General features: G+C 51.6%; 1 protein-coding gene and 4 pseudogenes across 1 annotated transcript; 2 read left to right on the forward strand and 3 right to left on the reverse strand.

Moving 5' to 3' along the window:
• Window positions 1–20,184: 20,184 nt before the first annotated feature.
• On the reverse strand, window positions 20,185–37,286 carry LOC115659827 (antigen-presenting glycoprotein CD1d-like; the record flags this gene model as incomplete). Its single annotated transcript, XM_030580517.1, has 5 exons — window positions 20,185–20,234; window positions 20,296–20,592; window positions 20,925–21,206; window positions 22,610–22,888; window positions 36,971–37,286. Coding segments are annotated over 5 exons (1,224 nt in total), but the record flags the coding sequence as incomplete, so codon positions are not given.
• On the reverse strand, window positions 30,484–30,656 carry LOC115660093 (annotated as a pseudogene).
• On the reverse strand, window positions 37,185–56,645 carry LOC115659459 (annotated as a pseudogene).
• Window positions 56,646–57,503: 858 nt separating this feature from the next.
• LOC115660094 lies at window positions 57,504–57,612 on the forward strand (annotated as a pseudogene).
• A 2,679-nt stretch (window positions 57,613–60,291) lies between these two features.
• LOC115660106 lies at window positions 60,292–60,400 on the forward strand (annotated as a pseudogene).
• Window positions 60,401–71,079: the final 10,679 nt, after the last annotated feature.

Consider the following 71,079-nt stretch of genomic DNA (forward strand, 5'->3'; position numbering starts at 1 on the left):
GTCCTGATAACAGTGTGCCTAGCATAGGGGGCCTGGGTTTCCCCAACCCTCGGCCCAGCTGACCACCCTTCTCCCCAAGGAGAAACCCTAGTGCTGCCATTGTAAAGAGAATTTTTCAAATTGCCATTTTGTTTGCTTATTTTGTGGTTTGTCCACCATGTTGTTACCCCTTCTTGTTGGGCCAGTCGGTGCCCTTTGGGTGAAAGTGGGAAAGGTGGTGTCGTGTGACCTAAGTAATCTGCCCAGTAACTGGAGAACATAAAAGGTCACACACTCTGCAGTGGAAAAGCAGCTGGCACTAATAGGATGCCCCTGGAAGGGTGGGACTGAGAAACCTGCATCATGTGACACCGTACCTGCCCCATGAGGCATTGCAAGCCCTTCCCAAAGCATCCTGTGGCCATTTTCACAGTGGGATTGGTACCACAATGCACTGCTCTCTGTGTCAGTGCAAGAGCTGGTAGTGTGGATGTGCTCTGCCAACACAAGGAGCGTAGTGTGGACATGCAACGGCAGTTTAATTAAAGCTGTCGCTGTATGTTGTCATAACTTTTGTTGACAAAACTCTGCAGACAAGGCTTAGGACTCATAAAAAGGTGCACATTGGAGATGTGCCATCTGGTCAAGATGACTCCAGAGCAGTAGAGGGCACAGAGGTGAACTGGGTGTGAAGCAACACACTGGGAGATAGCTGTGAGAGGACTGCCAGAACTGGTGCAGGTGATCCAAAATAAGGATGTGTGCACACAAACCTTGTACCGATAGATCTCATGCCAGAGTACAGTAATGTTACTTCCAAAGAGGAGTCATTAAAGAGAGAGGTAAGACAGCAGATAAATCAATGGAGCTCGGCTGTTCTCAGTGGTGGCAGATGACAGACCAAGGGGCAGTGGTCTCAAGTTGCAGTGGGGTAGGTCTAGATTGGATATTAGTGTAATCCTCCTGCCCGTCAGAGCTGGCAGCAACAAGGGCCGGGTTCCGTATCCAGGGGTGCCATTTCAATGACGCAGTGCAAAAACCAGCTCGAGCTCCCACCCAGTGACCTGGGACAATTACACGCCACCCGCCTGGGTGCCTCTAAGAGGCAACACTTCCCCTCTCGCCAGCACAGAGTCTGAGTGTGGCAAAAAACCTTTTAATGAAGGAGGGAAACAATGACGCTGGGGAAAAACCACACACAGGGTGCGTAACCGTAACTCATGAGCAAACAAGTTGTTGGTGTCACTACGCCCTAGGTAACTCGGGAGGGTGGAAGACCATGAGTGTCGATGAAGCCGCCCCGCTCTAGGCCCAAATGAACCAAAGCTCCTCCATGTTAAACTTTGTATAACAAAATGCGCTAACAGCTGCAAAAATGTAGTGTCAGCAGTTAGTTCTCTGTTGTTAGCAGCCTGTTCTCTATTGTAACAGACTGAAGCTAGGCTGAAACGAGCTTCAAGGCTGCTTTTAGATCCAGCATACATATCTGTAGCAGAAAGGGGGGGAGGAAGGGGGAAGACAAAAGACTGAGTGAGAAAAACGCTGCAGCTGGACAGAGGAAGGAGGGGGAATGGGGGATGAGCTAATCAGTAAGAAGCAAAAGTTCTCAGTAACCAACTGGGATATAAAAGGAAGAAACTGCTTGTTTTAGGTGTGCTTGATTTGAGGCGTTAGTCTCCTTGCACCGCTTTGAGATCTCAAATAAACTTTGTTTTCTTCTCCACCCTGGTGTGTTTATTAGTGCGGAGCACACCAGGCAATGGACCCCGCTGTTGCCCCCCTCGGGCACTCTGTGCTGGCAACAAAGTCCAGCAACACAGAAGTCTCATTAATGTGCCAGTCTTTTCCCTGCACTTCACTCCCAGCTGCTGCCCTTACTAGTGCATACCCAGAGGTCACCTCCCAACCTGGGCAGAAGGGGCAAGGGAATAAGGGGGCACTCTACACACTCTGCCCCAGGGGCACTCACTGCCCACACTGAACCCCATTGCCACACCTCCCTGCTAGCCTTGCCAATCCACCAGCCCTGCTGGTGCTACGGGCTACCCCAAGATGTCTTCAGGAGCCCCAGGCATCACAGCTCTTAATGATTTCAGCTGCTAGCGAGGAATCATACACACTGGGAAGTGCAGGAGAGATACTGTCCCAAACTCAATCTAGCACTTAAATCTAGACGTTAGTGGCCCTGCTCCACAACATATAACAAAACTTTCAGTTCACTCAGTTAGCTTTGCCGTTACACAGGGAATCCATGTCCTCTGCCTAGCGAGTGCTGCTGAGAGTGAGTCGCTCCACTGGAAAATGCCAAGCACAGTTCTGTTGTCCTTCATTCACACAACCAGTATGATGACCCTTTATTACCCCTGCCCCAATAATAAAGAGACTGGGGATCCCACACCAGCCAAAAGTGACTATTTAGGCCAGAAATCCTGTCATGCTGAGCACCCAGGCAGGGTGGGTGGGCCCATGCAAACGAGATCAGCCCCTGAAGGCCTTTTCCACAGCTCACCACCAGATGTTAGGGGAGAGCTCATTCAGACTCTGCTTACATTAGGAAACACTATTTCACTAGGAGGGTGGTGAAGCACTGGAATGGGTTACCTAGGGAGGTGGTGGAATCTCCATCCTTAGAGCTTTTTAAGGCCTGGCTTGACAAAGCCCTGGCTGGGATGATTTACTTGGTGTTGATTCTGCTTTGAGCAAGGGACTGACTAAATGACCTCCTGAGGTTTCTTCCAGCCCTGATATTCTATGATAACAGTTCCTAAGCAAGCCTTCTTTATTCTTAAGTTAAAAAGCATTACAAAGAAGACATTGAAAACAACAAAAGAACTTACATGTATGCTAATAACCCTACCAGAGTTAACCCCACTTCTAACATAGATTCTGGCTTCACTAGTCCTTCAACCACCCTGGGACATTACCCATGGTACTAGCTGGACCGATGGACAGCCACATCCCCTCAATTCTCCAAACAAGGGTGCCTTTTACATTGTTTCACTGTGAGAGTAGCCACTCCTGGTCTGTTCACGCACAGCCTCCAGCATGTAAATCACCCTGGCTATGCTGCATGGGTGCTCTTAGCCTGAAATTCTATTATAGAGAGACACCAGCCAATTCCCAGTCCCAGACTTGTCCTCAGAAATATGTGTTGTACCCTCCTGGACAATACAAGCTCATAGAAAGTCCATTGTTTTATTAATGGAAAATGCTAGGCCCGGGGTCAGCAGCCCTCCGCACAGAGCCCATCAGGAGCTGTGAGAAGCAGCAGCCAGCATGACCCTGCAGCCTGCACCTCTTCCAGCAGGTCCCATTGGCTGAGAAGGGTGAACTGCAGCTCTGGGATCTGCAGGGAACTGTGCCTGCAGACAGCAAACAAACTGTCTTGCAGCCCACCAGCAGGATTACGCTGATGGGCCCCATGCCGAAGGCTGCCAGCCCCTGTGCTAGGCACAAACCCTGTTATCCCAAACACTTTGATCCAAACACACTGTCTGAGGGGGCTCTCCCAGGGCAGTCAGGGCTCCCCATTGCCCCAGGTTGGCACTAGGGGCCTGTGCTGCAGGGTGTGGGGTGGGGCAGCAGGGGGCTCTCCCCGGGCAGTCAGTGCCAGCCCCATTGCCCCAGCGGGGCACTGTGTGGCACTGATGGACTAGAAATGGAGGGGGGTGGTTGCAGGGGGAGGGGCAGGAGGTGGGTCCCTGCTCTGTGCCCGCCTCTCCCCATCAGAGCATCCCCTGTTGCAGCTGGGGAAGGTCAGGGCATCAGTGGGATGGATGAGGGATGTGGCAGGGATGTCTGGGCCCTGCAGGCTTTCACTCACTATCATCACGATGCTGGCGTCTCGGTGGCCCGGCACGAGGCAAAGGGTGGGCCAGCCAGCAGGAGGTGCTGGCCCAAAGCCAGGCTGCAGGAGAGACACTCTGTGTGCAAACCCACAAGGGGTGCATGTGGCAGGGGGAGCATGGGGTAGGGTTCCCTCTCCTGGGAGCAAAGAGACCGGATGTCACCATCTGGGTCAAAGCAGTGGGAGGAGGGCATGGGGTGGGAGTGGTCAGCAGTAGGTTCTCCACGGAGCAGATTTGTTTGTTTAACAATCGTTTCACTTTGAATTTGGCCCAAACTAAGCCAAGGGTCAGGAGTGAACCAGCCCCAGGCAGTTGGAAGGGGTGGTGTGAGTGGACCCTCTCTCCATCCCTGTCTCATCCCCATTCCCTTCCCAGGTCAGCCCAAGGGGAAAGTTCTCCCCAGAAAATCAGACTCCAGCTCCAGCTCCACCTCCACCTGTTGGTTCGCTCCGTGCTGGAGTTTTACCCCTCGGGAATATAGATCAAGTGGTTCAAGAATGGGCAGGGCAGGCAGCTGGCATGATGTGCAGGAAACGGTTCTAGAACAGGGACTAGACATTGCAGATCCTGGCGATGCTGGAGATAAGCCCCTGGTGTGGGGATGTCTACATGTGACAGGTGGAGCATGTCAGCCTGGGGGGCCCCTCCCCATGCACTGGGGTAAGAGCCTCTGAGTGTGGGGAAATCTCTGAGCCTGCAGTGGCACCCCTCACTCGCTGGGGATGGGCCTGTGTCAGAGCCCCGTCCCTCACCGCTGGAGGCAGAGAGCAGGGCTGTGACAAGGGGAACAGGAGGCCAGGCTAAGCCTGAACCCCCAGGCTTATTTTCACAGAGGTGCAGCCTGACTCTACCAGGAGCAAGATGCTGACAGGGGTTGGGGGCTTCGTGCTGGGGCTGATCTTCCTGGCACCGCCCGGGACGCCTCATCTCCCTGAAGAATAAGGGAGGTGAATAGCTCAGAGCAGGGCTGGTGTAACCCAGAATGGATATTCAACAGGGAGCTACTGCATTTAGCCAGCAGCCCCCACCCGACAGCTACACACTCTGCCCCGTATCTGTCACTGGATGCGATGTTCATGGGACTAACACAAAGCAAACCTGGTACAAAATACAAACAAAGACAGAGTTAGTAAACAAGGCTCCCAACTAAATAACTGTTCACATAGAAGGGTAACTGTGACGGTCCCCTCTGGTGCTGTCCGGTCTGGTGATCTGCTGGGCCTCTCCAATCCTCGACTCTGGGAGCCAACCTGACCCTGCTCTGCTGTGAGAACCCCACTCCTGGGCTGTTCACGCACAGCCTCTGGCATGGAAGACGCTCCCAGCTACTTGCAGGCGAATGACACCAGCCAATATCTCTGGTCCCAGACACGACCCTGGGAACCTCCATCTTGCAGTGCCCAGTTATGCCCACCAGACGCTGCAAGCTTACATGAATTCATCAATTTAACAAAGAAATTGATATGTACCAGGCTTGTTCTCCCAAGGGGAGTCTCTGACACACGGCAAACCAAAAGCACTGCTGAAGTTGGATTTGGTCAAATGAAATAAAAGCAAAACACATTCTAAGCTGCTCTTAACACTTTCAACATCCTTAAAAACTTAGATGCTTCTCACCGCAGCCTGGCTGGTTACTTTTCAGTCAGTCTCCCATTGATCACCATGCCAGTCGCTTGGTGGTGGTGGTGTCTGTAGATGTAGGTGGAAGAGAGGGGAAGAGCAGAGCAAACATCTTGACCTTTTATCATGTCTCCCTTTTGCACCTCTCTTGTGGGGGCCCCAGCTCTCTTGGGGGGAGGGATAGTTCAGTGGTTTAAGCATTAACCTGCTAAGCCCAGGGTTGTGACTTCAATCCTTGAGGGGCCCATTTAGGGATCTGGGGCAAAAATCTGTCTGGGGTTGGCCCTGCTTTGAGCAGGAGGTTGGATTAGATGATCTCCTGAGGTCCCTTCCAACCCTGGTATTCTATGATTCATGTCCTTTCTTTCCTTCTGGCTTTGCCCCACCCCTCTTCAGAGTCAGGTGAGCATCACCTCATTGCAGTCCCTGAGTGCCCAAAGGAAGGGGGGTGTCTCCCTTGAGGGTCTGACCGATTCTTTTGTTGCTGGCTAAGCCAGTGTCCATTGTTCCTGTGAAGCTGGGCTGGGTTTGTCCCATACATGCCCTGATGAGGTGTGAACTGCCCCTCTGCTCTTGGAGAGTTTTTGTCTCGGCTTGCTTTAAGCCATGAGGACACATTTTCAGCCTCATAACTATATACATGAAATTATAACCTATAACCTCATTATAAAATTAACAATCACTATAACATCCTTACAACACCAAGCTCAGCGCATCATGAGCCTTCCGCAGACACCTGACATGACAAACTTTGCACTGGACACCACACAATCATTTTATAAAGATGACCATGGGGATGTCGGGTGTTCCCCTGAGGTACAGAGCATCACAATAACACAAAGCACTCCGTTGTTAATTCAACAAATTGGCTTTAAACCAGGGACTCCAAACAAAAAAAAGGTACATATACAACTAAGTCAAGTAAGTCAGAACATCTCTGGATGCGAGGCTACCCTGGACAGGGGACACAAACACAAGGATCCAGGGGCACAGCAGGATCACCAACAATGTCAGGAACCAGAGACACACAAACATATGACAAAGAATTGAGGAGTGGACATGCTCAGGATCAGGAACAGGAATGCCAGGCCGGGGCGGCTCTAGGAATTTTGCCGCTCCAAGCACGGCAGGCAGGCTGCCTTCCACGGCTTGCCTGCGGATGGTCTGCTGGTCCCATGGCTTCGGTGGACCTCCCACAGGCAAGCCGCCGAGGGAAGCCTGCCTGCCGCCCTCGCAGCGCTGGCAGAGGGCCCCCCGGGGCTTGCCGCCCCAAGCACGCGCTTGGCGTGCTGGGGCCTGGAGCCGCCCCTGTGCCAGGAAGATCTACTCTTCTTTTGTTGACACGTAGCCTCGGCTAAGACTGCTGGACTGCCACCGGGATGGACAGCCCCTGCCACTGGCTGCATAGACCTTTTATGTCCTCCAATTACTGAGCAGATTACTTAGGTCACACGACACCACCTTTCCCACCTTCACCCAAAGGGCACCGACTGGCCCAACACGAAGGGGTACCAACATGGTGGACAAATCACAACATAAGCAAACAAAACGGCGATTTTTACAATGGCAGCGCCGGGTTTCTCCTTGGGGAGAAGGGTGGTCAGCTGGGCCGAGGGTTGGGGAAACCCAGGCCCCCAGTGCTAGGCACACTGTTATCAGGACTGTAAGCAACCCATGCACAGCCTGAGGAGGAGACAGGCCCAGGAAACACCTATCAAAGTGCAAATGGCCCCCGTGGTGTTCGTGCCGAGGACGTTAACACAGAAGGGCAGCAATGACAAAGGGAAAAACCTGCAGATTGGAACACAAGGCCGCCTACATCAGCGGGGGCACCTGTCCTGCTGGGAGCTGAGGAAGCGCCAGCACTGCAGGAGGGGACTAGAGGAGACTGGAAATGATGCCAAGGCCATGGCTGGCCACGAGCGCCCATGTGTGGGAACAGGGTGAATGTGACCTGGGCTGTATGCGCAGGAGGACAGGGTGTAGGAGCAGGGCAGTGGGTCACCTCTGCATACGGCTCTGGTGCGACTAGCACTGGCTCTCAGGTCCAAATCTGGGGTCTGCCCCACTGAAATGACATGGAGACACTGGAGGGGCTCAGAGAAGAGCTACAAAGATGAGTCAAAGCCCCCAAACCATCCTGTTTTTGAGAGCTGCATGCAGCTACATATAGTTAGCCTAGTGGGACACATTGACGGAGAGGGGCTTGATGCGTCTCCAAGTACCTCGAGGGGAAGGAGATTTGATACAAGAGCTTCCTAGTCTAGCAGACCAAAAGCCAGAGAGTCCTGGGTCCTGCAGAGTATCGCCGAGCCGTGCGACTGCCAGGCAGAGTCACTGGGGGCACCCTGGAACCAGGCAGAGAAAATCTCCTCATTCATCCTGCTAGCCCCAGGGCCAGAAGACGATTTCTCTCCCCTCCCCCTGCAGGACTCCTGAGTTAGATCCTGGGTATTGGATCCCTGGCAGGCAGGAGTTTCCTGTCTGTGGCTCTCAGCACCTTGCTCAGCTTGGAGAATGCAGAATTGGGGGCCAGTCCCTTCTCATCCCACTGCACTCTGCCATGCTCCAACCCCCGCTGCCCCTGCCTCGGGACCCAGCCCTGTCCCTCAGTCCCAGCAGAGCCCAGGGGCAACTCCTCTTGCATTAATCTTCTCCCTGCCCCAGCTCAGCCCCACATTCCCTCTCACTGACTCTGCTGCCTTTGGGGAACCTTTGGGAGCCTCTGAACCAAAGTGGAAGGAATGAGGCGTCTGGGACTCCAGGATCTCACAGGGGCTGATTACACTCAAATCAGTGACTGTGGGGACCCCAGTGGGCCCTGGTGGGAGGGTCCAGCCGTGCCATGCAGATGGCAATACATAAATAAGAGTTGTTTCCGTTCACTCAACAGATTTTATCACAGGAGCTCCACTCTCCTCCTACAGCTGGGGATAGATCCCAGGAGTCCTGGCTCCCAGCCCCCTCTGCTCTAACCACTAGCCCACAATCCCTTCCCAGAGCCAAGGAGAGAACCCAGGAGTCCTGGCTCCCAGCCCCCCCTGCTCTAACCACCAGACCCCACACCCCTCTTAGAGCCAGGGAGAGAACCCCGGAGTCCTCACTTCCACGTCCCAGCCCCTTTCTCGTACCACTTCCCAGCCACAGCCAGGCCTATTATTATTGCTGTTGTAAGCAGAGTCTGAATGAGCTCTCTCCTGACAGCTCATTGGTGGCGAGCTGTGGAAAAGGCCTTATGGGGCTGATCTCGTTTGCTTGGGCCCCCCACCCTGCCTGGGTGCTCAGCATGGTGGATTGCTGGCTACATGGTCACTTTTGGCTGGGGTGGGCTCCCCAGTCTCATTGTTATTGGGACAGTGGCAATAAAGGTTGTTCTCCTGTTTGTGTGAATGAAGGACAGAAGAACTGTGCTTGAGGGACTCACCCCAACTCGCTAGGCAGGAGATATGAGTTCCAAAGGGCGATCAGTTGAACAGGTGGGTAGGTGTATGGGGTGGGGGTGGCCGTCTTGTGACCATTCTGGTTACACTTCTCTAATAACAAAGCTACTTCATATTCAGCTGAGGGTCTTATTACAAGCTGCAGCCCCTGGTACCTAAGTATCAGACCTGCTTTGGGACAGGGTTTCTGATGCAAGACGCTGCCTAGTCCACCCTTGCTTACTGTACACCACGTGCAGCTGTAATCACTGAACGGTGAATTGGCAGATGGCAGGTAGCGAGCTGTGGTTGGTGAGTGAGTGGGTGGCTGGTGCGGAGCCCTAGCTGGGGATGAGGCCTGGGGGCCAAAGCAGAACCTCACAGAGAAGGGTGTCAAGTGAAAGCCTGAGCAGCAGAGCGAGTAAGCTGCCTCCATACCCCGCCTCCCCCCCAGTGTGGGAGGCGAACTCTGCAGATGCACCTCTGAACTCTGGGTCTGCACTGACCAGGGATAGCAACTGTGAGGGGGGTGCAGAGAAGAGACGGGCATGTTTTGGGTTGCCCAGGGTTGGCAGTGGGTCTTTGGCTCATGGTTTATGTTTTTGATAAACCCTGTTTGGGTGTTTCCTCAAATTAATGCCTCATTATTTTCCTTCTTTTAGTAAAAGGTTTTTTGCTACACTCAGACTCTGCTTGCGAGAGGGGAAGTGTTGCCTCTTGGAGGTGCCCGGGGGGTGGTGTGTAATTTGCCCAGGTAGGGTTGCCAGCTCTCCCAGACTGGACACCATTCTGCGGCGCTGGCATCTCCATTTGTATCAAAGGCATCCGGTCAGTCCGGTCCAGGAGAGTTGGCAACCCTAGCAGGGCTGGCTCCAGGTTTTTTGCCGCCCCAGGAAAAAAAAAAGTGGCTGCCCCCCATCCCAGCCCTGGGCTCCCCTCCGCACTCCCCTGCTGCCCCAGCCCTGGGCTCTCCCCCCCACCCACACCTGTCGCCCCAGTGCTGGGCTTCCCCCTTTCCCCCCCACCAGTGCCCTGCACCCACCCCCGTGTCGCCCCAGCCCTGGGATCCCCCCTTCCTCCCCACCAGTGCCCCCCCACACCTCCTGCTGCCCCCTGATCTCTCCCCTCCCCACCTGCACCCTACTTCCACCGCAGCCCTGGGTCACTGGTAACTCGCTCCCAGGGCGGGTCATTCAGCAGGAATTTTGGGTGTGCACAGAACACAGACAGGATTGGTTCCCATATGGTTACAGAGCTGCAGCAAAGTGGAACAATTTTCAGCTGGTGTGGTTGGAGGATCTCTGGATGCAGATTATCAGACTGTCCTACATGAATGAGGAAAAGTTGAGGTGCCTTTATTATTCTTTTGATCCACTCTTTCTTTCTATGGAGAATTTGCCAGTGCAATATCACTGTCTTCCTTTTAAACAAACAAACAGACAAAGGCACTGGCTGTTGAAAATAGCAATCCCAGTCCTAATAACCACTGGGAAGCATTTCTTGCTCAATGTTATCCTACTTTTTCTCAGCCAGTTACAGTGGATCAGTATATTTGATTTGGGAGGAATGAAGTACCAGCTGCCCAAACTGAGCCTGAGGACTGCTGAATTGTGAGGTGTTCAAATCTGGAAGGCAGGTACTGGGTGGGAGGTGGGGGGGGCTGTGGGCTCCACGGGGGAGCACAGCAGCAGCGCGGAGCCAGACACGCTGGTCTGAGTGGCACGGTAAGGGGGCTGGGGGGTTGGAGAAGGGGTAGGGAGTTCCTGGGGGGCAATCAAGGGACAGGGAGCAGGGGGGCTGGATGGGGTGGAGGTTCAGGGGGGCAGTCAGGGGCAGGGAGAAGGGGGGGTTAGATGGGTCAGGGGTTCAGGCGGCAGTCAAGGGACAGGCAGCGGTTGGACAGGCATGGGAGTCCCAGGGGCTTGTCAGGGGACAGGTAGGGGGTGGGATCCTAGGGGGGAAGTTGAGAGGGTCTCAGGAGTGGCAGTTGGGGACAAGGAGAAGGGAGCGTTAGATAGGAGATGGGGTCCCAAGGGGCAGTTGGGGCAGGGGTCCCGGGGGGGGCAATCAGGGGACAAGGAGCAGCAGCACTTAGATAACGGGTGGGGTTCGGGGGGGCAGTTAGGGGCAGGGGTCCCGGGGGGGCAATCAGGGGACAAGGAGCAGCAGCACTTAGATAACGGGTGGGGTTCGGGGGGGCAGTTAGGGGCAGGGGTCCCGGGGGGGCAATCAGGGGACAAGGAGCAGCAGCACTTAGATAACGGGTGGGGTCCTGGGGGGCAGTTAGGGGCAGGGGTCCCAGGAGGGGGCGATCAGGGGACAAGGAGCAGCGGCACTTAGATAGGGGGTGGGGTCCTGGGGGGCAGTTAGGTGCAGGGGTCCCGGGAGGGGGCAATCAGGGTGTTGGTGACACTAGGCATAAATCTAGGTAACTCGGAAGGGTGGTAAACCACAAGTGTCAATGAAGCCCTCCTGCTCAGGCCTCAATGAACCATTGTTCCTCCATGTTAAACACTTTGTGTAACCTAGTGTAACCTAATATGTTAAGAGCTGTAAAATGTAGTGTTAGCAGTTAGTTTTCGGTTGTAACAGCCAGTTCTCTGCTGTAATACATTGAAGCTTGGCTAAAACACGCTCAAGGTCGTTTTAAAATACTGTACACTTGTCTCAGCAGCAAAGGGGGAAAAAAAAAGTCAAAAAATTAAATAAAAAAAATACTGCAGCTGAATGGAAAAGGAGGGGGAAGTAAAAAATCAGCTAGTCAGCAAAAAAGTTTTGTAGTAAACAACTGACATATAAAAGGAAAAAACTGCTTGTTTTAGGGGTGCAGGATCTGAAATTGTTATTTCTCCCTGGCACCTTATTTGAGCTCAAATAAATTTGGTTGTTTGCTTCTCCACCCTGGTGTGTTTATTAGCGCTTAAGCACTCTGGGCAACGAACCGCTGTTGCTTGCCTCTGGCACTGTTGTGTCTGCAACGGTTTTGGCGTCCCTGGGTGGGCTGAGGCGAAAATTAGCCTTGCCTGGATCCCTCCTGGAGGTCAACGGATCGCGGTGACGACCGACGCCCAGTGCACACCGGTGACTTCACCGGGGGCTTCGGCGGAGACGCGGTGTGAGCGACCTCAGAGTGCACAACGGTGCAATGCGCTCGAATAGTGGAGAAGCAGTTGTGGGCGACAGTGTGGAACCAGTCCCGGGCGACGGTAAGGAACCAGTCTATTGGATAAGGTCGGAAAAGTCCGGTTGTCCGGACTCTCTCTGCTAGGGCCTGGGGACGCCCAGCATCTACTTGCGACATGGGGCAGGGGCAGAGCAAGGTGGGGAAGGCAAGGTGCTCCCCCCTAGAATGCATTCTGGAGAATTGGAAGGTGTTTGGATCGGATCCGTTATCCAAAAATAGGTTACAAAGGTTTTGTACAGTGGACTGGCCTCAGTACAAATTAAAGGGTCAGGAAAGGTGGCCACCTGAAGGATCAGTAAATTACAGTACAATTACTCCTGTTTTGTCAGTGAACAGGTAGGTTCTGAAACTGTTTGTATAAAAAGCTCTGGTTAAAAAACAAACAAACACCATAGCTCCTGTTCTTCCCCCTGTCTGGCAGAGTGCAAGGATCCAAAAGCAAGTTAGGGATAGTTCAGGGACAAAGGAGAGACCTGTCTAGAAAGGGGAGACCCTATGTCCTAGTGCACTCTCTCCCTGTTGTAGCTGCTAAAAAAAAAGGGGGGGGCAGTATGAGTGACTATTACCAGAAGACGCCCAAAGTACCCTGTGAAGCAAAAGCTCGTGACCAGGACTACTCTAATGCAAGCCCGGTAACTAGTGGATCTCTAGGAGGTCCGACCCATGGTGGGCTGACTTGGCCTGGCATCTTCCGGTGAGGAAGCTGCCTGGGTCTAGGAGTGTGTGTACCCATCTTCCCTTCCCCTTTCCTTTCCATGTGGGCTACTGACAGTCTGATCATCTCACTGGATGCAATCAGAGTAAGCGGCACCGTCTCCCAGAGACTAGCCGACGCTCTTTGCTGAATGGAGGTGTAGGAGGGTCGTGGCCATCCTCGTTAGCCTCTCCTGTGTGAGTACCCTGTAGGGAAAAATCCTTAGTTTATGAGCCGCTAGCGCGGACAGGGCACCCTCCCTGTGTGTGTAAGTGGAAAATGGGTGGGGGGCAGTCTAAACATTCCATCTCACCCCCTAAGGGTACCCCAGCATATTACATGTACATACATTATGGTTCATCAACCTGCAGGTATTTAAAGAATTGAAATATTTACATGCTTGAAAATCCATCTAAACAATGCCCACTAGAAGGTATTTCAATCTAAATAAGATCATACATCAAAGAGGAGCATTTAATCACCAAAAAGCCCTGACACAGCATGAGCAAATTTGTCTATTGAAGAAAGGAACGGGTTAATTTAAAAATCATCTTGGCCCAGGGATAGAAGAAGGCGGGGGGGGGGGGGTTGCTCTGCGTTCAGGGTCAGGAATCGGCGCGGACTGTGCTTGGCGCAGGGAGGGGCTGCTTTCAGCCCCAGCTGGCTGTAAAAAAAATATAGACAGAGGCAAACCAAAGGCAATACAAGTTACAGAACTGAAATTACATTTGCAAAGCTTAACTGTCCAGTAAGATCTAACAGTGTGCCTTTGTGACCCCGGAGCCTGTGTGGCTTGGTGGCTTGGTGACACCGAAAAAGCCACAGGCAGCCGACCTGGACTGGAATCTCTGAAAAAGACACCGCAGGAGATTCCAGGGTGTAAGAGAACAGCCTTCCCAAGAGCGGAAGCATGTTGGAAATTCTGGACAAGCTGTATACAGGATAATCTCCTGTTCACCTCTCCCCCTCCTCTGAATATTATACACAGAAGTGGCCAGTCTGGACGTATGTGAGTGGGTATAAAAGGGGCTTGGGGCATTAATGTTTTCCTGAGTGATGTGGGAGTGGTCCCAACACTCTCCATTGTTGTTTTATTATTTTATTAATGAAGCTTTAAAATTCAGTTATATGGTGTGTTTTCTTTATCTTCCCCCAACGATCCTGTAGTGTCAGCCTGATCACCTGACACGAGGAATAGATTGGTAACAGAAATTTGTCACAGTTTTGTGAGCAATTAAGAAGGGGGGAGTCCTGCAAAATTTACACCATCTATTTGTTTAACCCTTGTTGTTTTATGTTTGCTTTGCTTGGTAATGTTGGTGTTATATGTTAAGAACTGCATAAGTAAAAGTAAGCCCTAATAAAATAAAAAAAACTATCTGGTTCTGGTTCTGTTCTGTTTAACCGGTTACTGTTGTTTTTCTGCTCTGTTCATTTGGATGTTAGGAGTGTGGGCGGAACTGAACCTCTCGTTCGTAATTCTTCCGAGTGGAAGCCATGTGTGCGAGAAAGCTCTGAGGTTAAATTGAGATCCTTCTGTCCCGTCCCCTGTAGCGGTCAGTGTATAAAAGTGGGAAAGTCTGGTTTAGATTGTAATTCCCTCTGCTCTCTGTGTAATTCTCTTTTCTGTTTAACTGTCAGCAGACAGATGAATGGGTCTCTAGGTAAAATCCTCTAAAGGTGTTTGAATTGTATGTTAAGTAAATGGCCTTTGCCCAATGGGCCATGTGTTTTTATCCAGGTGACAAGCCTCATAAAGGACGACTTGAGTAGTCTTGTAAGTAAAAATGTTTAAGGGAAAAGACCAGGAAGGGTGGGGGCTAGTTGAAAAGCCCATCCTCCTAGCTAAACTGGTAGTGGAACAAATTGGTGCCCATGGAAGGGACGGTTCAGCAAGAAAAGCAGGATCGGGCCCAGGCGGGCAGGCAACAGACAGAGAGATTAAAAAACAGGTTGGAAAACTTTAAGGGTGTAGTGAAAGAAAGAAGTCAGTAAGTGTAAGCATGGGGATTTCAAATACCCAGGACTTACTTGGAATGGTAATTTAAGTTAATAAAAGTGGCTGTTGGGAAACAAGCAAGTAATTTAAGGGAAAGTGAGAAGTTAACTCTGTAGTTGCTGAAGGGAACAGCAGTTGAACTTTGTAAAAATGCTAAAAAAAAGTTTTTGGTGTCTATAAAATGTTTGTAAATAAATTCAGACAAAAAAATTATTGAATTGCAGTCATTTGGTTTGGCTATAAACAATTTAGTTAAATTAGCTACAAAATGTTTACAGTGTTATGTAATTAAAAACCTGGGCTGCCTATAAAACAAATACAAAAAAATATGGGGTAATTCCTTTGTTTTGCCTGAAGTCAACAAGGGTATTTGTATATTTTAAGCAATAATTGTCTGCCCAGAAGGGGTGGGTAAACCTCTGTTTTTTTTGTCTTTCAAATAATAAAAAAAACTGATGCCAGCTGAACAGCATTCAACGTACCATGCATTTACTGGCACAATAAAAATTATGTTTTGTGTTCTATGTTCTGTCTTGTGGTGTTTGTCTTGTGGCCAGAATTTTTGTGTTTAATATTTTTATAAAATAGTCTAGTTTAAAATTAAACAAAAAGGTTAAATTAAAATGCAAATACTTGTTTTGTTCAACTTGAAATACAAAATGTTTAAATAAATAAAAAAAAATGTAATATACTAAAGTCTAATGCATTTCCTTAAGTAAGAAAAAAAAAACTTCATTGGTCAAACTGTTAATTGTTGTTAAAATTTGCATACCAACAGTCTTTAAAAGCAAGAACATAAAAAGTTAACCCACTCCCCATATTGTATATGGGATCTTTCTGGCTACCTCAGATTTCTAGCCAGAGGGCTGGGGATGGTGGAAAGCTATTGAACTAAAAGTTAAATTGAATAAACTCCTCAAAGTGGGTGTGCTTGTCCTGGCTTGTTGCTCCAAAGCTCTGTAATAAGGTTATTTTAGTAAAAAAGTGTGTATGGCATATATTAAATAATAAAACTAATGTACTGTATAATGACAATGTTTATGTCTTCATTGTTAAAAAAAAGGTGTATAAGTAAAAAATAAAAGTTTCCTTTGCAGGTTAAAAAAAAACAACAAAGCACAAAATAAGTTAACAAAAAAAAAAGAATTAGCTAGCAAGCTCAGGCTATAAATAAGACACTAACTCCATTCAAGGACACTGCTCACAGTTAAGACTTGGCTAACAACTAGAAAAAGAAGGGTTTGAATTTGCCCACACAGCTATGAAATCTAAAAAACACTGCCAGGCACTAATGAAATGTGTTAAGTTTCTTTTCTCACAGGTAAAGAAGCGCTACCCAAAGACCCTAGCAGCCCTGCCACTCCTTGGAACCAGGAGACGGGATTAATGTAAAGGTCCACCGACGAAAGACTGCCTTGGCTCCACCCTGGAAAGGCCCTTAAGTCCTGCTGACTACCAACACTGCTGTGAAGTGCCAAAGACTGACTGCTTGGACCCAAGATTCTCACTGCAAAAAGACCCCTCCACATTGGGAGAATTCTCCTACTGATGATTAGCCTATTTCACCTTCTAGCTCCACTGTGCCTTTTAAACAGCAGGGAAAAAGTACAAAGTGACGTGCTAGTAACCTCTCCCTTATCCACTGACAGATCTACTGTGCCTTTGAATTTTTCTAGAAAAATCAAAACCATTACAGGGTGATGTGCTGGTAACCTCTGCCCTGTAGAATGCTGCACCACGACTGTTTTGGGGAAAAAAAAGGAACACTCGCTCCACTGAAATTGCCAAAGTCCAGGAATTCCTGACTAAAAAAAACATTAAAAACTGACCCTGGTGAAGAAACAAAAAATTATACACTGGTGGGAGGACATTTGTGGGACCCATGTTTGGAAATGTGGTATTAAATACATTTTGGGGTTTATTCTACAGGCTGCACCTGTGTTTTGAATAAATCCCTCAGCATATATAGCTCTTCCTAATTAAATTTTAAAGAACAAGTACCCAAAAATTTTGTTCTGCTACTAAAAATTTTACCCATATTGAAACCATTCTAGTGACTAATAATGTATGCTATTAATAAAAATGCCTTTTAAAAGTACCTAAAAATAATTAAATAACAGGTGTATTATAGTACTACACCAAAAAAAAATGGTATTAAATATAACTAAGGCTGGAAAGGCATTGCAGTAAAATCTAGTATGTTTAAAAATTCAGGATTTCCTGAATGACCAGCTGATGGCCATTCAGAGTAATCTTGAGTACCAGACTTGGCCCACTGCCCTTACAGACGCATCAGGAATACCATCTGATCTGTAATCATGAAGACATATGTGGACACTTCCTGGGTGGAAGTGTGGCTTCCCAGGGCGGGGTGTGCGCCCTTATAGGAAATAAATACTGTACTTATGTCCCAGAAAGCGCACAGGATATTAACAAGCACATCCTGTCAGCCAAACAGGCTTTTGAACAGTGGAAGGCCCAGGAAAGGAAACCTACTATTTCTAATGCCCCCTGGGGCTGGTTGCTCAACCTGAAAGAACTAAGGGAAGGTATTGTTCACCTCCTGCTCACTGGTGTGGTGTTGTGTATCGTTACTCTTCTCTTGCTTGCTTGCTGTAAAGCACTCCAGCTCCCTAGAGCTTAATCACATGTTATCCTTTAAATGGGAGAACACTCAGCCAAAAGTTTGTTAAGTATTCTCAAAGGATGGAGTTGTTGGTGACACTAGGCATAAATCTAGGTAACTCGGAAGGGTGGTAAACCACAAGTGTCAATGAAGCCCTCCTGCTCAGGCCTCAATGAACCATTGTTCCTCCATGTTAAACACTTTGTGTAACCTAGTGTAACCTAATATGTTAAGAGCTGTAAAATGTAGTGTTAGCAGTTAGTTTTCGGTTGTAACAGCCAGTTCTCTGCTGTAATACATTGAAGCTTGGCTAAAACACGCTCAAGGTCGTTTTAAAATACTGTACACTTGTCTCAGCAGCAAAGGGGGAAAAAAAAGTCAAAAAATTAAATAAAAAAAAATACTGCAGCTGAATGGAAAAGGAGGGGGAAGTAAAAAATCAGCTAGTCAGCAAAAAAGTTTTGTAGTAAACAACTGACATATAAAAAAAAGAAACTGCTTGTTTTAGGTGTGCAGGATCTGAAATTGTTATTTCTCCCTGGCACCTTATTTGAGCTCAAATAAATTTGGTTGTTTGCTTCTCCACCCTGGTGTGTTTATTGGCGCTTAAGCACTCTGGGCAACAAACCGCTGTTGCTTGCCTCTGGCACTGTTGTGTCTGCAACAAGGGGACAAGGAGCAGCAGCACTTAGATAGGGGGTGGGGTCCTGGGGGGCAGGTAGGGGCAGGGGGGCAATCAGGGGACAAGGAGCAGCAGCGCTTAGATAGGGGGTGGGATCCTGGGGGGCAGTTGAGGCAGGGGTCCTGGGAGGGGGAAGTTGGGGACAAGGAGCAGCGGCACTTAGATAGGGTGTGGGGTCCTGGGGGGCAGTTAGGGGCAGGGGGGCAATCAGGGGACAAGGAGCAGCAGTGCTTAGATAGGGGGTGGGGTTCTGGGGGGCAGTTAGGGGCAGGGGTCCCGGGAGGGGGAAGTTGGGGACAAAGAGCAGCGGCACTTAGATAGGGGGTGGGGTCCTGGGGGGCAGTTAGGGGCAGGGGTCCCGGGGTGGGCGATCAGGGGACAAGGAGCAGTGGTGCTTAGATAGGGGGTGGGGTCCTGGGGGGCAGTTAGGGGCAGGGGTCTCGGGAGGGGCGATCAGGGGACAAGTAGCAGCGGCACTTAGCTAGGGGGTGGGGTCCTGGGAGGGGGTAATAAGGGGACAGGGAGGGAGTGGATGGGGGCAGGGTGGGGCCACCCCCCCCCAGAGTGTCCTGTTTTTTGAATGTTAAAATATGGCCCCTCTACCCTGCACAGTGCAGCTCTCCACTCACAGCACGCTGCAGCACGTGCTCCCCCCATTCCTTGCCAGTTGGTAGAGGCCAAGGGAATGCTGGGAAATGTAGTTCTTTCCTTGCTCCAGGGTTGGCTCTATAGGCAGGGAGCTAACCAAGGAACTACAGCTCCCAGGGCCCCCTGTTGGTTCTCAGCTGCCATGATGGCTCCCTGCCGCCCCTGCAAATGGGCTGCCCCAAGCAGGTGCTGGCTTTGCTGGTGCCTAGGGTCGCCCCTGTCCCCTAGTCCCAGGTCACTGGGTGGGGGCTGGCGCCGGTTCTGCGTTGAAAGGGAACCCCTAGATACTGAACCGGCCCTTGTGGCTGCCAGCTCAGACCGGCAGAGGGTTGCACTGGATTACCGCAGGGCCAAGGAGCCCGGTCGTGCCCAGGACCCCTGAGTGCTCAGTGCTGTCCAGACACAGAACAAACGGACAGAACCTACCCCCGGAGCCTGAGGTCCCTCACACCCAGCTCTGGTAGCCAATCCGCTTGCTTCCCGGGCATCCCCGCTCAGCCTGAACGCCCTGCTGGGGCATTCTGAATGGCACAGGGCAGCTCTGGCTCCCTGCGGATCCGGGATCCCAAGTGTCCCAAACATCCCAGGGGAAGGAGAATCCCGTCCCCAACCCAGAGCCCCGATTCAGATGGGGCCTCAGCTCTGGAGCCAGGTGCGGATGCAGTCCCAAGGTCCATGGGCCCAAGTGAGGGGCCGATCCTCACATCTGAGCCAGTGCTGTATCCTCAGGCTCTGGGCTCTCCTGTTCTGACATCCGGGTGGCCCCTGGAAGGAGAAAGCAGAGGGGATGGGTTATGGGGTGTAGCGGCCTCCCCACCCCCACCCCGGTAGGGAGATACTCACCTGCGTATTCTCCACCACAGCACCACAGCCACGGCGGCCATGGCCAGAGCCCCCAGGGTGATGCCCACGGCCAGGCCAGGGCCCCAGGACCTGCTGTGCCCTGTAACACACAAGGGTGATGCGCTGGGAATGGGGACAGGAATGTGGGCCCTGTTCCCAAGGCCTTCCCCGTAGCTCCCTCTGCTCCCCCGACCCTGACCCATTGCCTCCCACCCAGCCCTCTTCCCCCGCCTCCTCTGCAGTCCCCCTGCTGCCCCAACCCAACCCACTGCCCTCAGCCCTCCACCCAGCCCTGTTCCCTCTGTCTTCCTCACTGTCCCACCCCCACTGCTCTCAGATGCCCCTACCTGGACCCTGTTCCCTCATTGTCCTCCATCATCCCACCCTCGCTGCTCCCCCCACATTCCCACCCTCTCAGCCTTCCCGCATGCCAGTGCTACTTCCCTCTGTCCAACCACCTCTAGCTCCTGCCTCTTTCCCCAAACCCCCCAGCCCTGCCCCATTGTCTCCCCTCTGCCACACTCCATACAGCTCTCCCCCCGCCCATCCCATTACTTCTCCCCTCAGCCCCCAGCCTGCTTCTCCTGTGCCAGTCTTGCCCCATTCCCCTCCACCCTGCTCCCTGATCCACCGCCATACCCCCTACACCTGCTCTGCCTCCCTCTCCCCACTCTCACTGCCCGGACCCTGCCCTGCTTGAGAAAAGCGCCCAGAGACTATGACCACCCTCCCCCCCCGGGGACATACACCTACCCCAGGGGAGCAGCAGGCTCTGGCCCCCTAGACTGCTGTGCTGCACCCGGCAGGCGTAGCTGTGCCCGTCACCTGGCCCCACAGCCAGGGAGCTGCGCAGCTGGTAGGTCAGGTCCGCGTTGGGCAGGATCCCGCTGGAGTTCAACCTCCAGCCCGCTGCCACCTCCTCCCCGTCCTGCAGCCAGGCCACACGGACAGGACGGGGGTAGAAACTGGTGACCCGGCAAACCAGCAGTACCACTGCTGGGGTCCCGGATGGGGAAGGTGCTCGGGCAAACACCACAGCGACCGGCTTCTCTGAGACAGGAGGAGAGAGACGGGGCGGGGGAGAGGGGACGATTCAGCCTGAGCCTCAGGGACTCACTAGCCAAGTCCAGCTCCACTTCCCGGGGTCAGGCGTTGGCAGCACTGCCCTGCTCAGACCTCAATTCTGCCCCCTTCAGTTACCATTCCTGAAGGAATCCCCCTTCACTTCCTGTCTTAAACTGCGGTGCAGGGTGGCGATGAAATCGCTACTGCGCTGTAGCCCAGGTGGAGCTGCATTTGTACACAACACAAGGGTCCCTGTTTAAAAAACCATCCCAGAAGTGGCTGCATCTCAGTGAGCGGGGAGTGGCATCCAGCCTCACCTTGTCTCTCCAGAGACTCTTTCCCGTACTGGACAAAGCTCTTGAGTTCATTGATACACATTGTTCTCAGGAGAAACTGAGCCACGGCAGCCGCGCTCTTATCCTGGTTTAAAAGGTCTCGGATGCTGAGGGCCAGCTTATCCCCGCGCTGAGCAACCCAGGTGCCCTCATCCACGCTGAAGCTGATGAAATCCTCCCCGTTCACCGCGGCATCACAGAACTGCCGTGAGGTGCCATTGGGGTGGAGCTCGCAGCCGATGGAGGCCTGAAGGACAAAGGGGTCTGGAATAGGAATGGCAGGACAATGAGGACAGGCCATTGGGAGGTCACTAGGGGGACAGGGGTAGGGGCAAAAATAGAGAGACGGGGGAATAAAGACATTATGTCAGGTGGAATGAGGATGTTAGGCCACAACATGGCGGCAGGCTTGTGGGGTGGCCCTGGGCAGGCTTGTGGGGAGTTAAGGGCACATTGCAGTTTCTGTTTAGAGCTGATGTTTTCAAACTGCTCTGAGGTCCACACATATGGTCAAATTGGCTCAAAAATCACTGCACTATATCAGGGCCTGAGGCAGACTTTGTGGTGCAAATTTGGGGTCCCTTGGTCATGGGTTTTGTGAGATACAGACCCCCACCCAAATCACCTGTCTTTTAAATGTTAATTTTTTTTAAAGTGATTTGTGATGCTCTAGGGAAAATTATGGCCCCAATCCTCAATAAACGTACATCCCTGAGCTCCTCTGAGCTCAGCTCTGCACCGGTAGCAAGGACGAATCTGGCTTCCCAGCGCTACAAAAGTCCCTGGGCCTCAGTTCTGTCTGTGGTGCGTATGCCCGGCAGTGACACGCACCTGAGCCCACAGACAGTTCACACCTCTGCCAGTGATTGTTTCCCTAGCAGTGCCTCAGGGCATGACACACCGATCTCACACTCACTCAGCCAGAGAGGCAGAAACCTCTGAGCCCCAGGAGCATCCGTCTGAGCCCTGTCGCTGTGAGGTTCCTGTGGGCATGAGCTGTGATTGCAGGGCTGGCTGTCACTCTGTCGTGAAACGCACCGGCCCAGGCAGATTGCCCCGAAACTTGCTCTGCCCCAGCAATGTGCAGGGGACACTTTGTGGTGCAAATCTGGGGGCAGGTGAGTAAGGGGTTCCTGAGAGAAAGTCTCGCCCAAGGACCTGCTTTTAATGCTCCAGCACCTGACACCCAGCGCAGACACTGGGCTGAGAAGAGGTGTGCTGGGTCTGTCCCGTCCCACTGAGCAGAGATGGCTGTGAGGGTGGGGAGCGGGATTCGCTTAGCTCTGCATTTCCTGCCTTTCCAATTCTTGTGTTGAAGGTGTCAGTTTTCAATGTTCAGGCTGGCCAGGTTCCAGTGGCATGAACAGGGGCCTTTGGTAGGGCACATGGCTGTGAAAAACCATGCGCTTATGCTCAGGGGATGGGACATGGAGCTTATCTCCTCTGGGGGTGCAGGCTGCAACCTGGCCACAGAGCTGGGGGACTGGCTCAGCAGGGTGGAGAATGGGTAACGGGGCCATTCCCTTCTAGGGCACACAGACTCCATTCAGCCTAAGGGCCAGGAACTGGCTGTCTTGCCCCCGATCCACCCTGTCAGGACACAGTTACTGCAGTGAGTGTGTCAGTTCTCAGCTCCGTGTTGGGTGTGGGGACCGCTCCATACTCACAGTGCTCGTCTTCATCCTTAACCACTTTGTTCATAAGAAGGATGAATTTGGACACATAGTTATGGAGCACTGTCTCCAAGCCCTGCCACTGCTTTGGAGTGAGGCCCTGGTGGGCCCAGGGCTGCAGGAAGCGGATCTTGCAGGTGCTGCAATCCATGGAGTGGGTCCCCAGGTCCCCGAGCAAGGCCATCCCCTCCATGTTTGTAGAATTGGCATTGTGGTAGATGGTGGTTTTGAGCAGCCGGAGGGTGAGAGTCCCTGGGGGGACAGAAGGGGAGGCTGGAAGGGAGAGGAAACAAGGGGAGGACAAACCAGGTGAGGAGAGAGATTAAGAAGTCTCACGCTTGTTAATGCTCCCCAGCTCCAGGGTTTTCCTGCTGAACCGTAACCTGCTGCCCACTCCTCTTGCACGCCAGCAAGGGTCACTAGTGCTAGATAAGTTCACAGAGGATAGATCCATCAATGGCTATTGGCCAGGATGGGCAGGGATGGTGCCCCTAACCTCTGTCTGGCAGAAGCTGGGAATTGGGCGACAGGGGATGGCTCACTGGATGATTCCTGTCTGTTCATTCCCTCTGGGGCACCTGGCACTGGCCACTGTCGGCCAACAGGACACGGGGCAAGATGGAGCTTTGGTCTGACCCAGTCCGGCTGTTTTTATGTTCTTATGTGGTGCTGCCCCACCCTGGCCCTGGCATTATATCATGCACAACCCCCCCCCCAGTAGCGAAAAGGCAGAGAGGGGTCTCCACTTACCGGCCAGGGACCCCCATGCCCAGGGGAGGAGCAGCAGCAGGAGCAGCATCCTGGCAGGGGGAGCGGGATCCAGGCTCTGGCAGGTCTCAGTGCAGTGAGACGAGGGGCCCAGCCCACGGGCTGTCGGTTCCTCCCCAGGCCACAAGCCTCGCAACCAACTTCTCTCTTTGTCTGTCTCTGCTCAGCTCTGTGCCTGCAGCTGCCAGCCCCAGCCAATCTGGGCAGAGGGAGTTGGGGAGCAGCAGCAGTGCGGGAGGGGGATCCCCAGTGGCAAGGTCAGAACTAGGGTCAGATCTGCGCCTAGGCAAACTGGACCAGTCTGCAGGGCTCGCATTTGTGGCCAGTGTCCTGCTCCTCACTCTGCCCGGGAGCTCCACCCCCAGCAGCACCCATTGCCCTGGCACTGCAGCCAAGCCTGGCTGAGCATGGAGGGGTGTTTCGGGGGGATGGAGAGGGAGTCCGCCCCCACTCCCGCTGCAGTAACAGGCCTGCCCTGTGGGGCTGGGCCTGGCTGCCCCCAAGTGATGGGGGAGATCGGGGTGAAGAGACAGAGAGGAAGGGACGGCAGAACCCTCCCCATCTGCCCTCCCCCCCGTGGGCTCTCCCTCTACCTGCCTCCCCCTCTCTCCCCAACATACCTCCCTGCCGACCCCTCCCTCTCCCAAGAGACCCTCCCACCCCTCCATAAGTACCTCCCCTTGCAATAGCCCCTCCCCTCGCTGCTCCTCCATTCCAAGGCCCCCACCTGCCGCTCCCTCTCCCAATAACCCCTTCCCCTCCCCTCACTCATTAGCCCCTCCCTCCCTGACCTCTCTCCCATTAGCCCCTCCCACTCTCTGCCCCGCCCTCACCTCATTAGCCCCTCCCACTCTGTGACCACCACCCCCATACTGTGTCGCTATGTGTTAGCACCATTTGTTGCTGGGTGGTGTCAACTGAGGCAGCAGGAGGGAGTGAGGAAAAAGGGTCGGAAATGGGTGGGGAGGCAGCATGAGGTGCCAACAGCTGGCTTGTAATTGTAGGGTTGCTGGGGGTCCCTGTGCCCACCAGCGTGTGCCGTCCCTGGGCTATTCCCAGTGACAGGCACCGACACCCGTCACTGGTTAACACCAGGGCTGTGCAGATTGCGGTTTCTCTCATTTCCTCGTGTGGTTTCAGGTTGGCACTGACAGTTAACTGCCAGCCACGCAGGGAAACACCATTAACCCCTGTCCCAGAGAGAAGCAAATGGGGAGGTGACATGACCTGCCTGAGGTCACACAGTGAGAGTGCAGCAGAGCCGGACAGAACCCAGGTGTCCTGACTCCTGTGTGGCGCTGCAACTGCTGTCCTGGCCTCGCTCTGCTCTGGAGACTCCGGCACCCGGTCATCTCATGCCCCTGCTGTACAAATGCCACCCTTCTGCCAGGGGAGTCGGCAGCAACCAGGGCCGGGTTCAGCATCCAGGGGTTCCTCAGAACAATCCAGCACAGAACCCCCTTGAGTCCCAGCCGCAAACTGGGAAAACTAACCCCCACCCCCAGTGCCTCTCAGAGCCAACGCTTCCCCTCCCGGAGTCGTGTACAGCAAAGAAAAGGGGAAAGGAGCCCGGCATTGTTGTGGGGAAACACCATCACCGCTAGTCATACGTGTGTGACCGTGAGCACCACTGCGCCATTTGCTCTGCCCCCATTGGCCATACGACCTTCGCCTCCTCTGCTGCCACCTGTTTCTATTGCCACATCCTGAGCCCCCCCTGCTCAGCCCAGCTCTCCGAGACGAGACGTCAGCAGTGAGCGGCTGGGTCTCACTGCTAGGGCAGGCTGAGCAGTCCCTTCCAACTGTCTCACGACAGGTGTTGGCTTAGCACTGAGAGTGGGGATCAGTGATTTAAGCTGACAAGTCTCATCCGTGCTGTCTTTCAGTGCTAGAGAGCAGAAGGGGCAAATGGTGTGTGGAACTCTTACACAGAAACCTCCCGCCCCAGGGAGACACCCCTCTCCCGCCCTTTGCCCCTCCCCGGGGATCTGGCACGCCCGCTGCCCGCAGAGCGAGGGCCGTGCCGGGGCAGACATGCCAACGCTTGCCAGTTCATCGCCAGAGGTGCGATTTCTAAGTAAAATTCAGCCTGACTTGTGGGCTGGGGCTAGAACTCTCAAATGTCACCGAGTTACGGTTTCAGCTGAGTTCTCTGCCCGGGACGTTGCTGTGGGGGCTGAGGAGAGGGTCCCGCTGTCAGCCCCGGGCAGGCTGCTCTCCTGCCAGCCTGGGAAGTGGGAGAGAGGGGACCCCCGGGCAGGCCCCAGGCCTGGGGAGGGTGAAGAGCCCTAAGGAGCAGAGCTGAGGCTGGGAGGGGTAAATTGGGGCCTGCAGGGGGGCTTTGTTACCCGCACACAATTCTCTGTTCGTCGCACACTCAGGGGCACCCACCTTTCCCCTGGTCCATGGCTCAAGGCGTAACGCTCTTCATTTAGGCACCCTCCCCCTCCCCATGCCGGGGGCTCAGGGTAACCTCGCACTGCGGGTTTGTGGGGTCTTTTACGAGGGAAAGAGCCTTACACAGCAATATCCCACTTAACCTCTCCTTATTAACAGTTATTACCCAAAACAATGCAGAGACTAAACCCAAAATGCTGCGACTCCCACTCCCAGAAAGGCAGATAATTTGTCCCTGCTGGACGGTCAGGATGAGATCAGCTGGGGAGCTCTGGCAGCTCTGATCTGGGGCTGCTTCCTGGAGTTGGTGCCCAAGAACTTCCTTTTGGCCCCCACTTTAGAGAGTAAAACTTGAGTCTTGCTGAGCTGGACTGTGACCAGTCCTTGTACTAAAACGTTCCTAACCAATCCTAACCTAGTGTAACACATTCTCTAACCAATCCTACCCCCCCACCTCACAAAATGAACCATCGCAGACAGAAACCATCAAAGAACCAGGTTTCAGAGTGTAGCTGTGTTAATCTGTATCCGCAAAAAGAACAGGAGCACTTGTGGCACCTTGGAGGCTAACACATTTATCTGAGCATAAGCTTCCATGGGCTACAGGCCACTTCATGGGATGCATGCAGTGGAAAGTACAGTAGGAAGATATATATATACACAGAGAACATGAAACCATGTCCCTGTTACCGAAATATCGGGTCTGCCTAGCTGAGAGCCAATTAACAGCCTGACGCGGATAAGGAAAAATGCTTTATTCTGCAGAAAAAGGAGAGCCTGTACCTTGGTACAAAAGACTCTGTCTTACACAAATTTCACAAACCTTTTATACACATTCAGACAAAGACCCTTGCGTGTTATTACTTGATTGGTAAGTGTAAAATCTCATGCTCCCATTATCTGGGTAGTACTGACTGTTTGGAGCAGGATTTTCCTGCTTTGGGAGGCAGAGGAAAAGAGATAGTGTAAAAATTCAGGCTACTGTGTCCATGAGCAGTACTCACCCCCCCGACCCCCACTGGCCGCTTGTAATCTATTAACAGGGGTCAGCCAGCTTTCACATCCCCCTGCTTATTTCTCCCCCTCCCCCTACAGTTCCTCAATCTTGTCAATTGCTGGAAATGGGCCATTTTCATTACTACTACACACAGTATTTTTCTCTACTGCTGATAATAGCTCTCCTTAACTGATCACTCTCCTTATAGTGTGTACGGTAACACCCATTGTTTAATGTTCTCTGTGTATACATACATCTTCCTACTGTATTTTCCACTGCATGCATCCCATGAAGTGGGCTGTAGCCCACGAAAGCTTATGCTCAAATAAATTTGTTAGTCTCCAAGGTTCCACAAGTACTCCTGTTCTTTTGTTCTTTTTAATCAAAGAACCAGACAGCAATCACAGAGAAAACAATAGGGAAGTGGGGAACATAAAGAAAATCATAAAGAAATGGGGATTTTACAACCACAACTGTTGATAAGTGACTGCCCACCAGACAGGCTGCATCAAACTAAATTTTCTTTAACCAGCTTAAGCTCTGTTCCTTTATCTGGTGAGGATGGGCACTATTAGGATAGGAGCCCCCTTAACAGCCCGATATTACCTTGTTTTCATGTACTTTACAGGGAATGTGAGGATGTGACTTTTTGCTCCTTAGCTCATGGCTGCTGCTCTCCTAATCTTGCTGCAGAGAAAGGCCTCGGGCTTCACAATGTGGCTAGAGGAAAAGCCCTAATCCTTACAGCCAAAGTGAGGAGGTGAGGACTGATGGGGCGGCAGAGGCTGGATTGAGGGTGTGAGTAGATGGTGTGAGTGCTGGGAGGGTGAACTGAGGGTGGTGGTGTGGAGGGGCTGAACTGATGGGGTGGTGATGATGGGGGCTGAGGGACTGAACTGAGGGGAGGTAAAATGAGAGCGGTTGGGGGGACAGGATGAATGGCTGGGCAGGAGAGGGGCAGATGTGGGGCGGAGAGCTCCTGCAGCAGGGGCCAAACTCCCCTTACCCCGTACATGTGGGAGAGTGGACAATGTTAATCTTCATGTGTGAACGCCCGTGCAAAGAGCCAGGGAAGTTCAGAAATCTGAAAGACCTAAAATCCCAGTATAATCTTTTTTCATAAAAGCTCCCGATTTTGGGGGGATCCGATGCACGCTTTTTGATCTCATGAAGTTGGCAATACTGATCAGCTGCGCCACTTGTGGGCTCCAGCCCACCAGGCGGCACTCGCCAGGGTGGGATTGAGTTCAGAAGCCCGGCAGGGAGCGAGGCGGGAGGCATCAGCACCTGGCAGTGGGGCTAGCAGAGAACAAGGTGGAGTCAAAGTTCAGCTCCAGCCCCTCCCGTTCTCGTCATTTCATTTCAGGGGAGATTCTGGTGCTTTTAGGAAGAGCTTTGTACGGATGGTCAGTGGGTGAATGAGAGGTTATGGCTCACTCGGAAAATAATCAGAGTGTGTGTGTGTGGGTGTGTGCGTGTGTGCGCGCGCCACCCGTCGTACGTAACAGAATTGCAGGCATCATGCACTCAGCATTTTGACCTGCAAGTTATTACATACTTTTTATGCATATAGGCAAAAAGAGAAGCAATTCAGAGAGTGCAATAAATTAGTCTCAGAGTTCAGAGGTGGGATTGCTGTTGCGTTTCGCATTTGAGTTTGGTCTCCATTAAGATGACCAGATGTCCCAGTTTTATAGAGACAGTCCTGATTTTGGTGGCTTTTTCTTATATAGGCACCTATTACCCCCCACCCCGTCCCATTTTTTTACACTTGCTGTCTGGTCACCCTAGTCTCCATATTTGTAATAGGGAAAGTGTGTTTGTTTCACAATTAGAGAGAAATTGGCTGATTTACAGACACCCCCAGCTGTGCGTGCAACTCCCTGACGTTCCAGGAGTGTGTGGGACTAGAGAGGAGACCTGGAGGGGAGGCCAGGAGGGCACCACTGTAGCTCCAAATCTGAATGGTCTGGGTCAGATTTCTGGGAAGTGAGGAGCTGAGAATAGCCCCACACTTCCTGGCCGTGGACAGAGAGATGGGCAGGAAGTGCCTCGGTCACTAGAGAACTTGATTCATGCCAGAAGGGGAAGCTAAAGCAAATTGTGGTGAATCAAAATTCTAGTGAAATCCTCTAGTGCGATTTCATCACGGCCCCACTGGGCGTCATTTCCTGGTACCACAGCGCTGTCCCGGAGCCATTCACCTTTCTTATTCCTCAGGTAGACGAGCAATCCTAGGGCCGTGAAGACCAACCTCAAGACAGAGCCCCCGACCCCAGTGACGGGAGAGTCAGCCTGTGCCTCTGTGAAAACAAGAGCATGGGTGGTTTGGGCTAAGCCCAGCCTCTCCTTCCCTTTGTCACATCTCTGCTTTCTGCCCCTAGGGATGGAGACAGGTCTCGGAGACATGCCCATATCTCCCGAGGGCTCCATGGAGCGAGGGGTGCCCCTGAGGCCTCAGGGAATGTGCCAGGTGCAGAGTCTCTTACACTAAGAAGAGGGGGCGCTGCAGGCTGATGTGCTTCACCTGGCAGGCATAGACATCTCAGTGCCGGGAGTTCATCTCCATCATCACCAGGTTCTGGAAGGGCCAGTCTCTGTCTGCACCTTCCCATTCTTGGACTGCTTGATTTCAGTCCCCGAAGAGTAAAACCCTGTCATGGACCAACCAGCATCTTGGGGTGGGGCTGGGATCCTGATTTCAGGGGGGAAACTTTCACCTTGGGCTGAACTGAGAGGGAGGGGGGAGAGCTGGAGTGGGATTAGGAGAACGGGTTCCAGCTCCAAAGTAACAGCCTTCCTTGGAAGGGGATGTCGAGCATGGGAGTCTCTGCTCTGCAGCACTTAGCTCTGGGGGCCTCTCTCTCTCTCCTGAGTTAATGCACATAACTGAAAACCCAGCACAGTGTAGGACCCTGAAGCATCAGAGATTGGCCATTGACCCAGTTGCTCAATATATGATCTTTGTTGGATGCTGGCCTGGTGTGTCTTGCTCACGTGCTCAGGGCCAAACTGACCGATAGCCATTTTGTGGGGTCAGGAAGGGATTTTACTGTAGGGATCTTGGGTCGCTTGCTCGAATCCTCTGGATGTATCTCCCAAATCAATTCCCTGCCATTGCAGGGGCCTCAGGATCTGGTGCACCCCAGTCCCTCCTACTCTCTGCCTGTGGCCGACAAGAGGATAGTCTATAGATGGTCTCATCCTGATGACTGGGCTCTTTGCAGGGGTCACTGGGAGGTGGGCAGTGGCGTGGGACATGCAGGCGATCAGATCAGATGATCAGGTGGTTTCTTGTGGCCTGAAACTCTACCCATCTGACTCAAATCTTTCTCCTCTTCTGCTCCTAGTCTGGGGAAACCACTGACAGACTGTTCCCTACACTAAAACAATGATATTTTCTCAAGGAGGGAGAGTCAGAAACGTTCTCTCAGGGGCACACAGATGAACAGCTGAGCCAAACCACACACTTTTGGAAAGTGCACGAAGAAGAGCAATGTGAACACCAACAGACAAACAAATAAGTAAAGAGACACTTAAGTGATCTACAACCGACAGTAACACAAAATTAAAAACAACAGCAGCCCTCCACTCAACACTCACAAATAACCAAGCTGACATAGAGACAAAACATGGGAACATCACAATCCAGATATTGACCCCACCATTGTTTTCTCTTTCTTTGAACCAGAAGATTGTCCCAGCTGGGAGAGGTACTACTCCTGGAAGCGCTGCAATGTCAGGCTGATGCGTGCAATGAGCAGAGCAAGCCCCTACTCCAACTCCCTTTCTCAAAAACCCTAGTGAACACACAGCTCTCCAGTGGAGAACAGATCAGACACCACACAGATTAGAACAGATATTAGCTTAGGAAATAATGTTTGTATTTCACGGTCCAAGAGACACAGACACAGTTTTCATCTTGGGGCCAAAAGAACAAACATGTCAAGACACTTGACCATAGCCTTTAATAGACCAAGAAATGGAGATAATTTTTGTACTTCACGGTCCAAGCCAAGAAGCAATGCTTCTTTACTGCAACACTACGCAACCCTCCTGCTCCCACCGCTTTCTACACCACCAGGAGCAGCTCGCAGACAGACACCAGGCAGCATTAACAAGACTTTGAGAACTATGGAACGAAGTGGCAGTCACTGTCCTGAAGTCACTCCCATACAATCCTTCAAAGCAAGAACGCTCCACACAGGATTCTGCTGGCAGACAGAGAATTCCCTCCGCCTGCCTTGTTTAATTCATGTGGGCGGCTTCCCTGGCTCCTGGCAGACACTGCTAATGGGCCTAAACCCGCCTACTGACATAACATCACCTGTCAGCGCCAGCGCTTACAGCAACAGGTCAAAGAGACTGTGCCAGCGCTGGGCCAGCGCCCTGATGCGCCTTTGTGCCCGGGCACAGCTACTGGACCGGTGCAGCAGGCATGCGGCAGGCACTTGCAGCTTCATTCAGCACAAGTCCAGCGCCCTGTCTAGCCCCTGCCCAGGTGCCTGCCCTGAGCTGATCCCCAGTTTTTGCACTCAGCTCAGGGAAAAAGGACTGGAGAGCTGTGCTGTGCAGGGAACCCATGCCTAGGGGAGTTTTCTGGTGGCAGAGTGGGTGCAGGGTGACGGGGGCCCCCAGTGCCTGAACTGTGGCCCCGCTGCCCCACACCACCCCTCCCCATCCCTCTCTGTGTCCCTGCCATTTCCTCCTCCAGGAAGTGCAGACCCTGCCTCCTCCTTCGCCCCACACCCTGCCCCATGAGCAGGTTTGGGGCTGGAGCCTGGCAGTGGGGGTGGCTGCTGTTCTGGCTGGTGCCATGGTGCGAGTGGCGGGGGCGCCAGGGCAGGCGGGGTTGGGGGCCCATCACTTGTAGCTGTCATAAGGGCCAGTGATGGGAAGGGGGCAGAGAGGAGCGTGCAGGGACACGTGTATTAATTAATTAATTCCCCACTTCAGCCATGGGATGTGGATCTACATCAGCCTTTGTAAACCTGAGCACATTTGCCAAACACTTCAGCAAACTCCCTGGTAAAGAGAAACAGTAAAGCCAGTTTACAACACAGAGATTATAAGTGAGAGGCAGAAAGTCCGAGTTAGTTATCAAAAGAAAAGAAAACGTAACCCGGCAGTCTAAACTCTCAGCCCTGTCAGACTGGCCAACACCTCGCTGGAGCACTTGTTTCTCGGCCCACGGGATACTGCAGTTCATGGGACATGGGTCCACCCTTGAGACCCAGGCCGGTCCCCTCTGCGGAGTCGGCAGTCTCCTGAGCACCCTTCTTGCTGGCAGCGTAGGTGGGGGGAGGAGAAGAGGGGGTCACTGTGTCTCTTTCATACCCTCAGTCCATGTGCTGGGGGAGCACGAGCCCAAGCAGGCCTGGGGGGCATTGCTGAGTCCCCAGGCAAGGCTGAGCAATTCCCTAGCGACCGCTCAGGGACACCCCCTCCCCCACTGGGGCGCACGCCTGCCCTCCTGCATTGCCCTCATCCCTGCACCCACACCGACCCTCACCCCTCGTCCCCACCCCACCCCTTCCCCCTCATCCCTGCACCCACACCAACCCTCTCCCCTCGTCCCCACCCCACCCCTTCCCCCTCATCCCTGCACCCACACCAACCCTCTCCCCTCATCCCCGCCACCACAGCACCCTTTCTCCCCTCATCCCTGCACCCACACCAACCCTCTCCGCTCATCCCCACCCCACCCCTTCCCCCTCATCCCGGCAAACACACCGACCTTCTCCCCTCGTCCCCGCCACCACAGCACCCTTTCTCCCCCATCCCTGCACCCACACCAACCCTCTCCCCTCATCCCTGCACTCACACCAACCCTCTCCCCTTGTCCCCACCCCACCCCTTCCCCCTCATCCCTGCACCCACACCGACCTTCTCCCCTCATCCCCGCCACCACAGCACCCTTTCTCCCCTCATCCCTGCACCCACACCAACCCTCTCCGCTCATCCCCACCCCACCCCTTCCCCCTCATCCCTGCAAACACACCGACCTTCTCCCCTCGTCCCCGCCACCACAGCACCCTTTCTCCCCCATCCCTGCACCCACACCAACCCTCTCCCCTCGTCCCCACCCCACCCCTTCCCCCTCATCCCTGCACCCACACCGACCCTCATCCCTCATCCCCACCCCACCCCTTCCTCCTCATCCCTGCACCCACACCGTCCCTCAACCCTCGTCCCCACCCCACTCCTTCCCCCTCATCCCTGCACCCACACCGACCCTCACCCCTCATCCCCACCCCTTCCCCCTCATCCCTGCACCCACACCGACCCTCACCCCTCATCCCCACCCCACCCCTTCCCCCTCATCCCTGCACCCACACCGACCCTCACCCCTCATCCCCACCCCACTCCTTCCCCCTCATCCCTGCACCCACACCGACCCTCACCCCTCATCCCCACCCCATCCCTTCCCTCATCCCTGCACCCACACCGACCCTCACCCCTCGTCCCCACCCCACCCCTTCCCCCTCATCCCTGCACCCACACCGACCCTCACCCCTCATCCCCACCCCACCCCTTCCCCCTCATCCCCGCCCCCATACCACCCCTTTCCCTGAGACACCACCCCCTCACTGACCCTTTCCCCAAATCCGCACCCTCGCCCCACCCCTTCTCCCCAAAGCTCAACCCTAGAACCACCACTTACGCCAAGCACCTACCCCGGGGCTGCCTCTTCCCCCTTGTCCCTGCCCTCCTCTCTCAGGCCTTGCACCAGCACAGCCCTAGGGGCCTGTGCGGCAGGGAGTAGGGTGAGGAGCTCTCCCCTCGCACTGCTGACCCCCGTGTGCCACCACAATGCTGGGGTCACCGTGCTCCATGTAGCTGCTTTCCCCTGACACTTGGAAATCCTAGTGTGACTGTCACAGCTGGGGGCTGCACTGCTGGGGGAAGTGCTGAGGGACCCCATGCCATGAGGGGTCCCTACCACGAAGGGGTAAAAGATCAGTCCCTGAGTGGCTCCTGGTAGCTGATCCTCTTTGCCATTCAGATAAATGCAGGCAGAAGCCAGCAGCCTTGAATCCTTCCCAGGTGCCTTTGTGAGAGCCACTCGCATTACCCCTCCCCCCCACACCATCCCTGCTCTGCTCCAATCGATGCCAGCCGTTTTACCCGGTCCGGAGCCCCTAGCCCCATAGCCATGATGTCTCAAGCTGCTAGAGACTCACCAAAGATCTGTCCCCTTGGGCTGCCCCCGCCCACTCTGCTGGGCTTGGAAGGGGGACACCTGTCCAGGGAGAGGGCTGCTACCCCATGAGGCTGGGAATGGGGGTTGCCCCTCATCGGGGACTGGGGCAGAAGGGGAGAGGGCTGCTACTGCAGGGGGTCAGATGTGGGGGATTGGAGAATAGCCCCACATCAGGGAGGCAGAAAGGCCCACAGGGCTGATCCAAAGCCCATTGTCATGATGGGGGAGGTTTTGTTTGACTCCAGTGGGTGTTGGATTGGACCCCGAGCCCAGCATCTCTTGGCCAGAGTCTGCTGTCAGTAGCTCCAGGTAAAGCCCCTCCAGCCATTACCCAGAAGGCTTCAGGACAGAACCAGCTATTCCAGGTCAATGGGTCCTGTGGGGTGTGGCTGGGCCGATGGCTCGTGGTGGGGTAGCCCCAGCACTAGATCCCAGCTGAAGACCCCATTGTAATTCCAGACTACGATGCGTAAACACTGTCAAATTCAAAGGCAGAAAGCAAACGATCCCCAAATACCTGTCTTGGGTATTTCCATTGACAAAGGTCAGATAGGAACTAGCTTGTTTCCAATACCAGGACTTGGACCAGGCTTGTGTCAAGGGCAGAGTATGAACATAGTCGGTAACTCGTAGTTGGGAACACACAACACAACTGAAGTTAGCGTAAAGGTATTCGCAAGTTTAGAACACATCAATAATGACTGAAGTGTGAGTTTGAAGTGAGAAGATCGCTTGTCTCAGTCACATCCACCGTGTAGTGTCACAAAGAAGAGAGATCTTAGGATGCTTCAGGTAATTCTCACTCACACATGGAAAGACAGCACCCCTGGAAGCGTGAGTGCAAGATACAGGCGGAGCAGAACAGGGATTGACAAAGCTGCTAGTTTTCAGTAACACTTCAGTTTAGAACTTGAGCTGATCCAAGAGAACCAAACCAAATGATGAATTCCCATAAAGCTAGGATAACACAATAAGCACAGCTGAGATTTAGTTATGGCCTCAGCAAGCCAAAATTAGAAGGTTGCTCTTTTAAGCCATAACCAGAGAACTTAGTAAGCCAAACGAAGTGAGCCCAGTGCTGCACGCCCAAGATGTGGACAACAAATCTGGCAGTTACAAGTAGTTTAAAGAGGCCCCAAATCTATTCTAGTGACATGTTATGTTTAAGTCAGTTATAGTCTTACGGGAATCTCGAAGGTTCTAGTTCTTTGAAGCCCAGAAATTCCCAGTGGAATTTTAGCAGCAAGCCTTGACTTGCTAAACCTTTCCTGCAATTTCTCACCCTTTCTTCTGCTGTTCAGTCTACAGCCTTCTTCTCTGCCGTAGCACTGCGGACCTTAGAGAAAGTGGGAAGGACTCAAAGTCGTACCCATTATAGGTGGAACCCCCTAATCAGCAGGCTATCGAGTCAGAGAAGTGGAAGAGCCCTGTTCAAATCCTCATTAGGTGGAGGGGGAACTGGGCTAAAGTGAAGAGGCATCTCCTGCCTTCCTCCCCCCCGCTCAGCTGTTGTGTGAGGTGTCAGGGAACCTCTGAACATGCCTGCAGCAGAAGAGCATGGAACTTTCCTGGTTCATGAATCACAAGCTGAGGTGGGCGCCCGTGTCCATGGGAGGATTGGAACTGAGAAGATTCCTCATCCATCGGCATCTTTCCCTGGCGAGCTTTGAATCCCGTTCTGAGTTACCTATCCAAGGTTGCTTTAACCAAGCAAAGTTGTACTGATTTATTTATTTATTTGCAAGGGTGTGGGTTTATTAAGGAGTTGTGGCCTGCAGTTTTTTGTTTTAATTCAACAGAGTCTCTTTCTCTGGGATTTTTTGGTTCAGATTTTTTGGCTGCCGTTTGACCATGCCCCTCCTCCTGCTGACAGTGACTGACCAATGCCACCGTCCACTTTCCTCTAGCCCCTCCCTTGATTCTGCCTGGCAGGCAAAGGGCTGTGATGAGCTTAGGGTCATGACTGGCCAGCCTGCAACCCCCAGGCCCTCACATGTATTTTTCCCAGGCAGTTTCCATTCCACTCCGCCCAGAGGCCCTGCCACGGCTCCACCCTACACTGGAAACCCCACCCTTGTCCTGCCTCTCCAAGTCCCAACTCTGCCCCTCCCCTGAGGCGCCCCGCCCACCTGTCCCTCCCCCCAACTTCCCCTCTCTCCCAAGCGTCTCTTGCCAGCCGAACAGCTGATCGGTGGCCAGCCCAGGGCTAGAACCACTGTGGCTGGGAGTGCTGAACACCCCGTTTTTTTCCAGGGGTGCTTGAGCCCCAGAGCATCCACGGAGCTGGTTGCTAACCTTTTATTATTAAAGATCATGAATTTAACTGAGTGATTCGCTGCAGCTATTTAAAGAGCAAAGGCTTTTTCTCTGTTCCAGATTCGGTAACGGTTCAGAGTGGACTTAAGTACAGGTTACATTTCAGGTAGAGTCAGACAAGCAGCTCCAGGAAGAAAAACTATCTGTAAACTCAGGTTTGAGAGAGGGGCACTAAAGTATGGGGGGATGTGTCTTGTCCCAAGGCATGGAAGAGACAGTTTCATTTGTCAATGATGTGGCTCCTCTAAGCAAACAACATGTGCACCCCATTGGGAATATTAGTCCTATGGGTGTGACTCAGGTGTATGTGAGGGGTGATGCATGGGGATGGGCATAGAGGGTGCCTAGGAAAGTGTGGGGGGGCTGCATCTCTGCTGAGGGTTGCAGGGTGTTAGTATGTAACACACAAATCTCATCACAAAGTGGGAATCTTATCACAGCCTCTTCATCTACACAGCTCTGCTCCAGGAGAATGATTTCATGCTCAGTTTTACTAATACTTGCAGGTCCCTCTTACATGGCTACTCTGGCCTGGCCCTCTGAGATTTGTGGGTTTCAACAAAGGTGTTATTCCCTTGGCCCGTTCCTAGCCAGGCCATTCCTGTGTGGAGTCCGCAATGGGTAATGAGGATTGAGCTTGCACTGAAGCCTCTCCCACATCCAGCTTACTTACAGCGTCTCTTTGTGTGAGGTCGCTGATGCTGAACAAGGGCTGATTTCTGACTGAAGCTGTTCCCGCAGTCGGGGCAGTTATAGGGTCTCTCTCCTGTGTGGATTCTCTGATGCTGAATAAGGTTGGGGCTTTGATTAAAGCTTTTCCTGCACTCGTTGCATCTGTAGGGTCTCTCCTCAAGGTGGGTTCTCCGGTGACTGCAAAGGGCTGAGCTGCTACAGAAACTTCCCTCAGTCAAGACCAGGGGTCTCAAACACGCAGCCTGCAGGCAGCCTGCAAAGTTATTTTCTGCGACATGGTGAGCCGGGAACTGTTTTTAACCCCAGAGCAGTCCAGCCAGCCCCAACGCTCCAGCACAGGCGAGCCAGCCTGATGCCAGGGAAGGAACCTCTGGTAAATGTGCAGTTTGCATTGCTATTGCAGGGACACATCTTCTCAATTACTATTCTTTATTTGTGTTACAAGTGATAGTGAAATAACTGCTCTACCTGGTTATCCACTTTTCATTCCCTGGCACACCCACAGTTTGTTTATGCACACAGTGATGTCCCATGAATCCTCCAGAGATCTAAAGGAAACTTTCCTGGAGGTAATCTGTAATCCTCTGCCGAAGGTTTCTGGGGAAGGCTGCCTTATTTCTTCTGCCACAGTAGAACAATTTCCCACCACTCAGCAATTATTTGGTAGGCATCACTGCAGGCAGGGGCAGCAAGCTGGAAAACATGGCCTCTCCAAGCTCAGCCCAGACTGGGAAGAGCACATGGGAGTGGCATTCCAAATGTAAGAAAAAAGCAACATTTGATCTTTGCTGGCACGGAGTCGAGCATTGAGCCAATTCTGCTTCCCCATTGTATCTGCAACAGCCAGATCCTTATCTGTCATTAACACCTGGCAAACCTGTGGAAGTGAGAGTCAAGGGAGGACGTGCATGCTGGCCTTTTAACTGCATCCCACCAGAGGGCCAAGGCATCAAGCATGGAGGGCAGTTTCCTTTCAGCAAGCTCGCTCGTGGACAAAGGACAGGACATGCAGGAAAGGACATTGGACATGAGGCAAAGGCAAAGAGCTCCACTCCTCCTCTGGCTGTATCATCAGCCAGCTGCCATGACATATGGAGCAGCCTCATTTGAATGAATGCCAGGATAGCGCAGCTCAGCGGTGTTTTCTCCCTGCTGCCTGAGAGCAGTTTGAAAATTGTGCTGATTTGCAATAACAAAAACCAGCAAAAAAACCAATCAACCAACCAACCAAACAAAAAAAAGCCAGCAGAGATGAGTTAGGGGATGTTGGGTGAGGAATTATGGGCATTTGATTGTTTGACCCCATGCCCCAGAATTCCAAGAGGGAACTCATGGTGCACTAGGAGGAAATAAATCACACTCTTCCTCCCCATCCCTTCTCCTCAACCCCCACAACCTTTTTCCTCTTTGATTTTGATTTCCTTAATTTTTACTTATTTATTTATATATGTGCCATAAAAACCAGTGTGCTGGGAATACACAGGAGTCCAAACAACGTGTAAACATCTTGATCTTTTCACTTTTCTGACGTGCAGTATTTTTAAACTTGTTCGAAATGTTGGCACCTAGAATTCCTTCAGTTTGTTATAGGAAAAAAAGATTGAAAATATTTAATAAATTAAAAAAAATGCTGTGACTTATTTAAGATACACAATGCTGTGTATTTGTGCTAGAGAAGGCAGGGTCCCAAAAATGTGGCTTGTGTTGGGAGCAGAAGGTGGGGAGGTTTGCGATGGTCCTTAGTTCCTGGGGGAGCTCATTCCACAGTCTCGGACTGTCCCCTGAGAAAGTTGTTCCATGCACACACAAGCTTTACCCGTATTGTAGAAAGTTCCATTGTGCAAAAGGAGCAAATATGTTGACCGTGGCTTTCATCCCGGCGCTGTAGATGGCGTTCTGTTTATCCAGGGCCCTGGTCACGGAGATAAGGACTGAGATCTTGAACTTGCTTTAATGTTCTATGGCCTGATGCGCATGGTAGAAGATCTGCTGCAGTGTTCTGCAGGAGCTGGAATTTCCTAAGCGCTGATGAGTTCATGCCCAGGTATATCACCTTGTTGTAGTCCAGCCATGTAGTGACAAAGGTGTGACTGAAGGAGGCCAGGTCTTCATCCACTAGGATGGGATGGTGTCTCCTTGCAAACCAGAGAAACTGTTACCTGTGGATGTTGGGGATCTTAGTGTCAGCAAGGAACCCAAGAACACCCCTAAATTAGAGAATGAATCAACCAGTTGTGAGTAATTAACTTAAATGTAGGAACTGAACAGAGGCATCCAGAGCTTCTTGAGCAGCAATAATCAAATCCAGTCACAAGGTGGATATCTTACCTCAGCCTCTTGCTCTGCGCAGCTCTAGTCCAGGAAGGCGATTTCATTCTCTGCTTTAGTAACGAGGGCACATCCTCATCACATCACCACTCCCGCCTGGCCTGACGTCTGGGGTTCCTGGGAATTGGCAGAGGTGCTAGTCACTTGGTCCATCCGGAGACATGGACAGTTCTAGCATTTCTCTTCCGTGTGGATTCTCTGATGCCTAATAAAGGCTGAGTTGTCCCTGAAGCTTCTCCCACACCCAGAGCATTTGTAGGGCTTCTCGCCTGTGTGGATCCTCTGGTGCGTAGTGAGGGTTGAGCTGCGACTGAAGCTTTTCCCACAGTCTAGGCAATCGTAGGGTTTCTCTCCTGTGTGGATTCTCTGATGCACAATAAGATTTGAGTGCTGCTCAAAGCTTTTCTCGCACTCAAGGCATTTGTAGGGCTTTTCTTCCGTGTGTTTTTTCTGATGCTTAGTGAGGTCTGATCTGTCACTGAAGCTTTTTCCACACTCAGGGCACATATAAGGTCTCTCCCCTGTGTGGATTTTCTGGTGTATAATAAGGTCAGATCTCCGACCAAAGCTTTTCCCACATTTGGGGCAACTGAAGGGCTTCTCTCCGGTGTGGATTCTCTGATGTTTAGTGAGGTCTGATCAGAAACAGTAGCTTTTCCCACAATCGGGGCACTTGCAGGGCTTCTCTCCAGTGTGTTTTCTCTGGTGCATAGTGAGTTCTGATCTGTCACTGAATTTTTTCCCACACTCATTGCATTTATAGGGCTTCTCTCCTGTGTGGATTCTCTGGTGTATAACCAGTTGTGATTGCCGAACAAAGCTTTTCCCACACTCGGAACACTTATAGGGTCGCTCGCCAGTGTGGATTCTCTGATGGTGAAAGAGGGTTGAGCTGTCAAAGAAGCGTTTCCCACAGTCGGGACAACTAAAGGGTCTCTCTCCTGTGTGCATTCTCTGATGTTCAGTAAGGCAGGAGCTCTGAGCAAAGCTTTCTCCACAGTTGGGGCATTTACAGGGCTTCTCTCCTGTGTGGATTCTGTAATGTTTAATAAGGTTTGTATGCTGCCTGAAGCTTTTCTCACAGTCAGGGCAACTGTAAAGTTTTTCTCCCGTGTGAATTCTCTGGTGAGTGATATGGGATGATCGCCAGCGGAAGCTTTTCCCACAGTCATCACACGTGTAGGGTCTCTCTCCTGTGTGCATCCTCTGGTGAGTAACGAGGGCTGAGTGGTGACTGAAGCTTATCCCACAATCACTGCATTTGTAGGGTCTCTCCCCTGTGTGGGTTCTCTGGTGTTTAGTGAGGGCTGAGCTGTCCCTGAAGCTTTTCCCGCAGTCATTGCATTTATAGGGCTTCTCGCCAGCATGGATTCTTTGGTGAGCATTAAGGACTGATCTCCAGTGGAAGCTTTTCCCACAGACACTGCACTTGTAGGGTCTGTCTCCAGCGGGATCCGAGGCTGAACGATTTCTTTGATTTTCCTAACCCCTTTGCTCTTGACAGTGGATTTACTCCAAGCCTCTGCTAACTGGATTCCCTGCTGTCTCTCTGGCCTGTGCCGCCTCTCACGGTTTTCTCCCTCCTCAGGGCTCAGGGAGACGTCCCCTTCAGATGTTCTCAATACTGTCCCATGTGGTTCCACTGGCTCAGGGCCTTCCTGCTGAGGCTTCTCCTCCTCGTTCTCACTCATGGTCCCATCACCTGCTGAGACAGAGAGAGAATCCAGACAGGAGTCAGTCCCTGTGCCGGGGGAAAGGGTAAGCAACATACAAACTCTAGTAACGATTCCCCATCAAAACCCCTTCCCCACTGGAAAGAAAGGATGGGATTGATTCGGCCTTCACATCCCATCGAGAGAGTCAGGGAAAAAGCGAGCGACTGCCAGGTGACTGGGAAACCATGACTGACATCTCCTGTGAGGATGTGTCACCTGCTGGGGCAATCCTGGCCTGGGTGTGTCATAAACAGATAGCTAAGGGTTAACATCTCTTTCACCTGGAAAGAAGTAATCTGAACACCTGACCAGAGGACCAATCAGAAAACAGGATTTTTTCAACTCTGGGTGGAGGGAGTTTTGTGTCTGTGTTCTTTTTCTTCTGCCTGATGCTCTCTCAGCTATGAGGAGTAATTTCTATTTCCTGCTCTCTAATCTTCTGTTTCCAAGTTGTGAGTACAGAGATCATGTATTTACATGTCTATAGTTGCTGGAGTGCTTTGATTTGTATTCTTTTTGAATAAGGCTGTTTATTCAATATTCTTTTAAGCAATTGTCCCTGTATTTGTCACCTTAATACAGAGAGACCATTTGTATGTATTTTTCTTTCTTTTTTATATAAAGCTTTCTTTTTAAGATCTGTTGGAGTTTTCTTTACTGGGAAACTTCAGGGAAATTGAGTCTGTACTCACCAGGGAATTGGTGGGAGGAAGAAGTCAGAGGGAGGTCTGTGTGCGTTGGATTTGTTCGCCTGACTTTGCATTCCCTCTGGGTGAAGAGGAAAGTGCTTGTGTTTCCAGGACTGGAATTACAGAGGGTGGATTCCCTCTGCTTAGATTCACGAAGGTTGCTTCTGTGTATCTCTCCAGGAGCACCTGGAGGGGGGAAGGGAAAAAGGATTATTTCCCTTTGTTGTGAGACTCAAGGGATTTGGGTCTTGGGGTCCCCAGGGAAGGTTTTTCAGGGGGACCAGAGTGCCCCAAAACACTCTAATCTTTTGGGTGGTGGCAGCAAGTACCAGGTCCAAGCTGGTAACTAAGCTTGGAGGTTTTCATGCTAACCCCCATATTCTGGACGCTAAGGTCCAAATCTGGGACTAAGGTTTGACAGGGTGAGACAAGGCAGAAGAAACCAGAATAACTGCTGGGGAGATAACTCCACCAGAGAGGTCCTTTGGGGCCATCTGCCTGTCCCAAGTCAGGATAAAGGAGGGTTGGGCGTGGGGCTAGCAACTCCACCTCGTAAAAAATCAACCTGCTACAGAAACGCCAACAATAGAGACAACAGAGACTTTTACCCTGGAAAAAAGAAGGGTCTTCAACTGGAAGATGCATGACGCTGGGTGGTAAAAGCCGTGAGGAAGCCACTAAGCTGATTACCCTTCTTGCAACCAGGAGGATTACCATAGGCACATGGAACGTGAGGACCATGTACGAGTCAGGAAAGACGGCGCAGGTTGCAGCAGAGATGAGGAGCAACAACCTGACCCTATTAGGCATTAGTGAGACAAGATGGACGCAAGCGGGGCAGAGACGACTGTTGAAAGGAGAGCTGTTGCTGTATTCAGGACATGAAGAGAGCGACGCACCCCACACACAGGGAGTAGGCTTCATGTTGTCCAAGCAGGCACAGAGAGCACTGATTGGTTGGGAGGCACATGGTCCCATAATCATCACAGCATCCTTCAGAACTAAAATGAAGAGGATTGAGATGAATGTTGTTCAGTGCTATGCTCCAATTAATGACAGCGAAGAGGAGGACAAAGATTATTTTTACAACAGACTCCAGAAAATATTAGAGATTCTCCCAGACAAAGACATCACCATCCTTATGGGAGACTTTAATGCCAAAATTGGACCTGACAACACAGGATACGAACAAGTCATGGGGACCTACGCTCTGGGAGAGATGAGTGAGAATGGAGAGAGATTTGTGGATCTGTGTGCACTTAACAACCTGGTCATAGGAGGTAGCATCTTTCCTCACAAGCGGATCCATAGGAGTACCTAGGTATCACCAGCAGGCATGACAGAAAATCAGATCGATCATGTCTGCATTAGCAAGAAGTTCAGAAGATCCTTGCAGGACGTTAGAGTTAGAAGAGGAGCAGACGCGGCGTCCGACCATCACTTAGTGGTGGCCAGATTGAAGCTGAAGCTGAAAAAGAACTGGATGGATACGTCAGACAGAAGAGTGAAGTACATAGTCAGCCTTCTGAAGGACCATAAGACCAAGGAAGATTTTGGACTGATGCTGAAGAATAAGTTTTCAGTATTACAGGATCAGTCTGAGGAAGAGGAAGACAGTGTACTAAACAGATGGCAGAAAGTGAGAGACACACTTAGGTCAGTATGCCAGGAAGTGCTTGGAATTAAGAAACACCAGCAGAAAGAGTGGATCACAGCAGAGACCTTGATCAAGATAGAAAACAGAAAGAAGAAAAAGGCAGCAGTCAATAACAGCAGGACTAGAGCAGCAAAGGCCAAAGCTCAAAAAGAGTATGCTGAAGCCCACAGAGCAGTGAAAAGGAATATCAGGAAGGACAAGAGAGAGTATGTGGATGAACTGGCAGCAGAAGCGGAGCAGGCAGCATACAGCGGTAATATGAAACAGCTGTATGATACTACCAAGCGACTGTCTGGAAAATTCAGCAAGCCAGAACGTCCCATTAAAGACAAGCAGGAAAAGTCTATAACAGGAATAGAACAACAGATGAACAGATGGGCGGAGCACTTTGAGGAACTCCTGAACAGACCAGCACCACCAAATCCACCAGATATCAACCCAGCCAACGAGGACCTCCCAATTAATTGCGATAAACCAACCAGAGATGAGATCAGAAAAGCCATCACCATGATGAAGAATAGGAAGGCAGCTGGACCTGATGACACCCCAGCAGAGGCCCTGAAAGCAGACCTGGATGCTTCAGTGGAAATGCTGTACCCCCTCTTTGAGAAGATATGGGAAGAAGAAGTGATTCCGGTAGACTGGAAAGAGGGATACCTCATCAAAATCCCCAAGAAAGGAGATCTTAGCAACTGTGCCAATTATAGAGGAATCACACTCCTGTCGGTGCCAGGGAAGGTCTTCAACCAAGTCCTCTTAGAGAGAATGAAGGATGCCATCGATCCACAGCTACGAGATGAACAGGCAGGTTTCCGGCAGAATAGATCATGCACGGACCAGATAGCAACGCTTCGCATCATAGTCGAGCAGTCTATGGAGTGGAACTCCTCGTTGTATCCTCGATAGCGTGGATTGAGAGACCCTCTGGAAGCTCCGTCGGCACTACGGCATCCCAGCAAAGGTGGTCAACCTGATCAAGAACTCATATGACGGTATACACTGTAGAGTGATCCATGGAGGGCAGCTTACTAACAGTTTCCAGGTGCAAACGAGTCAGGCAAGGATGCTTGTTGTCACCACTTCTCTTTCTCCTGGTCATCAATTGGATTATGAAGACATCCACCTACGAGCGTAGGAACGGAATCCAGTGGACGTTGTGGACCCAGCTTGATGACCTGGACTTTGCTGACGACCTTGCGCTCCTTTCGCACAGTAAAGAGCAGATGCAAGAGAAGATCAACGTAGTGGCAGCCACGTCATCACAGGTTGCCTCAATATTCACAAGGACAAGACCAAGATCCTTAGGATTAACTCCGCCAGCAATGACCCAGTCACACTGAATGGAAGCCCCCTGGAAGAAGTGCAGTCCTTCACCTACCTAGGTAGCATCATCGACCAGCAGGGTTGCACAGAAGCAGACATCAAAGTAAGGATTGGTAAGGCAAGAGCAGCCTTCTTACAGCTCAAGAACATCTGGAGCTCCAGAGAGCTGTCTTTGGCAATAAAAATTCGACTATTCAACTCCAATGTGAAATCAGTCCTACTGTATGGAGCTGAAACCTGGAGGACAACCAAAATAACCATCAGGAAGATCCAGACCTTCATTAATAGCTGCCTCAGAAGGATTCTCCGATCCGCTGGCCAGACACCATCAGTAACATCCACCTATTGGAGAGGACCTGTCAACTCCCAGCAGAGGAAGAAATCAGAAGGAGAAGGTGGGGTTGGATAGGACATACACTACGTAAGCAGCCAACTAACATCACCAGACAGGCACTGTGGTGGAAACCCCAAGGCAAGCGGAAAAGAGGCCGTCCAAGAAACACCTGGCGATGCGACCTTCAGGCTGATAGCAAAAAAATGGGCTATACCTGGAACCAGCTAGAGCGAATGGCCCAGGATAGAGGACTCTGGAGATCTGTGGTTGGTGGCCCATACCCCGATTGGGGTGACGGGCATGAGTGAGTGAGTGAGTGAGTGTTGGGGAGATAAATAAATGCATAGATCAATCAGGGATAAATCCCCTCCAAACCTTCCCCAGAGCAGGGAGAAGAAGAGAGTGATTCTGCCTCCCCATCTCCTCCCTATGTGGATGAGAGGAGGTGTTTCTCCGGTCAGACATCTTTGGAGAAAACCCGTTAAGGAAGCCTGCCATGAGAATAGAAAAGCAGGGCCAGTTTCGCTAAACAACGCTAAACGATCTGGGACCCACGGCTCCTCCTCTTGTTCCAGCTGGGATATCACATCAGGTTTGGAAATTGGAAATCCTGCTGGGAGGCAAGAAGACAAATGTTGATCTTGTCCATTAGGGTCAGAGCTGTTAATATTCCAGACCCAGGGTCTGAGCAGCCCACCCAGAGAGGCGCTGACTTCTTCCCAATTCCACCCCACAGAGACTGGGCTATAAATGGTACAAGATCCCACTCTGCCTAGGGAATTGCCCTGATTTACTCCCCTGGGGAGCTGAGCAGAGCTGCTACCCTCTCCAGGTACTTAGTTTGCATCTAAGCCTTTGTCACTGCCAATGAACTCCTTTCTCCATCCCCCTCCCTCATAGCCCTCCAAAACACAAGTCAGAGCTGGAAGCTGTTACTTATGAGTGTGAGCAATTTGGAGTGAGGACTATCCCTATTTCTCCATGCAGCACCCAGCTCAACGGGGCTGTGATCCTTTACTGAGGCATCTGGGTGCTTCCTCCGTACAAGTGGTGAAGAAATAAGCAGAGGAAATGCCAACCAAGGCCTGGAAATAAGATCATTAAACACCTGTTCCAGCACAGAGAGGGAAGAGCCTAGTTCCGTGGGATCACAATGGACTAGAGCTAGGGGATGAAGGGTCAATCGGCTCTTCTCCATCACCCAGGAGACCCACTCTGTCCCAACGGAGGGGCAGACACTATAGGCCTGGTGCTGGGTCTCCTCACTCTCCAGCCTGCTCCACAAACCACAGACCCAGAGAGGGAAACTCTGCGGGAGGAACAATTATTCTCCAACTTCCACTCCCCCAGGCTCCAACGTGGGAGGGAGACGCCCCCTACCCAACAAATCTCACCAATCCCATCTGAGTGATCTTCAAGATGCCCCCCTGCACAAAGCTTGAGTCCCGCTGACGTTACTGGGGGTTAAGTCCACGCTTCGGCTCTTCACTGAAGGGGGATGCTTGTTGTGACTGGGACCCGAGCCCAAGGGAAAAACTAATTGAGTATCTGGGTAACTACAGACCTGAAGACGTAGAATCAGACATGCGAAGGCCCAAAGGACCATTATGGTTGTTTAGCCTGACCTCCTGCATCACACAGACCAGAGAAAATCAACCAGCTATTCCTACATCAAGCACATCAAAAACTCCCCTCCCCTAACAGGCACAGGTGGGTCTTGGAGGACGGTCTGATCACTCCAGTGAAATACAGCATGTTCCTGAATCAACCCTACAGCTAACTGAATGCTCACGTGCAAAGACCAGATGCTCATAGCCCTGCAGATGTTTGGCCAGTAGCCTGCCTTGCACAGAGACGTACGACTGCAGTGCAGACAGGGATCAGCGTGACCACATGTTTAGAAGTGGTAGCCTAGATGGAAATGACAATGGTGTTGACTTTGATGAACCAGGGTTTTCAGTCCCATATGTCAAGGCTAACGTCCCTAGGATTACCAGTGATCAGTGTTTTTTCTATGTAAGTAATGCCTCCCTGTGTTAAAGTATAATTTAAAAAAGTTGATTTTTAAACATTTTCTCTATTAGGTAACTACACGATTGTTCTAGGTTTGTCATGTTTGGTACCATTGTGTCCATGGGAAAAAAGGCTTTTGAATGATACCCAACTCAACTCTTTCCCTATGACACTGTATTATCAAGATTTCCACTAACTGGAGGAACCTGAAAGTGGGAGACATGAGGGACAGTCAGTTCCCCCTTCCAAGCTGCAGAGAGCAACACCATGGAAATTACAGTTCTGTAGATTTTTATGAACCAAATGACATGTCCCTTACCTTTCTATCACGAACTTGCCCATGAAATACGATTGTACTACATTATGCTTCCAAACCACGTTTGCTAGATTGAAAAGCCCTCTTCTCTTCCCCTTGTAGGTAATTTTAGGCGGTTATCAAGTCACCACTCTACCGTCTCTTTGTTTACGTGAACAGAGCGATCTTATTAAGCCTTGCACTATAAACCATCCTCGGGATTTCTAAAGGTTGGAGAGTAAAATGCCCTACATCAAAGTGTGTGGCACCCAACATGGGGGAATTCGAAACCTCATCTTGTAGTAGCTTAGGTGTAAGGGACACAATCATAGAAATGCAGGGTTGGAAGGGACTTCCAGGATATGTCTACACTGCTGCATTGTAAACACAGGGCTGCAGCACCTGTAAACCTGGCTTACAAGTACCGGACGTGGGTCTCGATGCCATGCTAACACGTCCGTACTGCACTCTGAAGCCTTCTCACTTGGATCTACACCTTGAGCTGCACCCATGCTGCAAAATGACAGGGCTTTGCCCCACCTCCGTAGCAGGGTCCCAGGCTGTGGGTCCTGAGAGCTTGCTGACTCACGTCAGAGTGAGGTGTGTGTGCAGGGTAGGGGGCTTTGAGCTCAACCATGAGTCAGAGGCCTGGCTTAGTGCAGTCTACCCTTAGAGATCAACAAGCCCTTCCCCCTGGGCAAAATTAAGTTAATTTAAACCATCCCTGCCAGGAGTTTTTCCAGCCTCTTCTTACAATCCTCCAATGACGAGGATTCCACAACTTCGCTGCTAGGCTTTCCCAGTGCTGAACTATTCTTAGAGTCTAGATAGTTTTTCCTGGTATCTAACTGAAATCTCCCTTGCAGCAGACTACGTTGATTCCTTCCTGTCCTGCCTTTGGTGGACATGAAAAGCAATGGATTATCATCTCCTTCACAACAGCCTGCTAAATAGTTGAAGACTGTTATCATGTGCCCCCGGAGCCTTCTCTTCTCTAGACTAAACATGCCCGACTCCTTCAATGTTGCAAAGATTATCATTATGGGAGGCTATAACCCATCACACAGAGAAAAGAAAAGGTAAAAGTACGTCCCATATTTCCGGATCACGGTTTCATTAATGTCCTCTGTTTTGGAGTTATTATGAGGCAAATAGTGCAAAAGGTGCTACGTCATAAACAGATAGTTAAGGGTTAATGTCTCTTTTACCTGTAAAGGGTTACAGGCAGTGAACCTGAAACACCTGACCAAAGGACTAATCAGGAGACAAGATACTTTGAAATCTCGGTGGAGGGAAGTCTTTGTTTTGTACTGTTTTTTTTGTCTGTTGTTCTGTCTGGGTTCTGAGAGGGGCCAGACATGTAAGCAGATTTCTACAATCTTTCTGAAAAAGCCTCTTCTGTTCAATTTAGTAAGTACCAGTTAGAAAGGCGGTTTTAGTCTTTTGATTATTTTCTTTATTTGCAAATGTGTATTTTGCTGGAAGGATTTTAACTCTGTTGCTGTACTTGTATATTTAGGCTGGGAGGGTAATTCCAGTGTCTATAAGCTGAAAGACCCTGTAACATTTTCTATCTTGACTTTACAGAGATAATTTTTACTTTTTTCTTTCTTTAATTAAAAGCTTTTCTTTTAAGACGCTGATTGATTTTGGGGTTATCTTATGTAAGACCCAAGGGGAGGGAGTCTGCACTCACCAGGGAATTGGTGGGAGGAAGGAGAGAAGCGAGGAGGAAAAGCCTGATTTCTCTCTGTGTTAAGATTACTGTCTCTCTCTCAGGGAGAGTCTGGGAGGGGGAGAGAAGGGGGGGAAGGTGAATTTCCTCTCTGTTTTAAGATTCAAGGAGTTGAATCACAGGGATCTCCCAGCGTTACCCAGGGAGGGGAGAATCTGGGAGGAAGAAAGGAGTGGGGAATGGTTTATTTCCCTTTGTTGTGAGACCCAAGGGGTTTTGAGTCTTGGGGTCCCCAGGGAAGGGTTTGGGGGCCAGAAAGTGCCCCAAAACACTATATTTTTGGATAGTGGCAGCTCTATCATTTCTAAGCGAGTAATTAAGCTTAGGGGGGTTCATGCTGGTACCTCATCTTTTGGATGCTAAGGTTCAGAGTGGGGGTTCATACCATGACATGCTACACAGACATTACAAAACAGAAAAGAGTGAAAGTCCAAGGCCACAAGGGACCATTGTGATCACCTGGTCTGAGCACCTGTGTAACACAAGCCATTAGAACTTCCCCCAAACAATTCCTAGAAGAGATCTTTGAGAAAAACATCCAATCTTGATTTTAAAACCGTCAGTGATGGAGAACCCACCCCAAGCCTTGGTAAATTGTTCCAAAGGTTAATTACACACTATTAAAAATGTATTCCTTATTTCCAGTCTAAATCTTTCCAGTTTCAACTTCCAGGCATTGAAATAATAGAACCGTAGGACCTGGGGGGACCTCGAGAGGTCATCTAGTCCAGTCCCCTGCACTCATGGCAGGACTAAGTATTATCTACAGTCTAGATTCTAGACCATCCCTTGTCTAACCTGCTCTTAAAAACCTCCAATGATGGAGATTCCACAACCTCCCTGGGCAATTTGTTTCAGTGCCTAACCACCCTGACAGATAGGAAGTTTTTCCTAATGTCCAACCTAAATCTTCCTTGTTGCAGTTTAAGCCCTTTGCTTCTTGTTATTCCTTTCTCTGCTAGACTGAAGAGCCCATTGCTAAATATTTGTTCCCCATGTAGGTTTTTATTAGACTGTGATTGTCCCCCCTTAACCTTCTCTTTGTTAAGCTAAATAGATTGTGCTCCTGGAGTCATTCACTATAAGGCTGGTTTTCTAATCCTTTACTAATTCCTGTGGCTTTTCTCTGACTCCTCTCCCACTTATCAGCTTCCTTCTTGAATTATGGGCACCAGAACAGGACACAGTATTCCACCAGCACCAAAAACAGAGGTAAAATAACCCTCTCTGCTCCTACTTGAGAGTCCCCTGTTTATGCATCCAAGATTTGCATTAGCAATTGGACACAAAAATCATACTGGAGCTCAATTTCAGCTGATTATTCACAACTCCTCCTCTTTCTTTTTCAGAGTCACTGCTTCCCAGGACAGAGCCCCCGCCCTTGTGAAACTATGGCCGACATTCTTTGTTCCTAGATGTTTTCATTTATATTTAGCCATATTAAAACACATATTGTTTGCTTGCCCCTAGCTTAGAAAAATAAAAACTGGCTAACTGATAAATCCCAAAACATAGCTGTAAATGGAATCATTGTCAAGCATGTTTGTTTCAAGTGGGGTCCCGTCTTGGTCCTAAGCTATTTAACGTTTTTATCAATGCTGTGAAAGAAAGTTTAAAATCATCACGGATAAGTTCCCAGATAACACAAAGACTGGGGGAATGGTAATTAAAGAAGTGGACAGGTCACTGACACAGCCCTCTGGATCGCCCGGTGAGATGGGTGCAAGAAAACACTGCGTTTCAATATGGCTAAATGTAAAATTATACATCTAAGAACAAAGAATGCAGGCCATCCTTACAGGATGGGAGACTATCTTTGGAAGCAATATCTCTGAAACACAGTGTTGGGGTTACGGTGGATAATCAGCTGAACATGAGCTGACGCTGAAGCCAAAGTAGCCGTTGCACACCTTGGAGGCATAAACAGGGGACTCTCGAGTATCAGCAGAGAGGTTTTATTACCTCTGTGTTTTACAATCATATAACCACTGCTGGAATTCAATGTCTATTTCTGTTGTCAGCAATTAAATAAGGCTGCTGAAAAATTCAGGGGGGTTCAGAGAAGAACCATGAGTGTGACAAAAGGATTGAAAACAGGCCTTATAATTAAAGCCTCTGGGAGCAAAATCTCTCCTGTTGATCAAAGAAAAGCTGATGGGGAGACTTGACCGCAATCTATGAATGCCTACACGGGGAACAGAAATGTACCTGCAATGGGCTCCTAGTCTAGCAGAAAAAGGTATAACAAGCTCTAGTGGCTGGAAATCAAAGCACACAAATTTAGACTTGACATAAGTCGCAAAGAAAAGTGAGGGCAACTGACCCTTGGGAAAGACTCACCAAGGGTTATGGCGGATTCTCTATCACTGGGAATTTTTAAATCAAGATTTGGGAGGGGGTTGCTAAAAGATGTGCTCTATTTTAAACAGGGTAATTCAGGGGAGAGCCTATGGCCTGTGTTACACAGGAGGTCAGAGTAGATGATTGCATTGGTTCATTCAGCCCTTGTAACTATGAATCTCTAAAGCAGGTTTTCTAGTCGACAAATCATTCTTGTAGCTCTTTTCGAAACCTGCACTAAATTGACACCATCCTTTTTTCAGTGTGAATACCAGAACTAGACACAACATCCATCAGTGGTCTAACCAATCCCATTTAAAGAGGTAAAATTGCCTCGTTACTGCTATTTCCTATTCCCCTGCTAATCTATCCCAGAATCATTACTAGCCGTCTTTGCTACAGCATTGCACTAGAAGCTGATATGTTTCCACCACAAGCTTTTGGTCCTTTTCAGAGTCACTGCTTCCCCGAAGGGTCCCAGAGCCATGGACAGAGATGCTGTCTGACATGGTGATGAACCAGGACTTGGACAGCCACACAAGTAATTCCTCAGACACAGCAGCAAAAAAACCTTCCATTAGATTTTCCACCTCCTATTCTCACAGGACGCCTCCAGTCCCACACATGCAGCCAGCCCCACCCTGGACTGGACATGGAGCTCAGAAACACCAGAACTGCCCCTCTGCATCCATTCGAGCTATACTATGCAACACAGAACCAGCGAGCTGGGGTAACGTGCTCCTTCCCAGCTAGACTCAAACGCAGACATAAAGTCCTGCTAATCTGTGAAGTTACCTGCTGGAAATGAATGAACAGCCCCAAATCCCAGCACGCACTGAATGAATACTCTACCATGTCAAGAGGTCAAGGAACAGGAAGATTCGCCAAGCATGACGCTCGCTTCCTGACTGCTGCTATCAACATCTGGCACTGCAGAGCCCCTCGCCAGGTCCTGGGGTACCTGCAAGAAAGCAGGCAGGGATGGGGCAAACTGGTGCATTGATGATGGGGAGCCCCAGCAGAGATGGAGACTTTGGTGCAAGGAATTCTTGTAACCCTTTGCCCCAGCTGCTGCTGCAGGAGGGAAAGAGACTATTCATTACACCAGCACTTGGAGTCTCCAACTGAAATAAGGGCCCTGTTCTGTGGCCACTGGTTCTTATATGGCATCCGCCATTACCACAGTGTCTGAGCAGCTCACAGTCTTTAATGTATTTATCCTTACCCATCCCTTGTGAGATAGGGAGAGGCCATTCTACCCATTTTACAGATGGGGAACAGAGAATCTGAGACCCAGGGCTAGATTCACAAAAGGACTTAGGTGCCCAAATCCTATAATCGGGCCCCACTGAGATCAACCAAATCCCTGCTCAGCAGCTGCTGAACCCCGGAGGCCCCTAAACTAATGCGGCACCTACATTTTTGGAGTAAACATTCTCTAGGTGTGTCAAACAGATAAGTAAGAGTTAATAGAACAAAAGTGCTTCATATCTCTTTTCCCTGGAAAGGGTTAACAAGAACAGTGAGCCTGGCTGTCACCTGACCAGAGGACCAGTCAGGGGACAGGATACTTTCAAATCTTGAGGGAGGGAAGTTTGTGTGTGTGCTGTTAGTGTTTGGTGGTTGTTCACTCTGGGGGCTCAGAGAGACCAGAAGTGCAACCAGGTTTCTCTCCAATCTCTCTGATACTATTCTGGACATATAAGAGACTGTAAGTACTAGGTAGATAAAGCGAGTTAGGCTTATGTTTGTTTTCTTTATTTGCAAATGTGTATTTGGCTGGAAGGAGTTCAAATTTGTATTTTGCTGAAAGGATTTTAATTTGTACTTGTATACTTAGGCTGGGAGGGTATTCCCAGTGTCTATAGCTGGCAGACCCTGTAACATATTCCATCTTAAATTTACAAAGATAATTTTTACTGTTTTTTTCTTTCTTTTATTACAAGTTTTTTTTTTGTTTAAAAACCTGATTTTTTTTTATTCTGGTGAGACCCCAGGGGACTGGGTCTGGAGCCACCAGGGAATTGGTGGGGAGAAAGGAGGGAAGGGCGAGAGAGAGGCTAATTTCTCTCTGTGTTAGGATTACTTTCTCTCTCAGGGAGAGTCTGGAGGGGGAGAGAGAAGGAGGGGGGAAGGTGGATTTTCCTCTCTGTTTAAAGATTCAAGGAGTTTGAATCACAGTGATCTTCCAGGGTAACCCAGGGAGGGGACGCCTGGGAGATGCAACGGTGAGGGAAAGGGTTTACTTTCCTTGTGTTAAGATCCAGAGGGACTGGGTCTTGGGGGTCTCCGAGCAAGGTTTTGGGGGGACCAGAGTGTACCAGGCACTGGAATTCCTGGTTGGTGGCAGCGCTACAGGTTCTAAGCTGGTAATTGAGCTTAGAGGAATTCATGCTGGTACCCCATCTTTTGGACGCTAAGGTTCAGAGTGGGGAATTATACCATGACAAGGTGCCTCTGAGCACACACAGTGCAATCCCTCACCAGGTGTCCACGCAGGCACAGGCACAGGAACTAGGGACGGGGGGGGTAGGACAGCATCCTCAGGCTTTACGCAGGGATCCAATCCTGGCCCCGCGCCTTGGGGTCCCAGCTCTGTACCTGCCTCCAGCTCTGGCCCCAGCCTTGGCTCCCTTACCCCTATCCGTGTCTGCCCCGCCCAGCTCCACAGCCCTGATCCCAGCCCCAGCTTTAGAGGGGCAAGGGAGTGCGGATGTGGCAAGGGGGGGCACAGCACCCCCACTCGAGAAAGTGTTCCAGCACCACTGCAGATAGGGAAGTGTCAATCTGGCAAGCGTCCCCAGAGCTCGCCTACCGGACTGCATCCCTATAGACAAACTTCCCTACAACAGGCGGAGGGAGAACTCCCTCCCAACTTTTAGCCGAGTGGTAAGGATATTCCCCTGGGCTGTGGGAAACCTGCCGCTCTGTCTATGGGATAATCTGATTCAGGTCTCCTTCAGTCTCTCCTGTTGAAGCGTTTCCACTCTCAAACTCTCCTGGGAGGATAGGCCGGGATGAGATGAGCTACAGATAATTGAAGAGGTGCCTGAAACTGTGGCTGTGCTGAACAGATGGCAAGGGCTGCATCTGATCCCCCTTTCTTCCCCTTCTGTTTTTTCATTTCCCCCCACGTTGGATAGAATTCTGGCCATGGCTGCCGAGAACGTTGCCTGGAATTTTGGAACAGATTAGATGCAGCATTCGATAACTATTGTGTTACAGGCAGACAGAGAAAAGTTCTCCAGTTGCACATAAGGCCTTTGTTGTCTCAGCAGGCTACTTCATGAACCGTCACTCAGCATGGGAACCGAGCCACTCTCCCTGCGAGAAACCCTTTCGCAGAGACCAGTCACGGCCAGGAAAGGACACCAGGAACAACAACTTCCTTCCAAAAATTCAGCACATGGGCACAAGAGGTGTTCCTGGAGACACTAATGGTAACTGGATCCTGTGACTATGGTCCATGCCCATCTGGGCTGGTGAAAGAGAGCTGAGAACATCTGGGGCCTCCCACTAACACAGTTGGCAGAGACAGAAGATGTGCAAATGGAGATGAAGCACATTTGAAAATCTGGCCAGTGAGGACATAGGCAGAGCTGAGTCAGAAGACATTGGTCCAATGGCTGAGGGGCTGGAAGACCCACAGAATGGTGGAACCAGCCGTGGTTTTTATATCCCTGAATTGCCTGTGACACGGGAGGGGATGTGGAGGAGACAGTCCTTGCACACAAAGTCTGTGAATTATTGGATCTGATCCCCCTGAAATCTGGGGGGCTAGTTAAGAAAACTGCACAGAAGCTGACACCTTTGCTTGAAAGACCACCCAACTTCTAATACCTGAGGGGACAGGAATCCTTACCCAGACAGGTCACAGTCTCATAGCTCTCCTGCATGATGTCCCTGTAGAGGGCTCTCTGACCTGGGTCCAGCAGGGCCCATTCCTCCTTGGAGAAATACACAGCCACTTCCTCGAAGCTCACCGGCTCCACTGAAGCCATTTTTCTTCCTTGTCCCTTGGAAGGGTGGGTGGATCCGTGGCACAATCCGGATGTTATTTTGCAGCCTGGCAGGATGAGACAGCAATTAAGGACATTTCAGAAGGGCTTTTAGTCTGTTTTATACCCCCGTTTGCGCTGGACTTGTCCCTGACAGACAGACCTTCTAGACTCTGCCATACTGGTGAAAGGCTTGTGCCAAGTTTTCAAAACCAGCAATCTAATGGTAGGTTCTTACAGCCACGCTCAGTTCTCTCAATAAGTGGCCTGAGCCTGAAATGTGCTGAGCCTGACACATTAGGGTTCCCGTCAGGGTGCCCAGCACTGCTGGCAATTAGAGCATTTATTCAGCTTTCTGAGGATGGATTGAGAAAATGAGCTATATGCTTAGGGTGACCAGACAGAAAGTGTGAAAAATCAGGATGGGGGTGGGAGTAATAGGCACCCATCTAAGAAAAAGCCCCAAATATGGGCACTGTCCCTATAAAATCGGGGACACCCTATATAGGCTCCAATATTTAAGGACATGGGCCTGTAATACATACAGCACAGACATGGCCCCTGCCAGCAAGGATGGCAATGTTAAACCCTCACCCTCACATGCACCGAGGGAAGGGGGCCACTCATGCTCACAGACAGCGGGTGTGTAAATAGCTGCAGGGCTGGAGCTGTTACTGAATGGGAAGCAGGCCGGCTGGGAGGGCGCACTGTTTACCGGACCCCGGAGAGCACAGGGGTCCCTGGGATCCTCTAGGGACTGTGCAGCCCAAGAGACGGGGCTGCTCGAAGAGCGGATCGCTGGTTAATATGTACGCGGTTATTTCTCCCCCTCTGCCCGGCCGCTCTCCAAGCACGGGGCTAACCGGCCGGGACAGCCCCCACGTGAGCCCAGGGCTGCCGGGGGGAGCCCCCGGTATCTGCACCGGGAAGGGCCCCTGAGCCTGTGCAGCGGCTGCCAGGAGCTGACGGCGGAGCAGGACCAAAGCAGACGCCCTGGGGCCCCCACTGTCCCCCGGGCGGGACCGGCAGAGGCAGGACCTGGCTGTTCCCCCCCCCCCCCCGCACGCTCCGGGGGCTGCAGGCAATGAGGCTGGGCGGGGCTGGGGGCCGGGAACCTCCCCCCCATTGCTCCTGCTGCCCCCGCCCCTCACTCACCGGCCGGCTCCGGGGCGGGGCTGGGGCGGTCCGTGTCCGGCTCTCGCGGGGAGGCAGCAGCGGCCTGGGCCCGGCCCACGAGCCCGGCAGTTCCGCCCCGGCCCCGCCGGGCGCGGAGAAGGGGGGGGCCGGGATGGAGGGGACTGGAGCTGCGGGGCGGGGCTGGGAGGGAGGAGGCTGCGCAGCGGGGGGGGGGCTGTGGAGTTGCGGGGCGGGGGCTGGGAGGGAGGAGGCTGCGCAGCGGGGGGGGCTGTGGAGCTGCGGGGCGGGGGCTGGGAGGGAGGAGGCTGCGCAGTGGGGGGGGGCTGTGGAGTTGCGGGGCGGGGGCTGGGAGGGAGGAGGCTGCGCAGCGGGGGGCTGTGGAGTTGCGGGAGCCGCTGTAGCGCACTGAACGGCCCCGCCTAGGACCGTGCTGCTGGCAGCGGTCCCCGAGGGGTGATGCCCTGGAGGAAGCTGCCCCCCCTTCTTCCCCCACGCGGGAACCGCTGCCCCCTGTGCCGGGATTTGCCCCCGACCCCCTCTGCCAGCGCCTCCCTCCTGGGCTTAACTCCTGCTCCCCCCAGCCCTGAGCCCCTTCAGCCCCGCGCCTCATCCTGCCTCCAGCTGCCGGACCCCCCTCCCCCCGCCAACATCCGCCCCAGAGCCCCATGGGGGTAAGGGCAGGGCAGCGGCTTCAGCAGATGAACTGCGCATGCTCAGTGCAGAGCACTTGAATACGGAATACTCGCCGGGAGGCTGTTGAGCATGGGGGGGGGGGGGGCCGCAGGCTGTGGTGGGGGGAGATGCATGGCTGGTGTGGTGCAGGCTGTGGGGCGGTGGTGGGGGGAGGGAGGTGTGCGGGTATGGGAGGGAGGGAAATGCGTAGCTGGTGTGACGCAGGCAGGTGCAGGCTGGAGACTGGCTTAAAGGCAGCGAAGCAGCCAGTGGCAGTGTCTACGGCCAGACCACCCTGAACACGTCTGATCTCGGAAGCTAAGCAGGGTCGGGCCCGGTTAGTACTTGGCTGGGAGACCTCCTGGGAATACTGGGTGCTGTAGGCTTTTGCCTGCGCTCGCCAAACTGCACGTCTCCCTCCAGCACACGCTTTTGCCATCACCATCTCGCCCAGGATGAGGGCTTTGGGCACCATCTCCCAGCCCAGCCCTGCTTTGCTTTTCCCTTTTTTACCAGCAGGCAGGGGCAGATTAACACAGGGGCTCTGGGGGCTGCAGACCAGGGCCCTGGGCTAAGGGAGGCCCCACAAAACGATCTCTGGGCGGCTGCTAAAAGTCCAGGCCGTTTTGTGGGCCCCCTTAGCCCGGGACCCTGGGCTGCAGCCCCTAAAGCCCCTGCTGCAATATCTGGCCCTGGCTGGGGGCGGGAAGGGGAGGTGGCTCCATACGCTGCCATTCCCCCTGCTGGGCTGGAGTCCCCTCTGCGTGGGATCATCTTGTTTGAAATTAGGAAAACACTTCTACATGAGGGGGGGACACAGTCAAATAGCCCCAGGCCCCCAGATGAGTGAATCTGGCCCTGCCAGCAGCAGGTGCGAGAGGCCAGCTGGCTGAAGCGGCAGCACATGCCCCAGGCCCGTCTGTGCTTGCGCACCCTGACTCCGCCGCAGCTCCACCGAAGGAAAGCGACAGGCTTTTCCCTGGGGCGCAGCCTGGGCCTTTGGGGAGGCGGCTTAGGGAAGCCCTTCCCAGCATGCCTCTTGGCAGCTGGCCCTTTACAAGTGTGTGGGGGGGGGGAGGCAGCTCGTGCTCTGAAGTGGCCCTTTGGCCCGGGAAGGCTGCTGCAGGCCTGGAGCAGTCCCTGCCTCGGGCCAGTAAGTGGGAAGTTTGGTCCTGGTGGCCGCTGAGCTCGTCTGCCTGAGGGGGCAGGCGCCCATCCCGCCTTCCCCGGCGTCTTGTAAAGGGAGAGACGGGGGAGGGCGTGGGCGGCAAATTGTCCCATAGGCTGGGGGAGGCTCAAACAGCCAAGTGTGACCACACCCCCAGCTGTGACTACGTAAGTATATAAGAACAGAAGAACGGCCATACCGGATCAAACCAAAGGTCCATCCAGCCCAGTGTCCTGCTGCCAACAGTGGCCAATGCCAGGTACCCCAGAGGGAGTGACGCTAACAGGCAATGATCAAGTGATCTCTCTCCTGCCATCCATCTCCATCCTCTGACAAACAGAAGCTAGGGACACCTTTCCTTACCCATCCTGGCTAATAGCCATTAATGGACTTTACCTCCATGAATTTATCCAGTTCTCTTTTAAACACTGTTATAGTCCTACCCTTCACAACCTCCTCAGGCAAGGAGTTCCACAAGTTGACTGTGTGCTTCGTGAAGAACTTCCTTTTATTTGTTTTAAACCTGCTGCCTATTAATTTAATTTGGTGACCCCTAGTTCTTGTATTATGGGAACAAGTAAATAACTTTTCCTTATTTACTTTCACTACATCGGTCATGATTTTATATACCTCTATCATATCCCACCCTTAGTCTCCTCTTTGCCAAGCTGAAGAGTCGTAGCCTCCTTGATCTCTCCTCATAGCGACCCCTTCCAAACCTCTAATCATTTTAGTTGCCCTTTTCTGAACCTTTTCTAGTGCCAGTAGATCTTTTTTGAGATGAGGAGACCCCATCTGTACACACTATTCAAGATGTGGGCATACCGCTCTGCATGCAGCTCCAGTTCTCCGGCTCCAGTTCCCCGCTAGGCTGATCAGATGTCCCAATTTTATAGGGACAGTCCCGATTTTTGGGTCTTTTTCTTATATAGGCTCCTGTTACCCCGCACCCTCTGTCCCAATTTTTCACATTTGCTCTGATCACCCATCCCCGCTGATGGGGCTGGGCTGCCTGCCTTCCCACACTGTGGGACGAGGGAGGCTGAGACTGCACCCTGCCTGCCCTCCTCTGCTTGCTGGGGGGGTCTTGCCGCAGGACTCGGCCGATGGCCGCGGTGCAGGGACTGCGGCTCTTGGCTCCGCCATCTGTGGTGGTGGAAGGGCTGGGGCCTTGGCAGAAGTGGGGTTTCCAGGAGGGAGCAAACGACAGGCCACATGCACGAGGGTGTCCCCAGGGACGTGTGAGCTGTGGCGAGCCCTAGGAGGTGGGAGCAAACCGAGCGGATTGGCCTGTGGGCTGCTAGGGTTGGCAACCCTCCCGGACTGGCCTGGGGTCTCCCGGCATTGGCATCGATCTCCCAGTGACTGTTGAAAGCAACCCAGGATATTTTACTAGGATAGTTTAAGAAAATGACACAACGTCATGTTGGAGACGGGTGGGGGAGTCCTGGAATAGCTTCAGTCCGAGTTGGGAACCCTACAAGCTGCCCTTGTGGGTGCGAGCAATGAGGTTGGGCCGTGTCAGCGGATGTGGGGGAGGCAGCCCCTTCTCAGGCAGGGTCTTGCGCCTGGGGTGACGTGTAGGGTTTTGTGTCAGGTGGAGGTGGCGAATTTGTGTGGGTGCGGGGTGAGGAGAGAGTGCCTGGTGAGGGGTTAGTTGTGGGTGTGTTTGGTTGGGGTCGGAAGGAGGCATAGCTGTGTGTGCAGGCCGGGGTGGGGACTGCAGAGTGTGGGGTGGGAGGGGTGGAGGCCGTGGGGAGGGAGCGGAGTGGGGGTTGTGGGACATGGTGCAGGGAGGGAGGCATGTGAGAGCTGGAAGGGTTTAGGTACAGTGATGGCATGAGGCAGGCTGGCACAGGCTGTGGGCTCGCTTAAAGGCAGGCAAAGCAGGAATTGTGTCTACAGTAAGACCACCCTGAACACATTTGATCTCAGGCGCTAAGCAGGGTGGGGCCTGGTTAGTACTTGGATGGGAGACCTCCTGGGAATACTGGGTGCTGTAGGCTTTTTCCTGCGCTCGCCATGCTCCTTGACACTGTGGGCTGCAGGTCTCCCTCAAGCACATGCTTTTGCCACCTCCTCCTCGACATCCTCCTCCCTTCCTTCGGCAAACATCCCCCAGGCCCTAGCACCCTTGTTGAGGGCTTTGGGCACCATCTTCCACCCCTGTTTTTCTTTTCTTCTATAACCAGCAGGCAGGGCTCAAGGAGGTTGGAGCAAACAGCAGATTGCCTGCGAATTGCTAGGGTTGCCGGTTTGGTGAACCTAACCAAAGCATTCGGTACAGGCAGCAGAGCCAGTCTATTTACAATACTAGAAAAGAGAGGATGCCCACCAACCCTGTAATGGCTTATACGGCCATTCAACAACAACATGAGAGCAAGTGCGACTGTTTAGTTTAAGCTGTCCACCTCAGACACATTGAGATGAAAATCGGAGTGAAGCAAGGATGTGTTCTTGCCCTTACGCTCTTTGGAATCTTCTCAGTACTCTTAAACTCTGCATTTACGTATGTGAATGATGGTTGGTATCTCCACACAAGATCAGATGGGAAACATTTCAGCCTGTCCTGACTTAAGTCAAAGACCAAAGTAAAAAAGGTGCTCATCAGGGAACTTGTGTTTGCTGATGCTGTCCTCCCAGCTCACAATGAAGATCTACTACAAGAAATCACGGACAGACTTTCCAGTGATTTACTCTCATCAGCAGCAAACCAGCTAGAAGTTGTCCAAAAGTTCAGCTATTTAGGTTCAACTGTGACCCCCAACCTCTCACTGAATGAAGAAATGTTCACGTGGCCACCTTTAGCAGACTGACTAAAAGAGCCTGGAACAATTCACAGCTGACCAGCAAGGCCAAATGCTAGTGTACCAAGCCTGCATTCTGAGCACTCCCATGAATGGTGGGAAAACATGGACAACTTATGCTCATCCGGAGGAAAGGTTAAACAGTTTCCACCTACGTTGTTTATGCTGCGTACTCTACTCACCAACGCAGAGATTCTTCAAAGGGAAATAAGCAAGTGTGACGGCCCAGCTCAAGCAAAGATGACTGCGCTGGTTGGACTATCTGAGTAGGTTGGAAGACGGACGCACACCCAAGGACATGCTATATGACAGAGGGGATTGTGACAATCAGTGTAACATTCTCAACTGTGGGGTGTGCATTGGCTGAGTCTGGGGCAGAAGGTTGGGGTGCAGGAGTGGGTTCTGGGCTGGGGCAGGGGATGGGGGTGCAGGGTCTGGGAGGGAGTTTGGGTGTAGGAGGGGTTCTGACCTGTGGCAGGGGGGTTGTGGTGCAGGAGGGGGTGTGAGGTGCAGGCTCTGACCAGGAGACATTTACCACAGGTGGCTCCCAGCCAGCAGCGTAGCAGGGCTCAGGCAGGCTGCCTGCATGCTGTGGTCCCACGCTGCGCCCAGAAACGGCTGGCTGCTGGCATATCTCAGCACACCCCTTGGGGGAGGGGGCAGTGGATCTCCATGTGCTGCCTGCACCTGTGAGCACCGCCCCCACAGCTCCCATTGGCCGGTGAGATTAACTTCATTCCAAATACCAAAAAGGGGTCAGTCAGGTGAGGAGGAGGTTCTCAACTAGCTCCAGCATGATTGACAGGTCAAGCTGAATGGCTGAACAGGTAGCACTCCACCTGGAGACAACTAAGCTAATTATTGGCAGTGAAAGAGCAATCAATCAGAGAGGATCAAAATTGTGCATAAGACAGAGAGCTGATAGACTCGAGAGTGTGTGGGAGGGTGGTTAGCAGCTGGAGCAGATTAGGCGGAGCAGAGCAGAAAACAGAGATTGAAGAAGCAGGCAGAGAAATCCATCAAAGAGCTTAAATCATTTTGACTGAGCAGGAAAATCAATTGCTGGGTCAGAGGGATTGAGAAAATGGACAGTCAGTTTTAATGATTGTTAAACATAACGAATGCGCAGGTACAACTGGCAATAAATTTGGATGAATGAGTTTAAAGCTGTCACCTGCATTCCCACCACTCGTGGAATGTCCTCAGTAATGGCCTTTCAATGGGTCATGTTGTAATGTGGCTTTAGCCATATGTATAGGGGATTAATCTATTGTATTGGAATAAGTTGCGTACTGTTGTAACATTGTATTAAGGCTTTATATATATGTATGAAGGGCCTGTGTGTACTGTATTATGCAACATTGTGTCTGCTATGTGGTTTGTGTAGTCCAGGAGGTCTCAAATTGGGGGTCGGGACCCCTCAGGGGGTCACGAGGTTATTATATGGGGAGTCGAGCACTGACAGCCTCCATCCCAGACCCCACTTTGCCTCCGGCATTTATAATGGTGGTAAATATATAAAAAAGTGTTTTTAATGTATAAGGGGAGGTCACACTCAGAGACTTGCTGTGTGAAAGGGGTCACCAGTACAAAAGTTTTTGAGAGCCACTGGTGTAGGCTATTGCATTGCCTTACTATGAGTTCAAAATGCAATGAAACTCTTTTGCTAGGAGTTGTGTATCACAGCCCGTTCTTTTTTTGATTGTTAACACATTGTTACTAAATATTTCCTTTAAACAAATGTTATTTTGTGTTTGAAGAATTACTGCTTGAGTGAGAATCCTTTGACTCTCCTCTGGGGAGAGGAGCACACCCAGTTCATCTGAACAAGTCACCGAATGCCAGGCTCTGTGAGCGACTGGAATGCAAGAGAAGTCACTCCTGGGACACTGCCTGGTACCAAACAAAAGAAAGGAGCTCTGGCAGAGTGACCAGAACACAAGGAACGGGACAGGACCTACGGAAGTGCTCCCAGGACCTGCCCTATTATGAGGAGCTGAACTGGGGGGGCCACCACCAAACCTTTGCATGGGGTTCTGGGCAGTGACCCCAGATACTGACCAGGAGGTGGTTTTGCCAAAGAGCCAGTCTATCTGTGCATGTTTGAGCTGGAATGCTGGGTAGTGGTGAAGTGCCTGAAACCCAGGAGCAGACCCAGCCTGACACTGCTGCAGAGGGGAGCTCCACCACTCCGTGTTATGTGCTGTATTGCAGACGCTGTACAGGGGGATTTAATAACTTTCTTCTTTAATAACTTGCTGGGGGCTGCCGTGTTGGGTGGATGAGAGCTGAGTCTCTCAGCCTGCTCTGCTTCCCACACCCCCGAGTGCTCAAAATGACATTGGCACCAGAGACTTTAAGATCGAAAGGGTTTATTTCCTGGAAATAGTAAACCTCAAAACTATTGGCCAGCTGGCCTTCCTGTGCTGCCTGGTGCACCTTCCGCTTCCATTAAAGTCTAAGGTTTTGCACAGTCAGGTTGTAATGAGTTCTGTGACCAGTCCTTTTGCCAGCATCCCAATTGGGGGTGGGGGCAACATTCCCAGGAGGGGGAAGGGCCAGGTCTTGACTGTGATGCAGTAGGGACTGTCTGTGTGGGGAGTGGGAGAGCAGGGGAGGACTTTAGGGGATGGATGATGCCGGGGCCTATAACCTGAGCTAGGTAAGGGAGGGGAAAGGTCAACACCTTTGCCCGGGAAGGGGACAAAGGAAGGGAGTGGCAGGAGGGAAGCAGTTTGAGTTTGGGCTTGGGGCTGGATGGGCGGAATTCAGGGTATCCTAGCAAGGATCCAAGCACCCTGAAAGCCCAGAAGGACTCGGTGGAGGGGTCCTGACTGTGCTGCAAGCTCTGCTGTAACCTGTGTTCCTGTTGTCCAATAAACCTTCTGTTTTACTGGCTGGCTAAGAGTCACTGTGGGTCCCAGGAAGAGGGGTGCAGGACCGGACTCCCCCACACTCCGTGACATTGACATCTGCATTATTTTATCTTTGTGGGCATTTACTTTTAGTTTCAGGGTCATCAGTATTGCCCTTCATTAGGCATGATGTTTTCCAATAAGGTCGTGGAGTCTTCAAGTCTCTCCACGCTTCCCTTGACTATCTGGTGTTAACGATGACCTTCATGCTTATCTTCTTCCCTTTACATACACTCCACATTCATGCAGACAGTTAATACAACTTGTAACTTAACCTCTACAAAACTTCTCAACAATCTCAAATATCCTGCCATTGTCCTGTGTAAAGTGTGACCAACCATAATTAACAGGCCACATCCGCAGGGTGCTGGGAGGTGTTGTGATTTTACAGTCTGCAGCAAAGAAAATCTTCCTACACACTGATGGGCAAGATCCCCTGGGAGAATTACATGAGGGGGAAAGGAGTCCAGGAGAGCTGGCTATATTTTAAAGAATCCTTATTGAGACTGCAGGAAAAAAACATCCTGATGTGCAGAAAGAATAGTAAATATGGCTGACGACCAGCTTGGCTTAACAGTGAAATCCTTGCTGATCTTAAACACAAAAAAGAAGCTTACCAGAAGTGAAAGATTGGACAAATGACCAGGGAGGAGTATAAAAACATTGCTCAGGCATGCAGGAGTGAAACCAGGAAGGCCAACTCACACTTGGAGTTGCAGCTAGCAAGAGATGTTAAGAGTAACAAGAAGGGTTTCTTCAGGTATGTTAGCAACAAGAAGAAAGTCAAGGAAAGTGTGGGCCCCTTACTGAATGGGGGACACAACCTAGTGACAGAGGATGTGGAAAAAGCTAACGTACTCAGTGATTTTTTTGCCTCTGTCTTCACGAACAAGGTCAGCTCCCAGACTGCTGCACTGGGCAGCACAGCATGGGGAGGAGGTGACCAGCCCTCTGTAGAGAAAGAAGTGGTTTGAGACTGTTTAGAAAAGCTGGACGAGCACAAGTCCATGGGGCTGGATGCGCAGCATCCGAGGCTGCTAAAGGAGCTGGCGGATGTGATTGCAGAGCCATTGGCCATTATCTTTGAAAACTCATGGTGAACGGGGGAGGTCCCGGATGACTGGAAAAAGGCTAATGTAGTGCCCATCTTTAAAAAAGGGAAGAAGGAGGATCCAGGGAACTACAGGCCAGTCAGCCTCACCTCAGTCCCTGGAAAAATCATGGAGCAGGTCCTCAGGGAATCAATTCTGAAGCACTTAGAGGAGAGGAAAGTGGTCCCTTCCAACCCTGATATTCTATGATTCCATTCTAACTTCTGTCTCCCTTCTCAGGATGATGGAACCAGGTTGGTTAAAAAGCCCAGCAGAGAGCAGCCTTGTTTATTGAAGCAGTGGCTACAGAAAGAGGAAAAGTCAGAGAGATCCATTGGCTCAGTCTGATCATAGTCCTAAGATTGTAGCTGCCTTTACATTTTCAGACACACATGGCATGAGGAGGTTAGTGCCCCCAAATAAGGCTCCAGGGCAAGGTATTGTAGAATGTGTAGAAAATAAGGCTTTCATCAGCACTGGAGTCAGGGCCGTCCCTAGCTATTCTGGGGCCCAACACAGCCCCCCACCATGGAGGGGCCTCCGTGGGGGGAGCGGGGCTGGCTTGGGGGGCAGGGGAGAACCACCCCTGAGCACTCACTGGGGGTGCGGCTGGGGCCGGGTCTCTGGTGAGTGCAGGCCTGGCCCTGCTGCAGAGCTCAGGGGAGTGTGGGCAGGGCTGGGGCGGAGCAGGGGTGAGAAGAGGTGGGTCTGGGGAAGGGCAGGAGGAGCCAGAGCAGGGGCTGGAGCAGCAGGGAACTGTGCAGGACACCAGGAAATGTGGTGCCCCAAAAGGGGGGAACAAACCCAAATAACTGCTGGGAACACTGACAAACCAGGAAGTGAATCTTACTGCCCCTAAACCCTCTCTAGAGGAGGGAGAGGAGTGGACCTATCCTTTCTCCACATCCTCTGAGTACAGACGATGGCCAGGGCTGAAGGGTCAGACCGGCGTGATGAAAATGCCTGAGTGACGTTTGCCATGAGGCTAAAAAATTAATTTCTGATTCAGGTGATTCCTCACCTCTGTGAGCACTGGTAGGATGGAGATATTCAGACCTGTCTGCAAAGGGCTATCCTTTAAGAATTTAGGTGTGTTCTTATCATGTAGCTAGTGTGGTGGGGCAAGGCTGGAGGGCTACAGTCAAGTAGTGAGGAACGGGTATGTTAGCCCCAAGCTGAACAAATCCCTGGTACCATGGTAACCAAATGGCAGTTGCTCCACGTTAATCCAGACACCTGGGGCCAATTAAGATCCTTCTAGAAGGCAGTGGAGATAGCTACATTGATTGGGACACCTGAAGCCAATCAGGGGCTGGCTGGAACTAGTTAAAAGCCTCCCAGGTAATCAGTGGGGCATGTGGGTGTGAGGAGCTGGGAGCAAGAGGCACAAGGAGCTGAGAGTGAGAGGCTGTGCTGCTGGAGGACTGAGGAGTACAAGCGTTATCAGACACCAGGAGGAAGGTCCTATGGTGAGGATAAAGAAGGTGTTTGGAGGAGGCCATGGGGAAGTAGCCCAGGGAGTTGTAGCTGTCATGCAGCTGGTACAGGAGGCACTATAGACAGCTGCAATCCACAGGGCCCTGGGCTGGAACCCGGAGTAGAGGGTGGGCCTGGGTTCCCCCCAAACCTCCCAACTCCTGATCTGACACAGGAGGAGTTGACCCAGACTGCAGGTTCCACCAGAGGGGAAGATCTCTGAAGTGAGCAAATCTGCCAATAAGTGCAGGACCCACCAAGGCAGAGGAGGAAATTTGTCACACTAGTTATAGAGGTATAAAAGAGAGAATCAAAATCACTGTCTGCTGGTGTAAGGGCCTTTTCTCACTGTGACAGTCTGAGGCCTAGTCTTAGGCTGAGGCCTTTATGGCTGCCTCTGCTGCTTAGCCAAACTGGGAAGTGAATGGTCACCTCCTCACATTGCAAACTAGTCACACTGAAAGAAGGCAAACTGGGGCTGTTGGAAAAGTGATCTGATCTGTCACCTCCAGAGAAAGGGAAGAGCCTAGAAAATGTAAAAGGAAACTTAGTTTGGTAGCATCCTGTCTGGCAAGAACTTGCTTATCAATAGCTGGGATGTGAAATTCTCATTTCAGTATTGTTCTATCCCTGTAGTTTCCACTTCCCTATTGTTTGGCTGTATAATCTCTGTCTGGTTCTGCGATTGTTTCTGGCTGCTGTATAATTAATTTTGTTGGGTGTAAACCAATTAAGGTGGTGGGATATAATTGGTTAAATAACCATGTTACAGTATGTTAGGATTGGTTAGTTAAATTTCAGTAAAATGATTGGTTAAGGTATAGCTAAGCAGAACTCAAGTTTTACTACATAGTCTGCAGTCAGTCAGGAAGTAAGGGGGGAATGGGAACAGGGATTGGGGTTGGGGGAATTGGAATCATGGTTTGCTAAGGGGGAGTGTAGCAGGGTGCAGGCTAGGAGAAACAAGCCAGGACACTCTTAGCCCTGTTCCAGAGGAAGAAGGGTAGTAGTTGAGCTGGCTGAGGGGGCCACACTCTGATTACCAGAGAGGGTCCACCTGCAGGCTTGGGTAGCCAGCCTGCCCTATAAAGCTGGCAGAGACAGGAAAGGGAGGAGTGTGGGCTCTAGATCCCTGCTGGCTGGGAAGTTAGCAGTCTCCCAGAGCATTGGTCTCTGTAAATAACAGGTGGTGGGAACAGACACAAACAATAAAAGGACACAGGTGCTGCTCTTCAGTTGTCCTCTGACTGTGTTTGTGGAGGAGCCGGGAGGAGACTCTGCTACAGGGGGGAATGGGAACAGTGAATGGGAACAGGGACACAGGTAAGGCTCTGTGGTGTCAGAGCTGGGAAAGGGGACACTGAGGAAGGAAACTGGAATCATGCTTGCTGGCAGTTCACCCCAATAAACATCGAATTGTTTGCACCTTTGGACTTTGGGTATTGTTGCTCTGTGTTCATGCCAGAAGGACCAGGGAAGTGAGAGGGTGAAGGAATAAGCCCTCTAACAAGCATCAATTGCAATCTCACTTTCCCATGTCCCTGGAGATCGGGGACCAACGGCTTCGCTCTTTGTTCCAGCTGGGAGATGATGTCAGGCTGGGAAATTGAAAATCCTGGTAAGGTGCAAGGAAACAAATGTGGATCATGTTCATTCCCTAGCACTGTTACTACAAACACCAGCATCTGAGCAGCAAAACCCAGAGCAGCTCCTTCCTCTCCCCAACCCCACCCTACAGGGACTGGGCTATAAATTGTACAAAGCCCTTGACGCACTGGTCTGGAGCAAGGGTTCCTCCACTCTGCCTGGGGAGCTGTGCTGTGTTGTTACCCTCTCTAGCTATGGAGAGTACAACTATGTCCCCCTCGCTGCCACTCCCCTGTCCCCAGGCACACACTCATCTCTCTACAACGCCAGCCAGATGGGAGGGGATCTCTCTCGAGTGGGGACTGTCCCTCACTACGTGTCTGGGCAGGAACTGGCTCACTGGGGCTTTGGTCCTTTACTGCCGCCTCTTGCTGGTGCCTAATTCAAGCTGTGAGGAAATCAAGAGGAACTTCCACCCTGGGCCAGGAAAGATGGAGGACAGCAAAGAACTTCCTTTCATGGTGTGACCCTTTGGGGGCTCACTCAGACCTGGAAGGGGTCCCTCACGGCCTGCATCTGTCCTGTGCAGCTCGGCTCAGATCCCTGACACCTGCAGCAGTCTCACAGCGCAATGGCCTCACGCTGGCTTCCACAGCCTGGGTACTCCCTGCAGGGTGACCCCAACAGCCCTGAGTCTCCGCAAAGCCATCTCCCCAGCCGTTCCCAGTCTCTCGCACTGAATCCTCAGAGAAGTCACTAAGTTTGGTGCCTCCAAGGAGACAGGACACACACTAACCTGGTAGTTTATCCAAATTCCCACACTTCAGTTCAACAGAACAGCACTGAGATGCTTTGTAGTAAAACAAGAGTAAGTTTACTATGACAGAATGTAGGTTTAAGAGATTTCAAGGAAGTGTGAGAAGGATTTGAAAGGTTACAAACACAACACACTTTCTTGTCACTCAAAGTTAACTGCAGCAAGTTGCAGTCTTAGTCTAAGCAGGTTTCTCACCTACAGTCAATTCCCAGAGACTTTGGGTTGAAGGATCCACTTTTCTCACATATAGGGTTGCCAACTCTCCCGGACCAGACCCCTGCAGCCTTCTCTCTTATAGACTAAACCTGCCCAATTCCATCAGCGTTGCAAAAATTACCACAATGTAAGGATTTTACCCACCACATGCAGAAAAAGACAAAAAAACAAAACCTGTAATGGATCAAAGTTTTGCTAAAGTCCTCTATTTGGGAGTTATCATGCGGCCAAGAGTCCAAATCACACTACACAGCCATTAAAGAATATGAAAGCATTCACTGCTCCTTTGGTGATACTGCAGAATTCTGTTTTGGGGGGGTTTTGCAGTGCAATTTATGAAGACCTTTGAGAGTTACAAAGCAGAATTTAAGGCAAAGGTAATATTCAGACAAGACAATGCAGCTCACTCTGCATTGCTCAGATTGCATTTGATATGTGGAAATGGAACAAAGGCAAAATCAGGAATATATCACTATTTACACACACAGGCACTTCACAAAGGTCAGTCTCACAAAGCTACAAACAATTATCTGGCGAATCATCTGACTGGTAGAAAGAATTTATGTAAGCTAATATAATGCTAATTTAAGTAAGCTAATTTTCAATAATGTTTCACTAGATTTCCAAAAAAGCCACAATTCCACAAAGAAGAAGGAAGGACGTACTGTTGAGAAACAACCAGCCAACCACCAACAACCTGTGTTAATGGGAAACAAAAGCAGATATATACAAAAGAAGCTATAATATATATAACAAATGATAAAAGGGTAATTGTTAGCAATAAATAAACTAGAAACAGGGAAGTCTAGAAAAAAAGGAGCAGAAGAATTAGCCAGGCTTGACAATCATTTCCCCAATGCAGCTGTCGACTGGCACTGCAGGGCCCCTCCCTACAGCCCCCCCCCCCGCAGTCCTGGGGTGTCTGCTAAAGCAGGGAGGGAGAACAGTGGAGCACTGACGATGGGGAACCCCAGCAGAGTCAGGGAGTTCGGCACAAGGAATTCTTGTAACCCTCTGCCACTGCTGCTGCTGGAGGGAAAGAGTATTAATTACAGCTGCCAGGGAACTGCCGCCTCCTGCCCCCAGACCCAGCCCAGTGCACACCTCTCCTGCCTCAGCCCCACACTGCCAGCCCTGGGCGGGGAGAGGCAGAGACGACTCCGAGCGGGCCAGCGGGGGATACTGCCCCGCCAGGGGACCCCCACGGCTCGGGCACCTGTGGGATCAGTGTCTGTCCTCTCAGCTCTACCTGCACGGGGCTGGGGAAGCAGCTGTCAGCGCCCGCCTCTCTCAGCCCTTGCACCCCCCATCCCACTCACAGCCCCTCCACGTGTACCTCCCCCCATCGCTCCTTTGCTGAACCGCTTCTCGTTGTACTCTCCCTTCATCTGCACCTCTCCCATTGTACCCTCCACCAGCCCTCTCCTCCCACACCTCCCTCTTCCCCTGCACTTCTTCTCCCCCAACCCTCCTGATACCCCCCCTCCTCTGCAAGTACATCACATCCAGCTTCTCTGCCAGTGTAGAGCCCCCAAGCACCCCACACCCGCACCTCTCCCCTTGTACCCTCCCCCAGCCTTCTCCTCCCGCACCTCCCCCTTCCCCTGCACCTCTTCTCCCCCAACCCTCCTGATACCCCCCCACGAGTACATCACATCCAGCTTCTCTACCAGTGTAAAGCCCCCAAGCACCCCACACCTGCACATCTCCCCTTGCACCCTCCCCCAGCCTTCTCTTCCCGCACCTCCCCCTTCCCCTGCACCTCTTCTCCCCCAA

This window comes from Gopherus evgoodei, chromosome 11 (genome assembly GCF_007399415.2).
Source record: "Gopherus evgoodei ecotype Sinaloan lineage chromosome 11, rGopEvg1_v1.p, whole genome shotgun sequence".
NCBI classification, from domain to species: domain Eukaryota; kingdom Metazoa; phylum Chordata; order Testudines; family Testudinidae; genus Gopherus; species Gopherus evgoodei.